This window comes from Watersipora subatra, chromosome 7, assembly GCF_963576615.1.
Source record: "Watersipora subatra chromosome 7, tzWatSuba1.1, whole genome shotgun sequence".
NCBI lineage: Eukaryota > Metazoa > Bryozoa > Gymnolaemata > Cheilostomatida > Watersiporidae > Watersipora > Watersipora subatra.
In genome coordinates, this window is record NC_088714.1 from 25585416 (window position 1) to 25657504 (window position 72089).

The 72089-nt window shown below is 34.2% G+C and overlaps 1 protein-coding gene across 1 annotated transcript; it reads left to right on the top strand.

The window, feature by feature from the left end:
* Window positions 1–23427: 23427 nt before the first annotated feature.
* On the top strand, window positions 23428–32140 carry LOC137400592 (fucolectin-4-like; the record flags this gene model as incomplete). The annotated part of the gene is made up of 4 exons (XM_068086923.1): window positions 23428–23541; window positions 30309–30518; window positions 31710–31928; window positions 32073–32140. Coding segments are annotated over exons 1-4 (561 nt in total), but the record flags the coding sequence as incomplete, so codon positions are not given.
* Window positions 32141–72089: the final 39949 nt, after the last annotated feature.

Consider the following 72089-nt stretch of genomic DNA (forward strand, 5'->3'; position numbering starts at 1 on the left):
ATTTTTATATAAATGTACATACTAGATGATAAACACATTGGCTGTTATGCTAAAGCCTTCCTAATTCAGTGAGCCCAATAACATCTATTCACCAATGCCTTAAAACTTCTGTTGGATTGTGCATAAACTGTTATCTTCAATTGAGCAAGCTGCACAATGCTCTGCTTTTGTAAAAAAAACATAGAGACTGGCCCATTTAGTTCATTGTATGTAGCAAGCGGGCTAACAATCAAGCCATGATAAATAGCCTTGGCGAGCCTATACAAAGGGGGTGTTTGTTGTTGTGTTGTATGCAACAACCAGCCCCACTTAAAGTTAGAAGGCACCCTCAAAATAATTTCTTTTTCAAAAAGGTTATTTTCAAGAAAAACATGTGTCCTATATAATTCAAGTGTGCTCCTTCTATTGCTGCTACTAAAAAGTATGTCAAACCACTTTAAAACACTCATAACTTGGACTGAATGTTGGCCACTTCCAGAAACAATATGCCTGAGATATTGATCGCTGTTGTTGTATGCAACAACCAGCCCCACTTAATAAAAATCTCGTAGTGGCCTGCCCAGGCTAGATGATATCAATTCAAACATGGTTATCTGCTAGCCTTCGGATTGTTAAAAATCATAAAGGTTGGTGCCATAATAAATGGATTATGAAACCACGATGCTGCTTTATTACAGGCATTCAAAGGCTGCTGCAAATCATGCTTCAATTTGCAGCAGCCTTTATCACTACTATTCGAGCAAAGCAATCACCTACCCGGTTAGATAATTGAGCAAAACCAGACCATTCCCCCCAGCAAAAGGACTGCGAGAATGACATGGCAGTTGAGTTGACTAAACTAAGAAATGTAATGTATTGTATTTTGAACCACATCAGGCTTGGGTTAATTCATAAAATTATATGTTTCCTAATTGGAACTGGACAGAAGAGCTAGATTTAAACTTGGTATTGGAAACTAACAGACAATAAATAAAAAGTACTGGACATCCTCCCTTCCTGAGATCTAGGCACAGCCCCTCGATTGATACATATGAACAATTTATACATTTGGAGAATTATAAATAAATTCATGCCTCAGTTTGTTCAAACTTGTCCAGATATTCTCCCAAGAAAGGAAGTTCAACTAAGGAAGATGCACCAACTAAGGAAGTAGGTGTACCTACTTCTCTAGTTTATTGCTATGTAAAATGCATGCAAACAGACTAAGTGATGTTTATCCACTATCAGCCAATGATTAGCATGGCAATTTTTTCATCGTGATACACCTTGAGTTCACTTGCTATTTATATCTGGTAGTGTTAATAACTGTACTGTTATTTTTTTGCCCGAGGTAGAAATGCGCAATTTGTATCTACATGTATGTGTAAAATAATTATGATTACTGACTCACCTCGTCACAGTATCTAAAATGGCAGAAGAATTTGTCTCTTCACTTCCAAATACATGTCCAACTAACTCCGTTTCATCATTTGTGCAGTCATCCTCCGTTGCTTCACACAGTTCAACATTTTCATTAGAAGCTTGGCCGTTGTATGATTTTGCTGTGTCACTCAATAGTATTGAAGGAAAACCTGTCAGGAGTAATAAAATGAATGTATTGCTGTCTGACACTGCATAATGTACGCATAATGTACCATCAGTTTGGATTGGGTGAGATCAGTTACGCACCTTTTGCAAGGGTCAGACTACTTCTTCAAATAGGGAAATTTATCAATGGAATTTACATACCTGATGAATTTCCTCTATGAGTTGTGATTAGATGGTTGGTATAGTGTGCTTTACGAACTTTCGTATTTGTAGAGACAAAACTTTTTTCACAACCACCGCAGGTTATCTAAAAAATAGTACAAAATGAAATAGACAGCATAAGTAGATGGGCTTCAATAAAAATTTACAACATCACCTTTTATTATACCTCCCTCTCCAAACTGACACCTCAGAGGTACTCATTGAGTTATATTCTAACTCTATTGGGTTATTAGTTCCTATTATACTGGCAGTCAAGTTTGGGCCAAGTTTGTGGAATTTTCCTTTCAAAAACTCACAAGATTAAAAGGCTACAGTCATGTATGAGTACATACATACATACATACATACATACATACATACATACATACATACATACATACATGCATGCATGCATGCATGCATGCATGCATGCATGCATGCATGCATGCATGCATGCATGCATGCATGCATGCATGCATGCATACATACATACATACATACATACATACATACATACATACATACATACATACATACATACATACATACATACATACATACATACATACATACATACATACATACATACATACATACATACATACATACATACATACATACATACATACATACATACATACATACATACATACATACATACATACATACATACATACATACATACATACATACATACATACATACATACATACATACATACATACATACATACATACATACATACATACATACATACATACATACATACATACATACATACATACATACATACATACATACATACATACATACATACATACATACATACATACATACATACATACATACATACATACATACATACATACATACATACATACATACATACATACATACATACATACATACATACATACATACATACATACATACATACATACATACATACATACATACATACATACATACATACATACATACATACATACATACATACATACATACATACATACATACATACATACATACATACATACATACATACATACATACATACATACATACATACATACATACATACATACATACATGCATGCATGCATGCATGCATGCATGCATGCATGCATGCATGCATGCATGCATGCATGCATGCATGCATGCATGCATGCATGCATACATACATACATACATACATACATACATACATACATACATGTAGTATTATTGTATTACTGATACCACAATTATCTAATACATGTACTATATGATTGTTTATTTACATCATGGTTATACCTTGTTTCATTATTAACAGACGCCATGAGTTACATAACTTAATTCAATGATGGGATTTATGCTGTATATGAAACAATGACGCTGTGAGTTATGGGGAGTGCTTGCTTTCGGTATGGGCCAGCACGACAACTAAAGTGACCTGGTAATATTACAAATTACAGCCACAGCTGAGAAGAACATTTTTATTGACAACATTTAACTATTATAATCACTCACTTTGTTCTCTTTGCTGTCAGGATGTTTCGTTGAGCACTGTACACTATGATCCCAAGCAGTCTTAATACCAATATTCTGTAATTTGGTTTTGCAGTAGAAACAGGTAGTTGAAACCACCCCTTGATCGACAGCAAAACTCATGATACCTTGAAATGAGTATGATTTAAATGTAAATAATTTACATTGAAATCGATTTAAGCCATATATAAATTATTTCTATGTGGCTTGGCACCTCAATTATGGTGGCCTTTTGAAGGGAGTGGTTTTTAATAGAGCTCATTGTATATCAGGCTTTGAGGCAACTGAAGTCATTCTGCCATTCTCAATGAAAACAAAAATAAAGTTGCAGCAAATCATACAAAAATATTGTGCATTGCAGTCACAGTTGTTTTACCAATGCTTCATGGATATCATTAATGGCCCATTTATGTTTGTCACCAGTATGACTGTATTTCACCAGAGATAGAATAGCTAAGACAACTTACCTTCTTGATTAAACTTCAAGGATAAACTTGACTCTGAAATCAAGGATAAACTTGACTCTGAAATCTTCTATTTGTAGCATGTAGCTAATGTATCCAAACTGCTGCAATCTAAGCTTGAGGCTGTACTATTGACAAAATTCAATCCCCTTACTATTTTCATTGATGGCTTCAAACCACCCATTCAATGGCCATTGTCTGACTCAAATCTCCTAATTTCACCTTCATCATTCAATAAAACAAAGGTAGTTTATGGAGTCGAAGATAAGTGAATAATATAGTATTGCTGGAGCCACCTGTAAGCTTTCTACTAAAGCTAAAAGGATGAGATACTTCAATAAATTACTACATTACTTTTGTTTAGGAATTTTTGCCTTGCCTGATCTCGATCAAATACACTTACTACCAGTGAAACATTTGGTTGGGAGCAACTATCTGGCAATTATTTTCACCTAATCTGATACATAGAAACCTTTAATGTATTTTATTTTACTGAGTGAAGATTGATTTCTCCTATAAAGTTGCATCGTCATTTGTAGTGCTCAGAAGCTCTGTAATCTGTTTTTTTTACTTTATAAGTGTTAAGTGTTGCTTAGAACATGGAGTTAAGGTGGTTATATGTGGGCCAAGGGGGTGGCCATGGTCTGCATGAGCTGGCATTGACACACAGTATTATACAGATGTCGATTTTGCTACTTATTGGTGCTATGTGTACACAAAATTTGATTTACTTGGTAATAAGGAGAAACCATGATAGTAATGCATTTCTGACACTGCACATTTCTGCTACTGTTGCACTATCTATCTGATACTCAACCCAACTGAAATGATTAATGTATCCATAATACAATATTCAGTATAAGATAAGCTATTTGTTTTAAGTCAAATCAAGTAGCTACACTACACATCTTGCGTGGTGGGATAGAGGCATGGCTCTCTCTCCCTCCAAGAGAGTCTGTCCAGACTAACCCACATCCATTATGCTTTTTTTACTTATGTTGCCATCTTGGGGTTTTTAAAATTCTCTGGATTCTTAGCTTAAAAATACAAAATCAAATCATTGCATTCATGGTTAACTATTATTCACAGTATTTTAGCTAAATACAACAAATTGGCCATGTCTTACTTTTAGACCTGCAAAATGTTTCGGTTTGATCCCGTGGTTGCGGTTTGTTTATATTAAATCAAGCGGAATGTTTAATTTTCTGACATCAGACAAAACCGAAAACACCGGTTAACCGGTGTGAGTTTGAGGCGCGGTTTTGGTTTCCATATCATAAAAACTGTGCCTGCGTGCTTGGGCAGTTACACGGAATCTTCCATGGAAATTGACACTACTTTCTCTTGACAGGTTTTTTAATCTTTACTTTACATATACATAGATATCACATCCATTCTCGAAAGCTATTTATCCCTCCCGCTGCCATAAACGCATTTATGCATTTTCTAAGGTCCAATGCTTTAGATGCATTATTGCGACTTTCCCAGCAATTACGTAGTAACCTGATTTTATTATTCGTTGACAACATAACCCACGGCAATTAAGACTTTTATGAAGATGACAATGTTGTCCGAAAACTTCTCTAGAAAAATCAGCCTAAAACAACGAAGCAATTTTAACCTTTCTAACCTAAAAATGAACATTTTTTGTGTGAGTTCACTAAGTACCGCGCGCGAGTCAGAAAACAGGTAATTAGTTATGTTGATCACATTATAGCCAATTCAGAATTTCATGATCATACTAATAATTAAAGTAGCAGCATTGTCTCTGATAGTGGTGAAAGTAATAGTTTTGTAAGAGTAAGGAACATTGTGGAGAATCATTTTAGCTTCGCATCGATCGTAGCTTCACATAGCTTTATCATCGCACAAAGTATAGATCCATTGAATTTTTGGATAGCAATGTTGATTAAAATGTTGTCAAAATAAAATATGTACCGTAACAAACATGCTCTAGATAGAGATTGAAAAAATACTGTATACATAACATGAAGCAATATCGGCAGTTTTCGGTAAAATGGCTGGCACTGGGTAGATACTTGAATTTGTGCATGGTTGGCAGTGAAAGGGTTAAATTTCATTACAAAAATTTGAAGTTAAGGTTCATGAAATGAGGATGTTCAGGTTGCCTCAGTGTCAGGCTAACTGCAATCAATTGTGACATCGTTTGACACCGTGGTGAGTCCTGATGTGTGTCGGTTATAAACGGTGTTCGATTGAAGTTGAGGTCGATAATCGAATTGGCATGGGGAGACAAATCGTGCAGGTCTACTGACATTACAGCTATGAATTCCCAATATCTATGATGATGATAAGCAGGTCAGACGCTGGGCAGCCTAATCATAGCAGTGACCAATGAAAACAAGGTAGGCATTTTTAAATCAACATTGTAGAATTAAAGCTGGCAATGGTCATTTTGCACTTGACACTGTTAAAGCGAGCACTTCGTAGAGAACACAACACAATGGACAACTTTTCAGATAATTATCAAACATATCGTAGTGACGACATGGACAATATAGAAGCAAGTGCATGTAATTATGAAGAGCTCGTGCCATCACACTTTCTTCAGTCATTTGGAGAGTCAATTGTGAAAACCTGCCATGGTGAGTTTGTATAACATACAACATGGCAATATTTAGCCAAAAATCTATTGTAAATGTCATGATAATGTTTCTGCAACCAAGCAATATAGAATTCCTGAGAACTACATTATTGAATATTACAAAAAATCATAGAACACAAGCACATCACTTGGAGCAAAAGGAATGGTGGTTGTATTGGGATTTTTAAGACTATTCACAATCCCAAATATTTTATAATTTAATATATATTAGCTGTTGTTTAAAACATATAATAGAACATGTAACCTCAAAGAAAGAACAAAACAACTATGAAAAAATTGCTCACATATTCAACCATAATATATAACTAAAATTTTTAAATCACTTTCAGACCAAGGGGTTGACGAGGATATTTTTATAGAGCTAACGGAACACCAGCTGGCCAAGCTTCAGCCTAACATGACTTTACGAACTCAAACACTCCTTATGAGGAAACAGAGGGAGTTAAAACAAGTAAGTTGAAATACATTAATTCAAATTGTAGGAGTATGTTGAGTAAATCCATATTGACCATTCAGGGATGACAAAACAATCTTCACAAGAATGCCATCGCGTGGTATTTTTGTGGTTTCTTCCTATTATGATAATGATGTCACTTTTAATATGTTCAATTTCAAATTAAACAAACTTCAAATAATATCTTTGGAAGACATGTTTAAACTATGTTACTGGTATTTTACCTTCATATTAAGATCAAATCCAACTTTTTTAAATAAATGCCAGTCGCAGGTAAGAGAATTTCGATAACATTTGAAGAGTTGGATCAGTTCCTCTTTTCAGGGATCACCTTAGAACATCTTTAATATAGATTGTTAAACAATGCTAAAGGCATGCGAAACAAATAGTAGCTGTTAAGGGTCGCGACATAGATTTTGAATTACTTAACTCAGATTATGTTTACATTATTAGGCAAGCATTGTTTCAATTCTTTGTCTATTACACACAGAAACTATAATTATATGACTTCCCTTTATCCTAGGCTACTTACGCGTAGTAACAAAAATAACGAAACACTGAAAATGCTGGCGCTTTTGATGACCTGGTATTCAGGTTGCCTATTTTAACCAAAACTAAGCTTAGATTTTTGATCTTAAGAAATTATGCAAACCAAATTGACTCGCATCATTCAGAATAACATTCAGAACATTTTGGTGGAGGAAAACACATCCAAACAGGTATCTGTCACATAGGTTGTTAGTTGAAGATGGGTTATGTTAACGATTATGTTAATAATGAAGCTTCTGCCACATAATCATGTTTTGACTTCCCAGATTTAGCCAAAAAAGGAATGTCTTGCCTGTAGGCCTTATATTATGTATCTATTGTATTGGTGGACTACAGAAATGTGGCTATGCTAGACTATTATGTAAATTGCATTGTTTGATGGAATTATGTTGTTTATCTTTTAGTCACATGGGCAAGAGCCATCAGCACCTGTTACTTTAACCAGAAAGCTACAATCCAACAGTGATTCTAACTTGATGGTAAGTTGATGCTAACTATAAATAAAAATCTGAGATCGGTCACGAAACAATGCGCTAGTGCCCTTTATTTAATAGTGTCATTGTTTAAAGCCAATGGGTGAAACACATTGGAAAAAGTGACACTCATCTCAATATAATGTTGTAATAGCAAAATAAAGCTAACCTGAGTGCATTCATGTTTATGATCGAGAAAGCTTTTGCCAACCCCTAAAAACCTGGCTCAGTCTGCATATTGAGTGTTGTTTAGCCTGTTTTGGAGAAATAGCTCTGAAAGTGTGCACCTATGATGGCTCCTAAATCTGATATATCCATCCATCCAATGCTTTTTGACATATTTTGAAATTTACCCCTTCCACCTGTTAATGTCCATTTCAAATCCCTTCAGCACCTTTGCACTTTTTCCTTTAGAAGTGCCTTTTTCTCTCAAAAGAAAGCTGGTTTTCAGCAACAGCGCCCCCTCTGTGGCAATATCAATACTCAATACACATGTGCTTGCAATAGTGCTACTTCAAACTGGAACTTAAATCTGAATAGATTTCATGCTTATAAATGCTATTGCTAACATTAGGAAATTCCAGCCCTTAAACATATTTTTCCTCACTCCCAAAATAGACCCCGCCTCTCTAATAATTTTTTTCAGTTTGTGGCCAAATAACCCTTCCAGTGTTGGTATTTGTGTCTACCTTTCTAGGCGCTCATTTAGGAACCATCACTATGTGTGCGTGTTTTGGACTGTTTCCCCCTGGTTCTTAAAATGTATCAGTAGTAAGCTATTGGCCAGACCAGGAACGTGATTGCCCAGTCCTATTCATACTAATAAGACACACCCATAACCATAATCATGTTGATGCAAACAACCATAGGTATACAGTAATAGTATCTATACAAACAGCTATGCTAACGATTTTGTAATTTTGCTGAGAAATGAGAGACTTGTGTCATATGCCTCAAACTATACTGCAAGTAAACCATATATGAACTTAAGTGAAATTAATGTATAATCTCATGATTTGTGATTACAGCATAGAGGAAGTTACTCTTACGATAGTAGAAAAATCATGAGCCTAATGTTTGGTACAGAAGTTATAGAGAGAATGATGTCTAAAGATATACCACCTCTAGAGTTCGAGAAATCGTATCGTAAAGTGGTGATCAAAGTTCACTGCCAGCACCTGATGGAGCTAACAGAGAAACGGACCAAGAACTTGTGAGTATATCTTTCCACAAAGGCTCATTGTGACTTTCAAACCCCTTTGTCAACGCCAATGCATTAACCAAAACAGGGTTCCCAAATATTGTGCAAGGAAATGCACCAACTTGAGAGCATAGATATGGCAATACTATGTCATCAGAAAAACTTGTTTGAACTTGTCAATGATTGCTACTTGAGCACCTCTATACCAATGTGGCTTAAAGGTTTCGTGTAATATAATCACTGCATTTGTAGCTCCCCTACTGCAACTGACAAGAGAGAGTTGGCAGCACATCTGGTAACTGCATTCCCTGCTCTGAAAGGAGACAAAGATCCAAGTGGAGTAACATACGTAAGTTTTTAGGTTATGAATATGAGTAAGATTGTCCCTAATCATTAACCCTGCTTAGATCCGCATCACTATATTACTAGTTGTAGCATAGGTTCCATGAGCTATTATGTATGACTTGTATTATTATCATCTCCCAACTCAACGCAGAGTTAGACAACTCCTAATCATTAACACTGCTTAGATCCACATCACTATATTACTAGTTATAGCATAGGATCCATGAGCTACTAGTAATGACTTGTATTATTATCATCTCCCAATCCTTAACACAGAGTTTGATAACTCCTAATTATTAACCCTGCTTAGATCCACATCACTATATTACTAGTTGTAGCATAGGTTCCATGAGCTATTATGTATGACTTGTATTATTATCATCTCCCAACTCAACACAGAGTTAGACAACTCCTAATCATTAACCCTGCTTAGATCCACATCACTATATTACTAGTTGTAGCATAGGTTCCATGAGCTACTAGTTATGACTTGTATTATTATCATCTCCCAATCCTTAACACAGAGTTTGATAACTCCTAATCATTAACCCTGCTTAGATCCACATCACTATATTACTAGTTGTAGCATAGGTTCCATGAGCTACTAGTAATGACTTGTATTATTATCATCTCCCAATCCTTAACACAGAGTTTGATAACTCCTAATCATTAACCCTGCTTAGATCCATATCACTATATTACTAGTTGTAGCATAGGTTCCATGAGCTACTAGTAATGACTTGTATTATTATCATCTCCCAATCCTTAACACAGAGTTTGATAACTCCTAATTATTAACCCTGCTTAGATCCACATCACTATATTACTAGTTGTAGCATAGGTTCCATGAGCTATTATGTATGACTTGTATTATTATCATCTCCCAACTCAACACAGAGTTAGACAACTCCTAATCATTAACCCTGCTTAGATCCACATCACTATATTACTAGTTGTAGCATAGGTTCCATGAGCTACTAGTTATGACTTGTATTATTATCATCTCCCAATCCTTAACACAGAGTTTGATAACTCCTAATCATTAACCCTGCTTAGATCCACATCACTATATTACTAGTTGTAGCATAGGTTCCATGAGCTACTAGTAATGACTTGTATTATTATCATCTCCCAATCCTTAACACAGAGTTTGATAACTCCTAATCATTAACCCTGCTTAGATCCATATCACTATATTACTAGTTGTAGCATAGGATCCATGAGCTACTAGTAATGACTTGTATTATTATCATCTCCCAATCCTTAACACAGAGTTTGATAACTCCTAATTATTAACCCTGCTTAGATCCACATCACTATATTACTAGTTGTAGCATAGGTTCCATGAGCTATTATGTATGACTTGTATTATTATCATCTCCCAACTCAACACAGAGTTAGACAACTCCTAATCATTAACCCTGCTTAGATCCACATCACTATATTACTAGTTGTAGCATAGGTTCCATGAGCTACTAGTTATGACTTGTATTATTATCATCTCCCAATCCTTAACACAGAGTTTGATAACTCCTAATCATTAACCCTGCTTAGATCCACATTACTATATTACTAGTTGTAGCATAGGTTCCATGAGCTACTAGTAATGACTTGTATTATTATCATCTCCCAATCCTTAACACAGAGTTTGATAACTCCTAATCATTAACCCTGCTTAGATCCACATTACTATATTACTAGTTGTAGCATAGGTTCCATGAGCTACTAGTAATGACTTGTATTATTATCATCTCCCAATCCTTAACACAGAGTTTGATAACTCCTAATCATTAACCCTGCTTAGATCCATATCACTATATTACTAGTTGTAGCATAGGTTCCATGAGCTACTAGTAATGACTTGTATTATTATCATCTCCCAACTCTTAAAACAGATTTAGATATCTCTTAATCATTAATCTGTCTTTAAACACCTGCTCTCCACCAAGAAAAGATGAACATGAGTTGAAAAGCATAAAATCCTCTTCAAGATTGGTTATATCTTTTATGATTCAAATTACTGTTTATTATTTGCAAAAGCGCAGATGTATGAAAAATAACGGCCAATGAGCTCTTATGCTATTGTAAATCTTGGGTAGATATTAATATTGTTACTTGTTTAGCTGTAAAAAAATGGTTTTATAAAGGGTGGTTATAGATAGTTTTCATATTTTTCTTTACAGGGCCACTTGTTCCACACAAGGCCTACCCAAGGAGGGGCCATTGACTATTGCATTAAAAATATCAAAAGATCAATGGTGCTGATAAAAAAAAGGAGAACAGGTTTAGATACTCTGCCATCCAATAAAGCTAAACTGTCAACTGGTATGTTTCATGAGTTCAATTTTTTTGTGGAATATGCAAGTTAATGATTGCACTCGGTTAGCCTATCATACATATGCATGTATTGATTAGCCTATCATACGTATGCATGTATTGATTATTACTTCCGGAATGCACATTTGCATGTAGCTCATTGAAACACACATTGATATTGGATTCCTACCAACACAAAAACTCAAAACAATAATTCGAGATATATAAATTTCAGCAGCACCAAACATGGAAGACCTGTCTCTACTTAATGACAAAAGCAAAAAGCTACTGAGCGAAACCTTTACTCAAAGAAGAACCCATCTTTTAAAGGAGAATATAGATATAACGAAATTTGTTGAGGGATGGCCGCACCTGACAAGAAGCTTTGAAATGGTACGTACTGTAGGTTTTTGTCATATTATTTCATAGTCTGTTTGAATAGACTAATAATTGCTACCCTCGAAATACTCATTGTTTATAATGTGTACTGTTGGATGGCACAAAGGGGAGGCAAATCCCACTTTTTTCAAAAGGACTCAATCTTATGCACCAACATTTTGAATGTTTTTTGAACGGGTGCAATTGTAGTATTCATACTAGTGATAGAAAAAATCAATTCAAAAACAGCCTCACCATGGTGCAGCCACATCAGCATAGTTTCACCATACATACCAGCCCAACTATTTGCCAATAGCCTTGAATTAATAATTGTCATTTGATTACACAGATCGAGTATGAATTCAGATTGATAATTGGTCTGGAGACGGAGGTTGCCGATGCAGATGCTTTTACCGACATGGTCATGATCATGACAGAGAAGAAAGGTATGGGGAGAACCATGACACCCATGGTTATAACTCTATACTCACTTCTGCAAACAATATCCTAAACTAGTTTTAATCAGTTACATAATATAATCATCCCCCAACCCTACCTACCCACATCACTATAATGCTGGTTTAGCAGAGTTTAGTTATGACTTGTATTATAATAATTACCCAACTTTACATGAGTGATTAGTTATGAGTTGTATTATCATCTTCTCCTAACTCTTAACACAGAGTTAGATAACTCCTAATCATTAGCCTCACCTACCCACAAAACTATATTACTAGTTGTAGCTTAGTTTACATGAGCTAGAGGTTTGCATTATCTCCCATCGTCATGCTAGATGACTACAACAGCATATATCAGATGTACAATTTTTTGTATCCATAAAACTAAGAATTTACTACCATTGTGATTTTATAGGTGACAAGCTTGATGATTTGAAAAAATGTGTATTGAGGGGCAAGTCGGCAGCAACCAGCCTCTTTATGGAAAGACACCCACAAAGTATCCTGGATGATACAAGAATAGGATCAATTGTCTTGACAAAGGCACAGGGGTGCATCTACCTGGTTTTGCCAACGGGAGCAGTGTTCCCAATGGCAACTGAGGTAGATGCATTTCTGGCCTATGTCAAGTGCTTGTTTGTTTTTAATCAGAAGTACCATACCCAAGCCCACTCATCAGTTGGGGTTCTGGTGGAACGTCTGTTACGGCTGCCCTCATCATTGATGTCAACAGCCTCTGCATTGCAGAGGAGATTTCTTCAAATGATGGGGGATAGTCAGCAACAGTTTCTCTAGAACTCCAACTGATGGTGTCTTGGTTGGCATTGCTAATACACAATATATTCTCTTTTATATTTATAAACATGCACATGTAAATACATAATCACAAAACTGTTCTTTTTTAAACCTTTTTTATTCTTTTTATACCTTTAACGCTACCATATTATATTATGCTTATACATTCATTTACCATCCGTATTTCATGGAAATAAAATAATTCATAGTAAATAACTAACCTCAATGTGTAATTGTCTTCTCCTGGTATAAAATCACAATTTTTATTATAATTTAAAAATGATAGTACCAGAGTTTGTTTGTTTGTTTTATTTCATCAAAAAATATGAAAACAGAAAAAGAAAAAGAAAAAATGATGAGGCCCAAACTGCGTAGTAGAATTGCTAGTCAAGGCGCTGGCTGGGCCACAAGTTCGAACAGGGAGCATCCATAGCAGCACAGCACTAAATCACATAATGATTTAGTTTTGGTTATTTCCACAAAAAGCATCCCTGTACAACAACTCAAATATCAATCATTATATGATTGAAGAGGCACTAGTATACCTGTACAACAGCTCAACAATCAATCATAATATGATTGAAAAAGCCCTAGCAACCTGTACAAAAGCTCAACTATCAATCACAATATGATTGAAAAAACACTAGCGTACCTGCGCAACATCTCAACTATCAATCACAATATGATTGAAAAAGCACTAGCAACCTGTACAAAAGCTCAACCATCAATCATTATATGATTGAAAAACCACTAGCATACCTGTGCAATGGCTCAACTATCAATCATAATATGATTGAATGAGCACGAGCATGCCTGTACAAATTCTCAACTATCAATCATTATATGATTGAAAAGGCACTAGCAAAGCTGTACAGGAACTCAGCTATCAATCATAATATGATTTAATAGCCACAGTATGCGTTGGCATAGGTAAATCATTATTAAATCCAATTAAATCAATTTTGAGTACAGTTTTGTCACCCTGAATTTAGATTTAATAATGATTTAAAATTCAATCAAAATTTCTCTCTGTGTAGCTTGAGTGTATTCTGGTTAAATTTTTTTCTAAACGGGTGGAATTTGTTGAATATTCTTTTAAACATTATGATGAAAGCTCGTCCTATGTTGGTACTGGCGGCTGCATTATATGGGGGGGTTGTACCATAATATGTTTCTTTTTCTGCGGTATGGTCGTTTCCTATCATCTTCATTCTGTGGTTTGTATATCAGCTTGTGCTGGTATTTGCTATCATTTAGGGCATCCTGATATATTTTAGTTGCATTGTTGAAGATGGTTTTGCTTGACGATATGTTGTTAACGCGCCTGCTGATAGAGTCTGGTAAGTTTGCGATTATTTGCGGTGGGTGATTGGATTGCGTGTGAATGTAGCGTGGTATGTTGTTTGACTTGTTGAAGGGCTTGCACGAGTTTTGGTTTAGGTCAAGTGTTATATCCAAGAAGTTTACAACTTTTAAGTTGGCTTCTATAGTGATATTTAAATCATATTTGCTAAAGATGGTGCAAAGGCCTTTCTTGATCGCTTCTGCTTTCCTAGGTGTGCTCCAAACAATTCCTAGCCCATCATCTCGGTATAATCTGAAAATGTGATTATATTTCTCCTGAATCTTGTGTAGCATAAACAAGTCAACCAACTCACATGTCTCCGCCCCATTATGTGATCCCATTGTTACATCGAAAAATCTGTTTCTGGTATTCTTCACCCAATGAGTATCTTTATTTACCAGTATAGATATATTGGCGTGTATGATAATGTGTCGGGTAGTAGCATCTATGGTGGTGAAGTTAGTGGCATAATCTAGAGCCAGGTTCATTAGCTCTATTGTTATAGATGGATAGAAATTTACAATATCGAATGATATAAAATTCGTACCTTTTTTGTCAGTATTGTTAAACCATTCTATGACTGCTGAAGTATTTCTCCACAGATTAGCATTAGATTTAGCTGTGACACACTTGTTGATGTTATCAAGCAGCTATTTACTGATCTTACCGATTTCAGACTTGGCCAGGTGGATAAGTCTAGCGCTTGGTGTATTTATAAAGTTTTCCTTATGATCTTTAAGGGTTATGAATGCGTCTTTCATTTTCATCTGATATATTCGGTCGAGTAAATCGAATGTTCAAGCGATTTCGGCAGCTTCCCTTGTGATGCCTGGTAGTGTGGATCTGTCTGCTTTTGTATAAGCTGTCGTTATGTTCTTTTCTAGCAGTGTATTATATTCAGCTAAATTCATGTAGTAATAGTTGTTGGTTTTGTCCGTGGGTATCAGCAGTCTATCTGAAAAATATACCTTTTCTTTCAGATCTTTCTTCAGTATATTCTGGAAGTTGTTGTTTACGTACTGAAATTTGATGTTCTTAATTAAGTCAAATAACAAATTAGAAAAATAATGTATAATTATGCATCCAGATAAGGCCAGTCTAAATAAGAGACAAAAACTCATTTCTACATGCCGCCACGGTAAAAAATTCTTATTATCCAGTAATATAACCTAGCCATATACTTAACAACATGACTGTCATATAATTATGTTTTAATCCTATATTGGGGTTGTTCAAAGCACATCTTACCTGCTTGTCACTAGTAAATGAGTTTTATCTGAGGATAATACATTTTACTATGTAAATGAAACTAATAGTAATAAAGCTTTTTAGTCAACTCTCACTTGGCTATATTTCAGCTCTTGCTTTTAGTAATTGAGCGCTATGGTAGAAAGGTTTTGAACTGACATTCGATTCTATATTTGTATATATATATATATATATATATATATATATATATATATATATATATATATATATATATATATATATATAAATGGTAACGTCGGGTAACACAGCTGGCTTATATATGTTTAAAGAATATGCATTTATATACCATAAAGTATAGTTTAAAAGTTGGCATGAAGTGCTCGATACTAAAGTAGAGCTTACTATAAATTTGGTAAGAAATTTATTACAATTTGACTCAGCATAAACATTACTAAAAGTTTCATATTACACAAAAGGTGTGTAACACTCATCAGATAAAGTTCTTAGTGAATTGTATATAAATACATATTTTTAAACATATATAAACTAGGTGTGCTACCCGGCGTTACTATATATATACTATAGATTTTTGTATACTTACTTCTCTGCATTGTATCGTTAGTTTATATAAATACATATATACATGTTATATAGCTGAACGCCTGACGTTTCCCGGGTAATAAAAATCTTTGAACAGAAAATCTATATATATATATATATATATATATATATATATATATATATATATATATATAAACAAGCTGTGCTACCTAGCCTTGCCCAGGTATTAAAAATCAGCTTATAAACAATGAAACGTAATGAGATGTACTATTTGGTACTGTCAGGGTTTGAAACAATGAAAGTTTGGAATCTGCAGCAAACAGCGTAAGAGAAAACAGCAATCACGTTAAAATTGGCATCGCAATAATTGTGATGCTAAAATAAAGGCATGCAAGACAGCTAAGCTAGAAATGTATCAGCAATGGAAGTACTGACGGGTCAGCGTGAGAAACTGCAGAGATAGAAATTCGAAGCATTAGACATGACAGCTAGGAATCATCATAGATTGAAGCGCTGACAGGTCAGCGTGAGAAACTATGGGTCTAGGAAAGCATCGGTGTTGGAAGCATTGGAGCATTTGCATTAGGGCTAATTATACAAGCTTGTTGTTATCTTTTCTCTGGCTAGTGAGTATTGACAGAATTGCTGCTATTTTTGATTTTCTAAACATAATAGAGTACAGATACTTAAGGCTAGATTAACCAATCATAAGGCATCATTCAACAATGACAAAAAAAGATACGCAACAACGCTCAGTAATTATATTTGGGAGCTGAAATGGAGCAACACAGGGGATACCATCAAATGGAATGCAGTAAAGCAAGCGAAATCATATGACAACACCTTAGAAATATTCAGACTATGATTGTTAGAAAAATATTATATAATTATGCATCAAGATAAGGCCAGTCTAAATAAGAGACAAGAACTCATTTCTACATGTCGCCACGGTATAAATTCTTATTACGCAGTAATATAACCTAGCCATATACTTAACAACATGGCTGTCATATAAATGTAACTATGTTTTAATCCTAGAGTGGGGTTGTTCAAGGTACATCTTACCTGCTTGTCACTAGTAAATGAGTTTTATCTGAGGATTGTACATTTTACTATGTATATGAAACTAATAATAATAAAGCTTTTTTAGACAACTCTCACTTTGCTATATACATATATATATATACATGTAAATATATATATATATATATTTATTTTTATTTTTATTATTTATATATTTATATTTTTATTTATTTATGTATATATATATGCTTATATAGCAAAGTAGTATATATATACTACATATACTATGTATATTATATATATATACATATATATATATACATGTATATATATATATATATACATATATATATATATATATATATATATATATATATATATATATATATATATATATATATATATATATATATATATATATATATATATATATATATATATATATATATATATACTATAGATTTCTGTTTACTTACCTCTTTGCATAGTATTCTTAGTTTATATAAATATATCTACATATGTATTTATATAGGAGAGGTGCGGCACTATTAGCCTTTGTGCAAAGCTCATCACTTTTGTGATTTGAGCAGTCTGGTGCCAGCACATTGACTTTCTTAAAGTCTGTGAGGCAACCTAGTTGTTTCATGGCAGGAAGTCAACTCTCATTGGTAATGGGATTTGTGTCCCTTGCCTAAGCTCTGAGCTGCACTGATGAGGCTTCAATAGCCGAAACAGTACTGTCTGTAGCATGAGTATATATATATATATATATATATATATATATATATATATATATATATATATATATATATATATATATATATATATATATATATATATATATTATAGCTGAATGCCTGGCGTTTATTGGGTAATAAAAGTATTTGAATAAAAAATGTTATTTTATTTAACAAATACAACATTTACCTTAAAGATTAAATTTCATATCATGAGAAAAGGTCTTTGTGCAGTTCAAATAAATTAAAAGAAAACTTACAACTGCTGCAAAAGTTTTCAAACTGTTTTAAACAACTGCAACTTCTAAATTTCGTATCATGAGAGAAGTATTTCGTTGAAATAAATTCAGAGGAAAAGAACTGTAAAAGAGTCTAAATGTAAGTGTGTTACCATTAACAACTAATTGTCAAATATGGTCTGCTTTGCTACAATAACAATGAAAATTATTCGGTATACAATTATAGGATTTTAGTTCGATTCAGTGTTGGTATCATGCGACGAAAATATCGTATAGATGTATAAGGTGGTATAAAAACCCATGGTAGTTATCTAAGGCAATCACCTTCTCGAAAAAATCATCAAGACCATCATCTTTTAAAAGTAGTAACAAACAATATGTTAACCTTAGTAACAATAGTTACCCTCAAAAACTTTAGTGCAATTTAAAGTTATACACTGTAATCTGCAAGAAAATGTTCTTACCTTCAAGACCGACGTTTAATATAAATGCTGAAACTATATAACTTACATGAATTAAGCTCACTAAACATGTGTTTGAAGGAAATTTCATTAGATATTTTAGTAAACTTCAAACTTGTAACTAAAATTTTATCACTTATCTGTTTGCGATTCAGTTTTTCCGATAACAGATAACCATAGTTACTAAACTGAGATAGCGGCAAAATAGCACATCAAAATTTTCACTATTTCTTCAAAATCAGTGAAATTTCACCAAAATTTTAATACTGAGAAAGATTATTGTTGATATCATACGGTGGAATACAAATTTGCTCGAATAAAAATTTAGTGAAAAAACATAGCTTTTCATAGAGCTTGGTGGCAAACATTTCACCACAGGGGCATCAAATAATACTTCATTTAGCTTGTGGCATCCGGAGAAGGGTATACCGTAAATGGTAAACAGTGACGAATTGGTACAAAATAGGTACCCTTGTCATTAGATGCGAGTTGAGGAACTTGCGGTTGCAATCTTCATGAGTTCAAATCCAGCAGAAAGTGAGATTTTTACTTCAAGATTTTAATAGCTACAACTAGACAAACAAATAGCTTGACAGACAGAAAATTTGAGATATATTTATGTAGGTACATATATAAAAATCACATACATGTATGTATATACACATACGTATATACACATATGTATGTATACATGCGTATTTAAGCATACATATGTAAGTATACATTTATATGTATACATATATATGTATATATGTATATGCATATTATACATGTATATATGTATAAATATATACATAGATGTATGTATATATACATGCATACAAATATGTGTATACATATATACATGTATATAAATATATGTATACATATATATGTATATATACATATATATAAATATATATGTTTATATATATAATATTCATATATATATATATATATATATTTATGTTCGTTGCATAATTATGTCTCTTTAGCTGCAATTTATGAAAATAAAGTCAATTAACTTTACTCTGCCTACTTCAAAGGCTATACGATACTGAGAAATGTTACTCTTATGAGTTACTGCAGTCTAATGAGATTAGCTTTTTCAGTTTGCCAAACTGGAAACACATCAGTATAAAACTTGCATTATCTAAAAGTTTCACTAAGATCGGATATTTTTATGGTGATAATGGCAGACTAAAATGAGTTAGTCTCTTTTAATTTTAAAAAGTCACAAAGTTTTATATGGTAAAATAGTTTGTCTATTTAAGTATTATGTCACAAAATAATGGAAATCTGCTAAAATGAGTGTGTAATATTTTCAAGTTTTTGCTTTGCAGTTTGTATAGTGCTTCATTAGAAATATTATAGAAGAAGATCACTGTTTCCTGATAATAATAACATAGCAATGCACATCAGTTTTACTGTTTCACTTGTGATTACCTTTGCCCTAAGCACTGCTTCAAAACTAATTTATAAATACTTGCAATCTTTTATTGTCAACTGCAGAATGTTAGCTAATAAACGTTTGTTTAAAGATTTATCCTGCCCCAATGAGAGAGACATGCAAGTTTTTATGAACGGTTACACAGGTTCATATATTTCTGGGCATTATCACCGCAAAGTCGCTACAAGGTTGCCACTAGATTGCCACAAGGTTGCTACAAGGTTTCTACAAGGTTGCCACAAGGTTGCTACAATGTCTCCACAAGGTTGCCACAAGGTTGCTACAAGGTTGCTACAAGGTTTCCACAAGGTTGCTACAATGTTCCACAAGGTTGCCACAAGGTTGCCACAAGGTTGCTACAAGGTTGCTACAAGGTTACCACAAGGCAGCATTCAGTAAAACATACAAAAGGTTTAATGCTGGATGTTCTAAATATAGGCAGTACAATGTTAAGCTGCTCCGGTATGTTTATAAGTTTCAAACACAAGGATCTGACTTTCAGCAGAAAGTGGTAAGTTCATGTTATTGCGTGCAATGCAATCCAAAGAAAAACTGAGTTACATAGGAACGTAAGTACGATCAAAACAGTATTACATGCAGCAATGACTGAAAATACAAATCACTTGCAGGTTAAACTTTTACATAAACATCTCTGTATAAAAATACCTATTTAGTTGTGTATTTGGTGGAGCTATAATTCAATTAATGATAAGTGCCAAATGAAATTGATTGTGAGTGTCTGATGTATTTGAACTGAGAAGTTAAAAAATTGAACCAGTAAGATGCCAGCATGTTCAGCGTAATGTATGGCTTTGATAGCAAATGCTTTCATGAAGAGTTGTTGTTGTTGTTTGCCGCTGCTTAGTTTGTTACCATGTTAGGCAAAATAGTAAATGTTCACAAGCTAGGTATGATTGCGTTTTTCTTCCTTAGAAGGATATTTAGGGGGGGGTGATGATTCAAACTAGACATGGTCAGCATCTAGCATGTTCCAATGCCCAGTCAATGTTAAAAGCTCACTAATAATCTATTTGGTTAATATCAATTGTTTTTTTACACAGTGTTTTCATAATGGTCCTTAGTTGACATAAAATCAATTGACAGTTATCAACTCTGAATATTAGCAAACTGTGATAATTTTACATGCATAATAATACAAATAATCATGGGTTTAGATCTAAAAAATTCTGGCTATAACTAAAGTCTAAATTAACCTTTAGGAGAATGGAGCTGAACCAAATCACTTGCTGAACCACTTGCTTTTTTCTAACTGAAGAGTTCTTTTACAAAAGGAATACCATACTGTATGATGGTTACATGTAGCATGAGCTATGTAGCCAATGAATCTAGATAGCTTAACAGCATAATGCTTTGTTTTTAATATAATGTTATATAAATGGCAGCATTTTTAATGCAAAGAGACAAATATCTCAGCAAAAGTAAAGTTTATGTTGCTTGGTATCTTTTTTCAAAACCAACTAAAGATTTTTCTTTTCATTTCTAACCAACTATTAATTAAGTCTAGTTTTTCCCCGCAAGCACGCTTCCTTCCTTTTGATGTAAATTGCTTACTACTAAAAGCTATTTGCATTTACTTAAGGTCAACTGGTAGCAAAAGTGTTTAGATAAATCTTTAAGGCAAGAAATAGATTTTAAAGCAAGAAAAATACTTTTCAAGCAAGACAAAGAGGTAACCAAGACTTTCCTCTTTGTTTATTCATGTTTCCCATCAGAAAAATAAAAGTTAGTCGGAGTGGGTTCATACAGCAGCTGTCTGTGTATTGGAAGAATGTTGTTTTTTGTGCTAGACTTGCTTAGCATGCCGCACTGTTGTTTTTTGCATTAGCCAGTACTCATCATTATCAAGCTAGTGTTTTACAATTTTGTTTTTCACATTAAGAAACAGCCAGCAAACCACATCCTAACCCACTAAAAAGTGTACGATTGTGAATAAATCTATCACAATGGACATCTGCAATTGATGAAGTTGTCGTCCTCTGGCAACCCAATTGATTTAAAGGCTAGTAAGCATTCTGATTTAATGAGGAATTTTTTGTATGGTAAGCCAGAGATTTGAATAAGATATCTTCATTATCAGCTGAAACAAAAAACGTGAAGACGAACAAAGAGAACTATCTGCGTAGAAGAGAAAACCAATTGAAGGAATGTGATGTAGAATTTTAAACAATAAAAAGTTTGCAAGCTGGTGCCTTTCTGAATTACACTATATTTCCACAAATTATCATGTAACACACATTTTCTAAAGATATTTCATTTTCTTTATTATATTTTTACAAAGTTAATTTTCTGTGCTTTCGTTTGCCAGCCCTTGACGACATTTGTTTTCAGATACACACAATCAGTGTAGTCTAGGGCAAAACCTCAACTCTAAAAGGTCTAGTAACTTTGGTAAGTTGAAACTACTTTTTAGAGTTTGCCAAATTTTAGAATTCATATAAATTTAAATTTTCTATCAATATATTTGTTAATAATTTGATTGACAGTATTAAGTGTTCTAATTAATAGAGAATCACAATGTTAATCTGACTATCTGTTGATCTTTTTTGAAAGTTTTCAGCAGTTTCGATGCAGTGTGATAATATCACCACATACTAATATTTTTTGTATTGACGTAAAGAATAAAACATGCTTTTGATGCACCGCTTTTGATAACAAAAGATAATATATTCTAGGATTCATCTCAGCAAAATATTTTTATATTAAATTTTGCAAACACCAGAAATTTTAGACTAATAATGCATTAGAAGAAACGATGAAATTTACTGACATATAAGTCTACAGGAAATCACTTTAAACCTTCGACATTCATTGAGTGTTGCGTTATTCCCCCCTCACAGGCCCAGCTGTGTTTTAGATTTTTTTCAACAAAATTCAGATACTGTAGCTTTAAATGTAGCGCCTTTCGTTTTTATTAACTCTGTCCTAACAAAGCAGGTCAGTGAAGCGTGGATTGTTTGGGCTCGTTACTAGTTAAACTTGTTATTGAACTTCCTTGTTAATTTGACTGAGCAGTGCTCAATTGTTGATTCATTAACCGCTGTTTTGGACAGCGATAACAAGATTGACTGGCTAAGTAGCTGTTTAGCTATTGCAGTCTACTTTCTTCATACTTGAGATTTCAACAAAAACTGTAGAGCAATGCTTATTTCATCTCTTATCATCGAAGTCTTTGTTCTCCTTCATACAAGCAGTGGGAATCAGGGTGAGTTTTAAAGCTACAACTTGTACTTCTTACCAAAACTGGTTACTTAAGCTTTTACATTTTCTATCTATAGTTTGGTTTATAGTGGTAAGGATTTTTATTTGTCGGCATATCTTTACTGGAGGCTAGGTACACTAGGTTTTATCTTTATTTTAATATTTACAGTGTGTATGTGCATATCTTTATTTATTTTTATTGAGGGTCGTGCTAAAGCAGACATTTTGGCTTGAGACTGAAAATATTAAAGTTGTTTTTTGTTATGGGTGGCCAAGTATCTTATATTGAAGGTAGTTTCTATGAACACAAGTATTTATCCTCTGTGTGTCAACACACATATCAGAGTAAATATCATTTTCTATAACTGGATGCTACATTATTTGTTATCTATTTTATTAGTCATTTAATTTTTTAAACACTAAAAACTCGTTTAACTAGCAGCATTATTTAACACCGGCACGATCAACAATCAACTTTGTTTGCTAACTTATGTAAATACATATCTTAGTTTTACGAATGTTATAAAATTCTTTAGTTTCACCGGCAGTGCTGAGAACACGTCATAGCTCTGTAGTCTACTTACTAGGTATCATTAATACCTAACATCATGCGGTCTATATACATGCTGTTGTGGGACTTCTTCACAGTGCAGCCAACAAATTTTGTTGCTCTGACATATTAAAGGACTTTGGAGATCAACATTAACTTTTTGATTTTCAAAATTTAATTAGATTGGTAATTATTATTTGTTGGTTGTTATTATGTTGGTGAGTCTTCACTTATTAACAAGTTGCACTATGATTAGCACAGATAATAGGTATACACACAATTCTAAAACATTGAACATGTATGATTGGTGTGGTGCAGTGGATAGTGTTTTGGCCTACCAAACTGACGCTTGCAAGCTCTAATATTGAATGATGCAACCTTTTTTCAACACCCAACCATGAATTAAGAATATGGAAAAAATTGGACTAATTTTTTGTTAAGTGTTTGATTAAATTCATTTCTAGGCCATCAATAAAGTATTTACCATATATTTAAAAATCCAATAGAGCAAAAAGTTTTATGTTTCTGAATACAAATCAAACACGGTGAATGTTTATCATATGCCAATTCTGTCACGAAGATAGACATATATAAAGTGTCATGCTATTCCCTAAGATATGGGCAAAAAATCTGAAAGGCCCTTATATCAACTGGCTAATTGTCACTTTATTCTCTAGCTCAACATAGTTATTTTATTTGTTGGGCGGTGTTATTAACTCTCGGCATAAGCCAGACAGTCTCTTATTTGACAGGAAAATAAGTTTTTATAAAACTGATATCAAGAGCACTTTGATGCTTAGAGGTAGTATTAGCAAACTCAGTCAAATGGAAAGAGTCAATATTATAAGTGTGACTATTTGTTTCATTGCCTCTCAGGAAAAGTTTCATAAACCTCCAACAGATTTTAGGTTGTTGAACTTCGAATGTCCAACAATTTTGAATAACTCACTTTAACAATCACTGATTCAAGCTTACATATTACTGCGCTACTAGTAAGCTTCTAACTCATAATTGTGAGCGTGGCTCGTCTCAAGGAAGCTATGAAATTATAATATCAGATGATAGCAATTATATGATTGACCTTCATGGCATTACAGCAAGGTTACAAGGTCAAACCTTGTCAAACCGCTTATCTATTCGCTTTATAATTAAAGCTGTTCTGTGTAGTAGTAATATTACATGGAATATTTTGAAGGAAGAAGGAACCATAAAGTCGGCAAGTGCCACAAAGCAAATCTCGTGAGATAAACGCTTTTCTAAAATACTGTTGGTTCATCAGGCATGTACTGAAATAAATGTAGTTAGACTGAACCTCTACATGTAGGAAAATAAGTAGTATGTACAGATGCCTGCTAAACCAATAAAAAAATTGTCATCACTCGCTGTATCTTGTTCACCCTCTCAGTTTAATGAGCTAAATTACTGTCACAATAAAATAATCAAAATAAATTGTCTACATAAATCATTTTGATCCAAACAACTCACAATTATTCAATTTTTATGATTTTAATATCGCGAAGCTCGTTTTATATGGGGAAGACCGTATATAATTTGATGATTGCCTGAACCATGCAATATTATTTAACTAGTTTGCTGACAGTTGAGGGAGCCGTGAGAAATCATCTTATGTAATAAATATGTGCATAACTATTACGTGATGCAGCAAGGTCATTGAGTTGTGAACTAGTGGCTGCTTGACTATGAGTTGGAATATTTGAGTTCGACACTAGTGTAAGGCTATATTTTGGTAATGTTCTTAGCATGTCTATAAATGGAGGGACGGACGGAATGACAGACACAACTTTTATTATAGTATAGATAGGACTGCACGAGCACAAGTTTGGTATGTAATTTTTTGGAGAGTCATAGTGGGTACGACTAAATTTATCTCCTTACAGATTATCAATGCCAACAGCTTAAAGTCTTTGGTTTGACTTCTTCCAATATTTGAAACGCCCGCTAATCCTGATAAATATCTCGCTTTTAATCGTGGCGGCTGAATATCACACCAATGTTAGGGTTGAAAGCAATTTTACCTCTATGAGCTTTTTATGAAAATCACCATAACCCAAAAGTTTTCCGCTATTTTTAATAACAAATTAAATGGAAGTTGTCGTTGTAAAGAAACAACATAGACTTTTCAGCTTTGTAGAAGCTGGGTTATCATGTGTAAACAAAACCTTGGACTTGTGCCTTCTCTTATAAGTCCAATCTCATCAGAGAACAACAATTCATTAGATAGCTTGTTTGTAATGTAATGGCCGAACAATTGGAAAATTCCTAGTAATCAGTAAAATGTGCAGCTGCAGCAAGAGGTGACTTCAAGGCACAACCACCCAGTGGCAAGTGAAGTACAACTAATTTTTGGTAACTTGATGTATAGCTATATATGTAGACTTGCATGAGCAGAGCTTTTCTGCTAAAAAAACAGTCCTTTGCTAGTTATTTATATAATAATATTTATGTATAGTGGTGCAAAAATGAGCTTTCCTTCAACTCATTCTGAGTAATTTAGTGCACAAGCATAGAAAGAATAATATCAAAGTAAGGTTATAGTTCACTATTATATAGTAATGTTTCTACAAGTCAATATGTACATAGTATATAGAATTGCATTATACACTTGCTTACGGGCTTGCCAACTAGTGATATAGAACAAAATATAAATATTACAATATACTATAAAATAGAATAGCACTGTATTACATAATAAATAAATTTAGTAATTAAGGTCAAATTTATAAAGCTGTATCTAGTATTGGTCAAGCAACAGTTTACACTGCAGCTCTATATATCAAACCTATATGTACATATACCAAAGCTTATACCAAAGTTTCATTCCTTTCAAAACATTACAAAATACTCAAAATATTTTATTTTTGTGTTGTGTGCAACTTTCAATTATTTTGACCATATATATTGTAGTAAATGTTTACAATAATGTATTAATGTTGGGATTTACGTAATAGTAGTCATATCAATAGTTTCTATATTAAAAAATATAATTTTTCCAAGAAATTTTTTTTGGTCGGTGTTTATGATTTTCTTTTGATAAATTTGATTATTTTGCTTACTTTGGCTCATTAAACTTGTCTGCGCTGAACTCGAACTACAATACTAATAATCATAATAGTTGGAATAATAATGAACTTGAACCCAATTTTTAGTAATATTGATTGCACGAGCTTTATTTTCACAAAATCTTATATTTCCTGCATTTAACAGTCAAATATAGTATTAGATATATATGTATTAGATATAATATTTAGAGTCTTGACAGGTCGTTTTAATATTTATGGTTAGTTGCTAGATCCTTTAAACTATTACTTTATGAGAGAGTATTCTTTAAGGAATAATCCAGATGCATTTGTTTGGTTAGCGGTAAAAACGCCTATCTGACTCTATCATTACAGTTATCATGTACTAGCCGTAAACCTATAAATGCCTAAGATTTCTTTTGTTTCTAATTCCATAACATTTAAGTGGGTGTTTAAGAAGCTACTTTCCAGGAGTTACACATTGTTGAAGAAAAGATATTTTTAGTAACCTAACAGAAGGCACCGGAGCACATCCGTGCGAAGTTGAGAGGAAAACCGCAAAAAATTCAAAACACACTAACAGGCACGCATGCACACTCCTACACAAGCGTGGGCACAAAATAACGGAGTGAGATTCTTTAATATAGACTAGCATTGAGGCTTGCCTATCCCCTTTTAATTTTCAATCAAATTGCCCACTGCATGTGTGGAGATTTTTAACTCAAGTTGCAGCATTGGTTTCACAAGAACAATTCAAGAAAGCATTCATTGGGCGTGGTTGTCCTTAATTCATCATGCACACTTGCATTCTTGAGCTTCTATTCAGATGGGTGTTTTAATAGCCGGGTTTTAAGAGCTAATGGATTTTTGATTAAAAAACTGATTAATCCTATATGTTTATAGACTGAGCTAAGAATATCTTGATGAGTTCACAAGATATAAAAATAGCTTATACTGATGACTGGCTTGCTGTCATGAGCATGAGAATAGATTCAGTTCTCAAGAGTTTTAAATTGTTTTTATTTACACTACAAATGTTTATTCTTAATTAACACTGTGAAAACTCTTTTAAACCAAAACACTACTAGCTATACTAAAGCAGTTAATCTATAGTAAAACTTTCATTTGCATGCTTTGACACTCTATTTTTCAACCCTTCCCTTATAGTGACATTTTATTAAAAGTGGCATTGAATTAAAGGGTAGCATAGTACTTTTAAAAACTTCATCAAAATTTTTTGCAAAATACTTTTGAACTTTGTATACTTTGTACTGTTCTTCCGATAGAACAAGTGACTTTAACTCTTTTGGATGCAAGAAATTTGCTAATTCATCTTCAACTTGTTAAAGATATTTAAATAAATATACACAGTGATGCTTATACATGTCTCTACCAGTTGATATCTAGGGCTTGCAATTAACCTACGATGAGCTTATAGCTTGCATTGGAAATTGTTGAATCTTTAAAGTTTTTATTTGATTCTAAAATTGAAGGTATATTTTTATCTTATAACTATATTGAACAAGGTTGCAATATAGTTATTGGAACTATTTCATATTATTTTGGCTGTTCATTACCTTCTATAGTGTTTTCTGACCTCAACTTTTCTTCTGCACAGCTGAACTAGTCAATATTAGCGCCCAAAATGTTTTTAGCTCAGCAAAACTTTTAGGTGATAAAATTTACACTTTTTATTTAATTGAAGAAAAACTGAGTGTAATCAAAATAGCCTCAAATTTCTAGTCTCAAAGAAGCACGGACTACAAGGTGAATGTGCAAAAATCTTTTTTCACATAGATCGAATAACATGTATCAAGACTGCATTAAACATGGAACTACTACGCTATTAGCCTAATACAGCTAGTAAGTATTTTTATTGTGTTGCATTCAAAGTTGTGACAAAACAAAACGGTGAAAACTTGGAGTTGAAACACGGACTTTGAAATGAACAGAAAAGGCAAACAGATTAATTGACCTTGGTGTGATCTGGTTAATATTAGTACAGTTTTGTAGAAAATTTTCCACTGATACTTGCTATTATGGCTCTTAAATATCAAGAATGTCAAATTGTGGCAGTCAAATAAAAGTGACATTTAAATAAAATTGGCGTTCAATTGAAGGGTACACCCTATTTTTCAAATTTTTCTATAGTGGCATTCAAATAGAGAGGGAGCTCAAATAGAGGTGAGCTTTAAATAAAGGTGGCAGTACAATTAAAATACAATTTTTATGGTCAGCTTGCTTTCTGACTCTCACAAACATCTCAGCAGTTGTGGTTCTATCTAAAATTATATGCCGAAGTTTTCTCAGCCTTATGTTTAGTGTTTATGTGCTTTGTTTCTGTGAAATCTGCAATGTGTTAAAAAGCGCAATTTTGATTAAAATAGCTGGTAACCAAAAACTGCTAACTAAGCAATCTTATTGCTCTTTTCAAACTAAATGTAAAGTTCATGCATGAAGATCGTAATTTTAAAACAGAAAGTATGTTGAATTTGCTGGAATGGAGTTAAATTAAAAAGTGCACCCTATTTTTCAACCTTGTTTCCTTAGTGGCATTCAATTAGAGGGGGAGCTCAAATAGAGGTGATGTTTAAAAAAGGTGGCATTACAATTAAAATATAGGTTACAGTCAGCTTCCTTTTTGACTCTCACAAGCATCTCAGCAGTATTTCCATCTAAAATTATATGCTGAAGTTTTCTCAGCAATGTGTTTAGTTTTTATGTGCTGTCGTTTCTGTAAAATATGTAACGTGTTAGAAAGCGAGGTTTTGATTAAAATAATTGGTAAGTAAAAGCTGCTAACTAAGCAATATAATTGTTTTAAAAAAAATTAATGTAAAGCTCATGCATAGAGATCGTAATTCTAAAACAGAAATTATGGTGAATTTGGTTATGAGTGATTATCTTTTAATATAAAAGGTCTATTAAAAGTTTGTTAATACCATGGTAATCCTTGAACTACCTTATATTATATGTAAATATAAATTTAAATTTGCTGCTGTAATTTTGTCATAGGTCTAAAAAGTTATTTACTTATTCTATTCCTGCTAACAGCGGTTTTAATCGTGAGACAAAAAACTTTTTGTAAGTAAATAATTTGATGGAAATGTATTGAAAGTTACTACTTTTGTGCATCTAATTTTAGAGTTACAATCTTCTTTACATATTTAATTATAATTGCAGGGGAAAATCTTGCTTTGAATAAGCAGGCCAGACAAAGCAGCACTTTCACAGATTACAAAAGTTACCCTGCATATAGTGCTGTTGATGGAAGTTTTGACAGCGCAGACTTTTCACACACAGAGGAAACTGGTATTAGATGGTGGACAGTTGACCTGGGAAAGAGGTACAGCATCGGTCAAATCAAGTTATATAATAGATGGGATTGCTGCCGTAAGTTTTCCTTCATTTTAAATACTATCAGTTATATAAAGATAGAAATATTTCTCCTGGTTGGCACAGAGTACTTGACTGGCTGTAGCTTATAATCTTAAGCTTAAAAAAATTAGAAGCATCATTAATGGAGTTTAAAAGTTTAACTTACTTGTAAATACTGATTAAACAAACTCATTGATGATTGCTAACGGCTTGGCTACACAGACCGACAAAATGCATAAACGACACGTAGTGACGAAATAGTCGCTGTGACTGAACAAGCCACACTACTAAGTGATGCGTCATGTTGGAAAATTTTCTAGCTGATGGAAATTGGTCTCAGTAATGTGAAGTCAATGGCGTCCTTCCTAGACTCCCCAGTACTGTCAGTGACTTACCATCAGGATATCTATATTCTAATATAGATCTTTGAGGAGTTGAGATAAAATAATATGTTTGCAGCTATTTGCAATGCTATGTTGTGCTCATTAAAATACTACACACTAATAATGAAAATAGTCATATACAAACACATAAAGTCTGACATGAATTAATTTATAGAAAAAATATTTCAACTGCCCAAAAAATTGATCTAAATTTTGTTATGAAACTTTTCCATTTACATGTATTATAATAATAGCTACATGTATTAGAAACCAAAATATTTTTTCCAAGTATAAATATTTGTTTGCGTATAGATTTGTTTGCCATCATTGTGCCAAAGCCATTGTTAGATACAACTTGCATACATTTCAAATAAATAACATTGAATTTAGATTGTTGTAATCAGTTAGTTCAGCCAATCACATTTAGGTCAGTTTTGTTGTTAAAAACAACAATCAACATATTTGATTTGATATAACATAACAAGCCTGTTGGCAATGCCGAAGGCCAACATTTATTTTTTTTGTGTAGCCAAGCCTTAAGAAAACAATATTCAAAACAAAAAGTAGTAATTATTACACATTAGTAGCAACTTTGGCATCTGTGATATACCAAATTTGTGAAATACCAATTCTGAGCTTTAAATTCTTTGATATATTGTATTACATGCTGAATTCAACAATGTCCTGTTTATGATTCTGGGGAAGAATATCAGAGCATACATACAAATTTAAATCATTAGGTATCACTTTGTCTTATTACCAAAGGTGAACAGGTGATAAAGTGTTATTTTATGGCTGTAAATGTGCTTCAATGTGATTACAGAAGAGAGACTTGCTAACATAACAACACTGACATCAATACTTGATAACCTAACGGATCCTTCTCTCTCATCTCCTGACTGGATAGCTAGAGCTTACCGTGGACCAGCTTATGCTGCTGTTGGCATCATAGATTTTAAACCTGCAATACAAGCTCAACATGTTGCTGTGTACAGCTCATCAGACTCGAAACCACTGGCTCTGCTTGAAGTTGAAGTTTATGGTGAGCTTGTATAAATAACAAAGCTTATTTTGTTTGCTATATAATAATTTGCTTTATAATGTAATGTGCTATATTAACTGATACCTTACTGTAAACTGATGCATTAGAATTGTGACTAATCTTAGAACATGTTATAAATAATAGGTCCAAACAACTTGGCCCTTAATAAGACGGTCAGTCAGAGCAGCACTCCTGGCAGCAACTCAGCTGAAAAAGCAAACGATGGAAATTATATGGGCATCTCTCAAACCAGCTCTCTTGGTGTGAAATGGTGGAGAGTAGATTTGGGGGAGAAATACAGCATCAGTAATATTGAGCTATATGGTACAAGTGAGTAGAAATCATTTCATTTTGTTTCATTTATCACTAATATATGAAGTAATCACAATGCAAGAAATGCACAATCAAAAATAATCGCCCAATAGCTGCAAAGTAAGTTGCAGTGTTAAAACTTTAGCAAAGATAAATTATTTACAAGTTTTTGCTAAACTCTTTTGTTCTACATTTTTCTGCAGATAGAAAAATGTAATACTTTACAAACCAATTAATAGCCAAATATATCTGAAAACTGAACTTTTCAGAAGTGTCAAACTAATGATCAGCTAAAAATAGTTTCTAAAAGTCACACTTTCAGCCACTACAATGGATCGAAAACATTCGCACCCTGATGTGACACGAATGCGCTCATGTTTTTTTTTTGTGGCTGAGAAGATAACTCTGCAAACCCCTCAACAGTAATACCATAAACTTTTTATTATCTATAGAACGATAAAATACAAGCTAAATCTTTTTGCAATAATTGACGTTTTAGACATCATGCACGCCTCAAAATCATAAATATTCTTAAGCTCTTCTAGTCAATTAGTTCATAAATAACTAATTATGTGTCACTAACAATTTTGTAAGCAGTAAAAAAGTTTTCCATAAATTGATCTAACACAACATAGCTAATGATCTAACACTAAAGCTGCATGTTTACACTATAAAATTATTGATAATTGATTTATTTTAAATTGTTAACTTAGTGTTAAGTAACAACTAACATGTAACATGTGACATACAATAAATGTCAAAATGGCGTAAATTAATAACTTCATATCATAATATAGTTAGTAAATAATTAATTGCTTTCTCTCAAAGTTAAAAAAGAACACGTTGTTTGTTTCGGCTTGATTAAGGCAAATGTTTGTACAATAAATAATATCCAATTTTGATAAAACCTATTGAAAAAATGATGAGCTCACTTGTGATAAATCATCAGTAAAAACTTGATCATAGATTTTTGTTTTTATATATTTTGATGTTATGGACAAGCAATAACCAAAAGATTGCCGTATAGCAAACCTAATTAGTGTATGCTGAATGTAATTCTATAGGATTGTTTTCCATTCATTATTAGACTGACTGCCATGTCGGTAACATATCATCACAGGAGACCAGAAGAAAGTTCCTAGTTTGTAAACTCGCATAGAGTTCAGTAAAATCTTATTGCAGGTTTATCTTTGAAATGTATACTTTTTCACTATTTCACCATGTATACCTCCTCTCCGGAGACACCTTTAGATTTTTTTCCCGTATCTCTCTACAGCAGCTATGGCCAAATTGCAGATCTAGATCCGGATCCGGATTTCTGTAGTTTTTTGTGGATCTTTCAAGTTGGCTGTCAAAAGATTTCTTGAATAATTTTTCTAATAATTTGGTCAAAAAAGATTTTTGTAAACTTTTCTTAGAATTTTTGAAAATTCATTGTTTCAGCTATGAGTTTTGTGAAAAACAATCATAGAACAAGACTCACCAATACTCATCTTCGTAAACTTTAAGATTCGCTGTAAGTAGCAGGAAACCGGGTTTTGATAGTATTGGGAAGTTAAAGCCCACTCATAATTTTTCTCACTAATATCCAACATGCTTGTTACAACACATTCATTCAATGATTTTTAGTCAAATTATGTATATAACTAAAGTTTTTTTAAATCACATTTGATGCCTTGTTTTAAGATGAACACAAATAATTGCGTGTTTTTTTCATGATAAAAAAGAAAAATACGCATCTTCAGCTTGTTATCGATCTTAAATTTGTTAGATTTGGCTGTAGCGGATCATGACTCAAATCATTTGGCCATCCCTGCTATATAGCATGCCAAGAGATTTCAGCGGTGCCATCAATAATTAGGCTTGTCGCACTCTAATGTATGAGTTAAATCTATAATCCAGTAGTACCAAGAGCAATCATAGATTTGGTGGTATTTCAGCAAATATAATCTGAATGAACATCTATGCTAGCTGTTTGTTAAAAACTTGTATTGTGTACACAACATCATCACTATTATTATAATCAGTGCAGCGGTTAGCCAGACTACAATGGTAATGTTCATTTTGGTCTCATAATCAATTTTATCTTTCTCTTTTGTTGTTCAATCTACACATTTCTTTATGGATTATCCAAACTAATATTTTTTATTTGAATTCCTTATTTTGCTCTTTCATAATTTTAATAGGTTGTATCGCAGTTTTTTGCAACAGTGATTACATACATTTTCAACATGTCAAGCCCATCTCAAATTGATTTGTATAAAGTTGATTTTAGGTGATAACATGGTTGCTTTGTCAACTCACCAGTATTGCTATTTTTTTTCCTTTTTGAAATCCTCATTTGGATTAGAAATATTTCATGCAACTTTGGATTGTTGTTTTTATGATGTGATAATTACCGAAAAATGTATCTGCATTTCCTAGTCTACAATTTTCTGATTTTACAAGAACAAATGTTTAAATATTTTAAATGCTGCAACATGGCTTTATAATTTCACCGTTTTACCATGTATAACTAATTGTTCTAATTTTTCAGTTATTACAAGATTTTTTCACTGCAAAAATCAGCATCCACAAAAATTGTCCTCATACGTTTATGATCTCAATGAAAATTGGGTTAAAGTATTACATTTTTGGTAATGAGGAGTAAATCATTTATGTATTTTATTATTTATAATTGTTTCAATGCAAGTCAAAAATTATTTGTATTCAAGCCATCAAATATTAACTCTGCTAATTGCAAAAAAGCGTCATGCTGTGAGAATTGTACAACGTATTGTTATCAGGCCAGTTTCTTTTAGCTAGAATGGGTCTTCTTTTAGGTTACAGTAAATGTCCTTTCGAAGAAATATATTTTTCCAAAATTATGGACGATTTGCTGTTATTGAACCTAGTGTTTCAGTTTTACAAGTCAGAGATTTGTGTATTACGGTGTTTACCAAAACTTTTATTTTCATATTCAAATACATGGCAGGGTATCTCAATAATTGCTATTGATAAAAACGCTTTATCTACTTCTTGCTTTTTTTACTGTTCTATGGAACTACTTTTAACAGGCCTACTTTTCAGTATCCTAAATGCATGTAATCACTTTAAAAGCATTTTTACCATGGATTAGTTTGACTTATTCTGGTTTACTAAAGTTCTAGAAGCTACCATATGCAACTTCCTTAGATAGTAAGTGTTATTAAATACTTGCTTTCTCTGAGTTTATACACACATATGATTTACGTCATACAGTAAGTAATTACCAATGTTACATGTCCTACTTAATATGGCCTCAAACAGTACCTCTTAAAGGTTGACTTGCGACAAAATTCACATTACAGTTATTTGATATGAAAAGGTTCCCCATGTCTTACTCTGTTGTGTTGTAGGTGCAACAAATGTGGAAATGTGATTAAAAGCTCTTAAAAGCTCAAAAAACGAACAGTTAATCGCAGCAACACGAGACCGCCGTAGTTTGGATTCTCTTTCCAAAACAGCTCAAATGTGACGTAGCTGTGGTAGATGTTTTTTGTTTACACTTTTATGCAACCTTAGTCATCAAAATATTTTTCACAAATATGCTTCACGCATTCAATAAAACCATGTCTATTGTTCTTACCCATCTGTTTTATAGTCATTGTAATGCTGTCACTTTTAACAGTGATATAATATAACTTACCGTAAAAATTTGTTTAATTTTTTAGCCTCAGCTTGAAGGAGTACATGTCATTGTCTGATAATCACAACGAGCCTGTTGGTAACCTGTGATAATCAAAAAGTGCTGCAAAAATTATTTGCGAAATATTGGGACACATGATCAGATTACGACTTGCCGATTAGACCAAACTGAAAAATAAACTGTCAAGTAGCAAGCATTTATATTTGATACGAGGTCTTCGGTAAAACGGGAAGTGTTTTTCATAAACTAGTGCTACGATAAGTTTTATATTGAGCTTTTTATTGGCTTTTCACTTCATGTGAGAACACCACATGACAAGACAATAACCAAATTTAATGACTACATCAGAGAACTAAAGAGATTCCAATCTACGGCGGCTTTTCATTTTTGAGCTTTTAAATGCTTGTAATCTTATTTCCACATATTTGGCACCTACATCACAACAGAGTAAAACATGGTGAATCTTTTGATACCAAATAACTGTAATGTGAATTTTGCTGCAAGTCAGCCTTTAAGGTTTCTAAAAAACTAAAACAGTTTTTGCAAGGTATGCCACAGTCCTATAAAATGGTAGCTCATAACTAGTACATAACTATTTGCATTGTAGTTGTTGTAGCTAGTGGATAGGTAAACTTTTGACCGTCTTATTTATGCACATAAAAAAGCAGATAGCTCCATCTATGCAGCCATGAACTCTCTCAAATTAACCAAAGTTGTTTCCTCATTATGCCATGTTTTTATTCTCAATAGCAGTATTTCGTGACAAACAACCTGTGAACAAAGTATGACAAAGTCTATGTTTTGATTTGACAGTTTTTGGTATTCTATGTATAGCGAATATGGATTTTTAATAAGTTGATGTTAACTATTATTGTCATGCTGGAGAGTCAAGAGAATTTTATATATCTGGTTGGAATGTAGTCTGCTGTAATGCCAATACAAAAATCAGAGGTTTTATTGCATTAACATTGGTTATTTTTTATTTTCAAATATAACAGTAAAACTGTGGTAAATGCATTAAATGCACTTATCAAAGTTTTACTTTGGTCAATACATTTGATGTATTTTTGATGAACGAGCTTGAAAAAACTTTTCAACGGAGTTATGAAATTTATAATCCTGACAAACTAAAATATATTTTGAATGAGGTTGACTGGGACACCTTGGTTTACCAGATAAAAGTGTACTGTAGATTTGGCTTGTAACAACTTTCTAAACATAACAAGAGAAATGTTTTACCAAATTGCTCTTATAACGGAAACAACTTGTTGTAAATCCAAAAGCTTCACAACCTTCTGGATCACCAAAAATCTTCTTTTTGAGATACGGAACAAAGACAAATTATTTGGCTAGTACAGAGCTCACCTCTTTAATCCTAATATTAAAAAGAGCTACATAACAAGCTAGAAATAGTTTCATTCCTTATCAAAAAGCTAAAGCTGATAATTGTTGCAATTTGATATCAAAAGTTAATGACTCGAGAAATCCTTAGAATTTAATAAATAATGCTTGTAGACAAGACAAAGGTTATAAAGCTCAACAAATTGCTGAGCTTTTAAACTTTAATTCCAACGAATTAACCGATGACAAACAAATAACTACCAAGTTTAACACTTATATTACAGAAATAGAACCCAGGCTTGCCCAAGTTTATTTTAATACAACCATGCATCATCAAGCTTCAGAGATAATTAAATTCCAGAATTTTAATTTTGCAGAAGTTAATGAGTTCAGAGAGATGTTGCAAATCTTAGATTTAATTAGATGAAATTTGATTATGATTGAATGAAATGATGAGATTTAATCTCAAATTTAATTAGATGTATTTAATGCAAATGCATTAAATGCATTTGCAATGCTGTGCAGTTGGTTTGTACTAAGTTTAAAAATATAACAACACCCATACCTATGTCAAGTTTTTAAAGTAATTTAGTTGTACAGGTAAATCTTCAACATTTTTTACCGGTTGTTTCACTACACACGCTAGCAAATTTATACCGCAAAATTAAACAGAAAAATCTTCATCTTCACCAAAGAATTCAGCCCAAGCTTTTTTGTTGACAAAATTTCTTGGAAGCTTCATATGGTGAAGTTCCAAAAGTGAAGTTCAAATCTTTTAAAAATATATTATGTAGCAGTTCTGCATACAGAACTGTTACATAATGTAAAAATATATTATGTAGCAGTTCTAAGTGAAATGTCTGTTTAGGATTGTGCTGTAACACATGTTTTTGTTTGAGGTAGTAATTTCCATAGCCCATTAAAATTATAAATAAAATTATCATCCTATTTTCAGCCAACACTCTAGAGAAGATATCTATATTAACCTCAAATTATGAGTCACCACAAGCTCCTGCTCTTGACTCTGATGAATGGACACAGAGAAACTATCAAGGACCACCATATGGTGAAGTAGGAGTGATACAGTTTACAACTCCAGTTGAAGGACGCCATGTAGCAGTACTTAGTGAGAGCACTGATCAGCCTCTGTCTCTAACAGAAGTGGTTGTCTATGGTATGAGTTTTATTTCGACAAGCTTGTAGTAAGTGAACTAGTAATGGTTGAGTGAGATATGGGTCTATGCAAGGTAAAAACTGATTTTAAAATAGTAAATATTAACCCATCAGTGAAAAGTAAGAAATTTAATTGATTCAAATTTAAAATAGTCTTCAGAAATATTTTGCTACTCTTTTCTAAGCAGAAAAGTCTTTTTTGTTTAATTTCATCTACTCAGAAATTTATCTGGAAGTACATGTATACTGCAGTGAGTAGGTAGTGTTCCTAGGATGCCTCGGCTTTGTTTAGTGATATGTTACCAACATGATAGTGGCTAAGGGTAAAAACATGTTGCATTATGCTAATAGCAAAATATCAAATATAAATTTGCACGATTCGCGCATTCATGCATTCAGAAAGCTCTATCCCATAGCCATTTAATTACCAAATTGTTCACATGTACATGTAAATATACGGTTCCAATTAAACCAAATAACTTTCTATTTCAAGAACTGTTTATTAGACACTCAAAGCTTTGGCATCTAAGATGCTTAGGTTTTGCTGAGAAACATTGTATGAAAACATGACACCATCTTTACAAAGTATACTGCCTTATCTGTTTAGACATAATTTTTGTGTGCTGACTACTTGCTGGGTTTACTTACATAGTTTATATTTTTAAAGTAACTTCTTGCATGTTCCATGATTTTTCTTGTCTGAAAATCGCAATAATTTAGCAAGCAATGATTTTATGTATTATACGTAATATGAGTAATTCCATGAGCAAGTAGCTAATAAAATATATTAGCTAAATCAAATATATTTTTCTAAAGTATGATATAAAATGGTATCGTATACCATTAACAAAAAATTACGGCAGATTTGTTGAGCAAAAAATGCAAGGTTAATTAGGATGTTGAAATTGTACATTGACTTTTCAAATTGCTTAAAATATTTGAAGTGATTGGCAATAAAATAATCCTAAATCTATTAAACTCCCTATGAATATACACATTTGCAAAATATTTGTAGATGGGATATTAACAAGTCAATTAAGAAAAAGATTAAAAAACACCATTCTTAAAAACGCTTATGCAGTACTCAACATATAGTTTACGGTTAACCCTTTCATGTCAAATTAAATGATTCCATTGCATGCTTCTAGGTACAATTATTCAAGTGACTGCTCACAAGAGATAGAATCAGCTTGTTTATTGTTTTATATTAAATCATAAAACAAGATGATGAAAAATAAGGTGCAATAATGGCCCATATGCGCAGTAGCATGGCTATTCAAGTCGCAAAGCCTGTGTTAACAGATGAAATTGTTAATGAAGAAAAAATAGTTTTCTAAGCAAAAGAACTCTGAAAAACTCTATTCCAGAGAGTCCAGCAAATACTGCTTCAATGCAGTCCTAAAAAACATGACTATCAATTTTCCTTAGCCAAATTGGCAAGGAATTCAAGGCTGGTGAAACCCAATAGGCAACCCTTCTATGGCCACCAGCAGAAGAGGAGGGTGGAAGAGGTAATGAAAATAAGGAATGACGAGTGTTGTAATGCGTTGACAAGTTAGTTTAAGATTTAACTTGTGTGAAGGCTAAGGAAATATTCTTATTTGGTATTATAGTTGTTGTATAGGAGAAGCACGAGATTTTTTAAACAAAGGAGTTGTTGAAAAATAAGAGTTTTATGATATATTATTCAAAGTAACCGCTCCTGGATGACCAAAATTTAGTTTAAGTAGCCCAGTAGAGCGCTTCTCCATGATTCCAAGCAATAAACTATTTTATGGTTAATTAGAGTATTAAAAGCAAAAGAGGCGTTTCTAGTAAGATCAATGATGCTTGGTAAATAGGTCCCAAGCTTTGTCGCAGTTGTTTTCTCAATAGTTCAATGTGTCCCAACGATTTTAGTGTACTATTTATTGCGACACCTAAAATTTTTATCCTGTTTGTATGTTTTGTTCATTCATGGAAATGTTTTTTGTTATTTGAAATTTATGGTTTTTGGTATTTGAAATCTATGGTTTATGAATAACAATGAAAAGTCTCTTTTCACCATTTAATGTCAGTTTGTTTTGGTCACACCAATTTTTTATCACGCCTAATAATCTGTTAATTTTAGCTAAATCTTCATTCAAGTTATTAGCGGTATAAAAAAGTTAGTATCATCAGCAAACAAAATAGTTTTAAATTTGTTAGTACTTTATACAAGATCATTTTGGCATATGTATAACAAAAATAGTGTTGATCGAAAGATTGATCTTTGTGGTAATACACATTTAATTACTACAGGTTGAGATATAGGTTGAGAGATATTTTTTTGAGTTGTTATAACACTTTGAAAACGGTTAGATAGATAATTCTGAATTAATTTTAGACTCAAATGAGAAAAACTTATTTGCTTAAACTTACTAAACAATATAGAGTGATCTATAATTGTTTGAAGTCTTTGAGAGATCAATGAATATACAGTACATGGTACCTAAAACTGATAGACTACTGTTTAGAGCTGCAAGTGTACTGTTTCTAAGTTCTATCAATGCTTCACGAGTACCTTTCCCTATCTGAAATCCAAATTGAGATTCTGCAATAACGTTTTCTTTAATAGTGGTTCTGGATTTTGTGGTTAGTAAGATGCTCAAAATTCTTTGAAAAAAGCTGGCAGAATAGAAATAGGTCCATAGTTATTAGATAACAGCTTATTGGCTTTGTTTTTAAATATGGGTACAACTTTAGCACATTTAAATTTTTGTGCGAAAACACATTTATTTATGCTAATGTTGATAACTCATTTATGCTCAAGGTTTTGATAACTGAAGTGAACATTTTTTCGCTAATTTCAAAGAAATTCAAACTGTGCATTCTGCTTTGTTCATTTTGATTTGCAATATCTCTCTAAACTCTAAACCAAGTAAATGTAATGTAGGTTTGTATCCTGATGTTTTTTTCTACTGTGCCACAAACAGTATTTAATTGATGAAAATTATTTAGTATATGATGTATACAACTTGCCAAATATGATGTTTTCCAAGTAGGAATATCTACAATATTTTGGAAATTATACTAGGGAGTTAAATCAACATAATCAGCTGAGTCAGTAGTCATATTATTAATAACCAAATCACCAACCATTACATGGTTTACCCCCCTCCCACTTGGAGATGCCAGGTAGTTGTCTAAATCAATCAATAACCTATCTGCGTCAGTAAATGGAGCCCAATATAGAGGTATGATAAGGAGCGACCCCTCCCATCACCTTCGCTAGCCTCAGTGAAATAGACTCTGCTCCGAATAGTGACATAGTTGTAGAATCTAAAACAGCCACACCACTTCGCACATAGACCTCTGTGCATCCGCAGCAAAAGGTACTACTGTTATCTATAAAAATGTAATTAGAAATCAAAAAGAGTGTGTGCTGGTTACAGTACAAAAAGTTTCACTTAAATGAATAATGTCAAAAGAAAATCTGAATGATGCAAGCAACTCTAAAAGGTGATACAAAAATTTTTTAGACTACCAATATTTACATGCAAAATACTAAATCCATTAGTGTTTGAAGAATTTGATCTAATTGGGTTCTAATTGAATCAGTGTTGCAGAGCTGCCTGCATCTTCTTTTCTTTTAATTTTAGCTCAACCTTTTTTCATTGAGGAAGAAAACAACTCAAGCTACATTTTCTATATACATTTAAAACAATGTAGTTATGTAAAATTAAAAAAAAAACTTTTTATGAACAAGATTAAAAAATTGTTTCAAACCACTTAATTATTAAAAAAGTACTAGCAGCTTAGAGCATGAAAAACTAATCCAACTTAGTTTACTATAAGTATAGGCTGTAGGCACATTTGGTAGGATGAGCAGCAAAAATTATAATCATCCATCCGCTAAAATATATTACCTAACTGCTATATGATGACTTTAATCTAGTAGATATCACATTTAGTAGCATATAAATGACTAATAAATGTAATGCGCGCTGCTACTTGACTGAATTACTGATCATAAGTTCTGATACGACAGAAACTATTTTCAGAATACAATTATGCAAAATCAGAGAAGACAACTCAGAGTTCTACCCAAAATCAGAAGGCTAGTAGCTTTGCAGTAGATGGAGATTTGGCTACCTTATCAATGACTACAAGTGAAAGTGGCCCATGGTGGATGGTTGATCTTGGAAGGCTGATTCTACTCAAGAGGGTAGAGGTCTTTGTCAGAAATGGAACATGCTCCGCAGCCTCCTCAGGAACTATTGAATGCTGTATGTTGACTACTATGTAACATACAATACATGTTGATAGTGCATTTAGTTTATTTACAGTGTTTTATTACTGCTAACTAATTTGCATGTGTATATTGCTCAGTAACAAATATGTTAGCAACTATAAAGATACCCTAAGTGCAATGCTAAAAAACTTGACATTGCGGAATAAAAATACAATTTATGTAAAGAGAATTGGTTTGCATTTACTGTTGATTGATAAATTCATTTGTCTATTTTTAATTGTACTATAGCTTCTGCACAGTGTAAGATGTGAGAAGCAAAATATATACCACAAATCAGTTTACCTATGTTTAGACAGTCTTGTGGTGAATGTATCATCTTAAAACCAGTAATTACCAAAGTTTTACAACATTGGTAACTTGAAACACTTTTCCTCAACATCTACAAGTAGACTATCATATAAAACATATTAGTATTTTTTTTTCAAAGGCATTAACAAAAACAGCAGTAGAAATAAAAAAATTAATATTGTTGTAAGGAATAAACAGTGGTAAATTATAAAGCAATTTTAAGTGAATAGTATATCTAGGAGACAAATTAAAATATGTGGCAAAGTATAGTCCTAATATTCATTAAAACATTTAAAATTCAATAGTCGGTTTGTATTTATCTGCTTACTTGAACTTGTGCACTAGAAGTAATAATTCATAGATTTTTGTTATTAAATTTTTTGCTCAAGTTTTGCAATTTCTATAAAATAAACAATGCATTTTACCAAAAATTAATTAATTATGCAAGAAACTGCATTCAAAGTATATTTTTAATTATTTTTACAGCTTCTTGCTTGAGTGGTCTCTACTTGCTGACAAGCAAAGTCAATACCAATACTGCACCGAGTACTGACTCTAGCAGCGTATGGGAAACATGTTACCAAAACAATTCAGCACAAGGAGACAGCTTTAAGGCAATGTGCAGCTCTAACCGAACTCATCTCACTCGACTATTCACTATCCTGTCTACTAGTGGTGATAGAGTTGAGCTGAGAGAAGTTGACATATTTGGACATGGTTAGTCCCAAACTACTTCCATGTGTAAATAACAGTTAATGAAGTTCAAGTACTCATCAACAATGTATTTATTTTTATATATAATATTTATACTTACTAATACTACTTAATATTTTTACTTAATATTTATAATGATCAACATGTTATCTGATAGGACTCATGCAGTACTTTATTGCTGTTTATCGTGTTCTGGTAGAGACTATTAAGTCAATGCTATACAAAATGGGGTTGAAAGTTTAAATAATTAGGAAGAAAGCAATTTATTCAAAAATAATATCAAACATCTGTAAAGCAATTTTAATATGCACATGCTTAGCTATAATATACATGTAGCTAAGCACATTTAGGTGACAAGCAAGGTCAATACAAATACTCCACCAAGTACTGTCCAAGGCAGTATATGGAAAACATGCTACCAAAACAACACAGCACATGGAGACAGCTTTAAGGCAATGTGCAGCTCTAACCAAACTCTTCTCACTAGACTCTTCAGTATCCTGTCCACTAGTGGTAAAAGGTTTAGCATATTATGCTAAACAATAGGTTTAGCATATTATTCTAAACCTATTGTTAAATGAAATTTAGCTGCTAAAATACCCATGCATCATTGTTAGATACTGAAAACATCTTATACATGTATATGTGTCGTCGTTTTCTGACAAAACAGCCACCAATCAGGTTGATGTGAATGATTTAAAGAGTAAGATTTTCCATTTATATTAAAAACATTTCATTATTTGTTTGATTTTTGTTATTCACTTTATGCCCAGTCTATTTAACTTATTTATTATTACAATAGAAATGGATGGCCTACAGAAAATCCTACAAAAATCCTACAGGCCTACAAAAATGGCCTACTGTAAAAATCACATTATTCTCACGACCAAACGAGCGGGAGCAAAGTTTGAGAGTTTTTATGATAAATGCATGTGCACAAAATTTACGAAAATTATTCATCGACAACATCACAAACCCTTGTTTTGAAATCTCATCAACAAAACTAACCATCATTTTGTAGAGTCGTTAAAGTATAATAACGATACAAAACACGTATAAGCCTATTTAAATATTTTACCAAGTCTTTGTAAACCATCCACATTATCTCAAAACTTACCTATCTGATGGGATTATACCCAAATAGACAGATTAGTTTGGCCGAAAATTTTTATTAAAATTTGCTAAGCCTTACTTTTTTAATATTAAGACCGGAAATTGAAACGCCGAGCAACAGAGAATAGAACGATTAAGTTGCGCGCATTTCATGAAAAAACAACATGCACATTTCACCAGGCTATATCATTGTCGAATTGCCGAAGGTTTCTGTAATTAACGTAAGAGTACTGAAATCGTTTCAATTTTGCCGATTTCAAAGTAACTGACATTTTAGACACTTTTGAGTACTTTGGTATTCTAACTGATGTCCAATGCAGTGTAAGTAAAGGAAATGACGATGATTTTTTTTCTAACGATTCTTATGAAATTATTACAATATTTAATTATAAGTTCGGATGACTACACAACAATGACTACGTAGTACAGATTTTCTAAAAATCAATATAAATATCACAACTTCTTGATATTGTTAGCTATGACGTTTTGAAATGTAAACGAAATTGTGCATTGGTTTTATATTATTACTGTATTACTATATATTAATAACATTGGTTATTCTAGTAATATCAGTGCATTTTACTTCTAATATTGCACTTTTCCTATTGCAGGGGGAGAGACATAAACATATAATCTTTTCCTTTCAATATTGCTGTTTGTCATATATAATAACACCCACGCCCAGTACATGACAGCTACGATGACAGTTATCCAATTGCACTGCAGTGCCATTTGACTGCTAATATTGCATTTTTCAACCATCAGTACCCTTTCTTATTTTCCAATATACAGCCATACATACAGCCATTTGTCATACAGCCCACTTTGGTCATGGGCTGTATGTCAGTGGAATTTCTAGTACTCATAATTTTTTGTTTTGCCAATATTCCTGATAGATTGTGCCACAAATGTTTTTTAGCTTGTACTGCCAGGTTATTATTAGTAACTTAGTTATCCCTGAAACTATGTAGTTTAACAAAACCTCAAAATGTACATAACAGAAAGTATAGAAACCTTGTGACACCTGAGCTGAAGAAGACTTTGATATTTGTAGGTAGTGCGCTCACCAGTTAAATTATGGCGAGAACTTCATGTTAATTAAATACATTATTGCCACTCTTGCGGTTGAATGGACTAATTCTAAAAGACTTAACATGCAAAAAGTGGTTGTGCTAAAAATGTCTTATTAACTGTCTTTGTCGGTTTTAATTAATAGTAAGTACTAAAAAATTAGGCAACAATAAAAAAGAACTCTGCATTTTGTATGGTTTAAAATCAATGATTATCTTATAACAATTTGATACGGAAAACCTATACTCACCTGTTACTTCAACATAATATACATATTTTATAACACAATTATGACTTAAAAATTTTGACAGTCGTTGAATCGGCACCCTATATAATTGTTATCAATCGATTTTTGAAAATTACCAAAAGATTACATGTTTAGCAGGTGACGGTAGGAAGCTTTTATGAACTAGGGTGAACGTTTAAATATAGAAACTATTAAATCTGTGTAAGTTAGAATAGTGCAAGCTTAACCAAGTAAATTTGAAACATTTATGGATTGTATCTCAACCCTATCTCTACCTCCAAATTGGAGAAATGTTGAGCCTACACAGTTTTGGTTTTCTCCGGAGTAAAGTAAAGATGATACTTCTTTACTGATTGTTACTTTATTAATTTAGTGTCTTGCAATGAGGTTTTACATTTACATGCAGTACTTGTTTTGATACAATGTAAAGTTATCTGCTGAATCTACTTGAGAGTCATGGTAAGTTTTCAACTAATCAAAACAAATAAGCTACAATGAGTTTTTATAAGGGTGTCTGCTACGAAATCTAACAATTTTAACACACAAGGTCTTAGAACAAATTAATATTATATAAAGAGGTTACATCTTATTTTTTGTTCATTAACCACATACAATAATATCATATTTTTAGAGGCTGCACAGCTTACAGAAAAGGTTGCAGGAAGAAAAGAAAGCTCAACATACACCAGTGTCACTATCTCTTTTTTTTCTTGGAACCAGTTAATGGTGGGCTTTGAACCACCAGCTAAGTGAGTTTTTAAAAAAAGTCGTATGTAGTAAGTTTAAAACTTTGTTTTTGCAATGCGAATAATTTTGTATAAAATTAGTATAATAGCGCACCAAGAAAATCAGGGCATAGACCTTTCTTACCAAGCAGGTGATGTGAGATAATTATTATTAAAGTATCGACAAAGTGGGTTCAATCTTCTTATTACAAAGATCTGCTTCTAGGAATAGTATGCAGTAAAAACCATGTACCATCGAGTTAGCCTTTTTATCACTTTGGTTTAATTCATCGATACTTGTTCAGAGCATTTCAATAGATTGCCCTAATAATTTATCATTGTTTTTATAATCATAATATTCATAGTTGTATTTTTTATTCAAATTCAAACAACTTTAAGGGTAAAACAAGCCAAAACATTTAAAAGTGATAATTACATCATCAGTGTTTCAGTTGAATGCTTTTCAAAAGCTAACACAAAAATTTGCTGTTCTTATCGGTAGCTTCAAAAACATTTTCATGTTTTATGGGTGAAATCAAACAAAATAGAAAAGAATTTCACTACATATTCAGAAACATCATATTGAAGGAACCGATTGAGCATTGAAACATAGTCATGTCATTGAGTTGTCAGTATTCTGCTATGTTAAAGCTCCACTCTGGGCAAATTATATTGATCTGTAATGCATTTATAAAATATCTTTGCATAAATTTAAAGAACCTTTTTTTAGTTGTTTTTAACTTACATATCGTTTTTCTTACATCATCTTAATATTGTATCTCTACAAAAGATAAACTATTTCCTGCCTTCATCAGACCTATTATCATTAAATACATACTATACCTTGTTTGATGAGCAGAATTTTTATAAGTTGATCTGAGACTAGCTATTTGCAACGTTCAATATTGATTTATTGTAACGCTACTCTGAGCTTGACACATGCAACTTAAATACACATTTTTCTAAAAACATGGCTACACATGTCAGCGTTATGCATCTTTTCTGCACCCAAAGTGTTTACCACAAAAATTTTCAAATACTTTGTTCCATAGTTTGAAATTTAAATTTTGCTCAAAAAATCCCCATAGAGCTTTGGTTTGGTTTACAATTTTTTGAAAAAAAAAATTTAAACTACAGCAAATATTGGGCTGTATGCTACATTTACAAATATTACATAAAATATATAGTTGATAGTTGATCTTCCTACTACTTATTTTAGGTACGAGGTAAAAGCAAAGCAGGATGGTAACATGATAACATCATCAGGTGATATTACTCATGATTCAAACTCTGAAAGAGCAACAACAACATTATCTGGGCTTGATCCTGGTCAGGAGTATGAGATATCTGTCAGCTGTTTTCTTGAAGATTCTATTCTATGTGAAGGGATTTCTCCTACATTTATGGTTTCTACTTCAGCATGCTCAGGTACGCAAATACTAAAACATATTTTTCATATTGAAGGTATATAGTATATATAATTCTTATCAATATAATTGTTATAACATGTGTATTTCAGTTTCATTTGAAGAGTATTTATAAAATTATCTACTCTATTTTAGACCCATCTCCACCTGAGCTTCAGCACACAACTGTAATAACAAAGGATAGTGGTATAGAAAGGTGGAGCTACACTTATATGTGGGAGGTAAGTTTTTGCCTGCAAACACTGGTTGTGTCAACATATACTTGTAGTTTTTAAACTTTCCAAAACAAAAAAATTTGAATAAAGTTATTGAACATAGAAACTTATTAGTGCTAAAATCTACTTTTTGTTGCCCTTTTTTACAATAAAAAAATAAATGCATATTCGGAAACATTGGTTATTGACACACACAAAACTAGCACAAACTGCTTTTACAGTTTAATTGTATGTTTCATTGAACTAAAATATTTTTACATTTTAAATATTAACCTTTAGTTCAAGAACATTCTGGTTTTTGTTCTACTGAAAGATAAAACCAGCATGCTTATCAAAACAGCATCAAGACCACACACTACTAGGTTGTTTACACATTGATTTTTATAAAATAAAAACTATCAGTAAATCTTTTAAACTAAACTTTGCATATTATCATTAAGTTCTACTAGCATTGCACACAACACAAGCTAATTTATGGTCAAAGAAATAATGAGGTTTCTAAAAAATTTTTATGTAAAAGAACTAATTTGATATACAAATAGATCCTTATTAGAAATTTAGCAGTCGTATGAATAAAGTTTGGTGGCTAACGTTATAATTGTATGGATGCTAGGTATCTGCATCTAACTGTCGAGGACCAGCAACTTACACTTACTCCAGCCCAGAAGTACAAAGTCAGAGTACCACTGACAGATCAGCTACATTTCTAGTAGATGGTTACAAGGAATTTACATTCACTGTTACATCAGAGAATGAGGCAGGACTGAGGTCCTTATCAGTCAGCAATCAGAGATCTCCAATACTGAGTAAGTTGTTGCGGAGTGTCTTATATGTTGACCTCTCAATTTACTTAAGTTATCTCATCAGCATCTGAACATGTTATCAATAAGTAAATAATAAATATAAGCTATTAGGATTACACGTTCCTAGATGTTATTAGCATAAAATAATTTGATCGCAAAACCGCCTCCAAAGATTGGATTGTCTGTTAAAAGCATGTCTGTTCAACTGCCCTTTAAAAAGTCTAAACACTGTAGTTGCTAACTTATAAAAATAACTGGACCATGTTGGACTACAGAAAAAATTAAATTAGAAAAATAATGCTTAAAAATGTTTTGTGACTTCATTTTGTATTACGCTAAGTTAAACATTTTAAGAAAACCTATATTTTAATGAACTTGTATGTGATTTGAACGATTAATAAAGTTTATATTTGGTCAATTAAGTTTATTCAGCCTGTTCGGATCTCATGTCTGTTCAAATGACGCTAACATATTGGTAATTTAGCTGAATGTGTGTTAGAAAATGTAGACAGCCTTCCATACTTTTCATGATGATTTGAAATTGTGAAACATGATATTTTTTTAATTCAAGTCAACCTGCTTGCAATAGTTTTGAGATTTTTCAGAATGTACATCTTTCTAAATTTTTAATAATATTCCTTATTTAAGTGAAGGCATTTTTGCAAGTTGATTGCTGTTGATGTGATTCTCGTATCATGTTGAAAAGCTTAACTTAGACTTCTCCTGACAACTAACAATAGATGCATTAGTACAGTTCAGTCTTTACTTCTAAACTTATTTTTGCTGCTAAACCAGTGGCTAGCCATTGTAATCAAATGCAACTACCAAAATACTTAAATAAGCAGTTGTAGTTGTGGTAGTAAACTAGTTATCATTTTCTATGCACATGTACTTTAGATTATCACAGAAATCGAGTACATTGAAAATATTTGAGCTTTTTTGTGTGTCCAAATTTACAGTCGCACTCGTTATTGATGCACCAAAGATTTTCTCAAAATCGGTTTGTATTTTTCAGGGCCCCAATTTGGTGACAGTAAAATTATTGTACAGGCAACAACTTCTGAATGTGTAGAAATCATATGGGAGAAACCTGAATTTATAGGAGGACCAGAACCGAGCGTAGAATATCAAGTATTTTTTCATTATTTCAGTTCAGTTTTTATTGACATGAAGGTGGGCATATGATCAGGCCATTTTAGGGTTTTTCCTAATCAGTAAACTGGCCAGGTGTTGACAAATAATTAATTTTTTTAACATTTCTGTCCCTCTTTATGCTTTACACCGTAGATGTAATCACACTTAGATTGCATAAATAGTCTTTATGCAATCTAAGATTTTGTCAGTTTAAACAATGAGTTCTTCATTTAGGTAAATGAGGCACACCAAGGGAAAAAGGCCCATGCGATACTTTTTGAAGATTTTAGCTTTTTTTACCATCTGATAGAAAACTTTTTGCTGATTCCAATGATATATAACATTTTATTTTTCTGACAGTTATGAGTGAGTTCGTTACAGGAAAACGGCCACAAGACTAGGTATTTTGGTAAAACAATGATTTGAGAAATCGAGCGTTGAAAGTCAACCGGCATTATAACTCCTACACTGTTAAGCATCCTCATAGCAACGAGACATCTAGTGAGTGCCAACAAAACAGAAAAAAGTCACTTAGACTAATTAGACTATGTCGAGTTTATTGCTCTCAGTTAAAAAGCTCTAAAACAACTAGTTTTCAAGATACAGCTACCTGAAGTGGGCCTAAAATATTACAAGGGCTTCTGTGAAATTAATCGATTTAGTCTATCAGTGTCTATGGCTCTATCACTAACAGTTTATGGGCATTCACAAGTAATTCAGATAGCTTCTATAGATTCTCTGTATTAGGGGGGGGGTAAGAGAGGTGCCACCTCTCTGGCTAAATAGTCTTGTCTATCAGCTGACATACCACCTGGTTGAATGATATCTGGCACACAATCGTATAGAGCAGTTGTTGCTATCCCTCGCTTTAGAAGTCGGAACCTCCCCATCTCTGTTTCAACCTACAAGTTTACCAATTGTCATTTGTAGAACAAATTGATAGTTAGTGAGATGATTGAATACTACTATCTAAAACTGGAAAACAAAAACTATCCAGTATTGTCAATAGAGGTTGAACGTTATCTCATTTTTTATGTGCCAGTGATTAAGTATGTATATAAATCATTGAGTGAGCTATGATCATGATTGAACTTGCCATGTCATCATCATAGAGTTAAAATCAATACATCTTTGTAATATTTTCAAGGGGATTAAAGTACTCAGACAGTTTCGTGTCCCAGCTACGCCAGTTACAATCCTCACAAATGTTAACATGAAAATCAAACTAATAAATCCTTTGACAGAGCTTTCAAATTGTAGCGTATAGCTTTAAGTATGACAAAAAATAATTCAACCTGCTATGCCAACAAGTGCACCAACATTAAACTAAAAGTTTAATTCAATCACTTGTACTTATCTAGCATATGTGTTCATGGAGGCATGGTTGATGTTTTCGATTAGATGTGGTTTTGTGTAGTTGTCTTATCTACGATATTTAAGCTTTACCAATCCGAAGCCAGCATCCACTAGAGATCCAGTATGCCCAGGAAGCATGAATTGTAGGATAATTGAAGAGTTTTTCTTCATAATCATTCTCTAGTTGAAATAGGCTAGCACACGCTTGTTTTCAATTTGCCTGCAGCAGTTATTAGCGTACATGACTATGTTTCCATGATTGCAGAATTTGAGGTAGTGGTCAAGCATAGATATCACACTATTCGGGTCATGGGTCTGCTTTGCATCTATGCCGATAGTTTCATTCTCATCATAGATGCAGTTTGTTTGTGATGGTGTCGCGGTATCACAGGCGCCAAAGAGTTGAAACTTTGTTGAGTTGAGTTTTTCCTGACGTGCTTGATGAGTTTTTTAAAACTTGTTTACTTATTATACTACGCATATTAATAAAGGCTGCCTTGAACAATGAGCGGTGATCGTATTGGAAATTTCTCATGGCATACTTTTGAAGCCGTGCTTTTTTTGTTGTTACCACTGCAAAATATAGTGTCCTGTGGTTTCATTGAGAGAGCTAACATGACAATGATTAAGGCATTCTTTTCTTTTTTCTCGAACTCACCCAGTTTATTTATCTATATGTATTTACTCACTGTGAATTGGGCTGTGCACTTTTTTGAGCAGCAAGACTGATTGCTAGTTGCAGTCTCATGCAGTTCTGACTGAACAGCTTATTCTGTCTATAGTGGTTGTGTCACATCTTTCCCTGTTGAGACTGGGGCTGGTATGTGATGTCCATCATCATGAGCAGATCAAACAATTTCTGTTGTTACTAGAGCCTCTTCATCACAGCTAGAGCTACTAATCTCTGAATTTGACTCACTATCTGAGTCACTATCACCAAAAACTCTCTATTAAGTGCATTTTCTATATCAGTATCTAATCTTATCCATCTTCTTTTGCCTGTCATTTTGTTTCTAAGGTTCTTTCACTTGAATATTCATTATAAGAAAAGTTCTGGTGCACATATAAATAGTTCTAACATCTAAACCAAATGATTAAATCTAGATGGAAATTTCCAAGATATCATTCAAGATGCCCACTAATCTCGTTAGCAACCAGTTAGCAAGACCCATACAAATGTCATTAATTATTGCTTTTGAGCAATTTCTTATGCAGAAATCTGAAGAAAACATGTCAAAGAACCTTATAGTGTAAGAATACAAAAAAGTGTGTGAAATGGTTTTCCAACTTTGAAAGCCTCTAGACAAAATCAACAAAAGTATCTAAAGGGCCTTTTTCCCTTGCTGTGCCTCAAATGCAGAAGTGTGCATATTCTTATACATCATCAGTATCAATATTACATTTCATTATTAAAAATATAGCATTTTTATTTAAAACAAATTTCACTTTCAGAACTTCTAGTTCTTCATCTTAAAGTATTTTAGGTGTTAGTTGGCATGTAGGATTATATGAAAGCCTTAGTTTTAAATGTATCTCATATCCTTAACTTTTCCTAGTAAACTATTCAATTACTGATTAGAAGTGACATCCAGATTAGTCACATCTGTTTTTGGTAAAATTTGATGTATATCTCATAGAATTTAGTAGATATTTCCAAATTATATCGTTTTACCTTTACCTGATCAAATCACCTAAAATTTTTAGATTCATTCAATCAATTGAATGACATTTACTTACTTAAATCAAGTGTACTAAACTTATATAATCATATCAAGTAAAGTTTTGTTACATCATGCGAAGAAACATTCAACAGTTGGCACACCAACCTCTACTATGCCAGAGATTTTTACCACCAAAGCATTACACACCCATAGCAAAATATCTACAACTGAGTAATTAAAAGTATGTTCTGCCAACACCTGGGTGCCAGCAACCAATCAACATCCTGTGCTGCTAAATGATCTATCTGCCTTTGACACCACAAGCCAAAAACCTCCTGGCAGCAAAAACGACATCGCAGTTCAGTGGCTCAATTAACATGTTATGCTCTCCTCATTGACGTTTTTCAGTAAACATGCATTTGCTGCCCGATATATAGCCAGTCCTGCTAATAGTATTTCTTTCCTTTTATGTTACTGATTAATAATTGTATAACCATAGATATTCATGTAATACTTTACACTTTGTACAATAATTATATAACTCTAGATATTCATGTAAGACCTTACACTTAGTACAATAATTATATAACCATAGATACTCATGTAATACCTTACACTTTGTACAATAATTATATAACACTTGATATCCATGTAATACTTTACACTTTGTACAATAATTATATAATCCTAGATATTCATGTAATACCTTACACTTTGTACAATGATTATATAACCCAAGATATTCTTGTAATACCGTATACTTTGTACAATAATTATATAACCCTAAATATTCATGTAATACCTTACACTTTGTACAATAATTATATAACACTTGATATCCATGTAATACTTTACACTTTGTACAATAATTATAAAATCCTAGATATTCATGTAATACCTTACACTTTGTACAATGATTATATAACCCAAGATATTCTTGTAATACCTTATACTTTTTACAATAATTATATAATCCTAGATATTCATGTAATACCTTACACTTTGTACAATAATTGTATAACCCTAGATATTCATGTAATACTTTACACTTTGTACAATAGTTATGTAACCATAGATATTCATGTAATACCTTACACTTTGTACAATAATTATATAACCCTAGATATTCATGTAATACTTTACACTTTGTACAATAGTTATATAACCCTAGATATTCATGTAACACCTTACACTTTGTACAATAATGTGAGCTACCGTTACATTATTCAATATTTATGTTTACATTATTTAAATTGTTCAAATATGTTTTGGTGTTTAAACTAATTCAAACTATTTGACCAAAAGTTTAAAAGTCAAATTAGTTAAACTATTTTTCTACAACTGCAGCAATCGATCACGATAAATTTTATCCACTTTACATTGTCTCTATTCAATTGCAGCCCTGTGAAACTAGGCCTTCCTTCTGCAAGTTACTTGTGGAGAGGAAGAGAGCTGGGTTACTGCCAAGGACTTATCAGCATCCTCGTGTGGCCACAAACCATCCACTATAGTTAGATGCAAACTTAGAGCTTTAAATGGTAACCTTCAGAGTGATGAGCTAACAGCAACTGCAATAACACTAAAGAAAGGTGACGTTTGTTGTCAGTAATTTATCTCGTAAATATACACATAAGGTATAATGGAGTAGGTATTAAAAGGGTAAGGCAATAGCTATATGCGCTATATACATTCTTAACAAGTTTTAGAATGATACAGTTACAATAATATTTATGCAATGACTGCACATCACCGTCCATGTTTAATTTATACACATTGCACTCAATTTGGAATCTGGAACATTTCCCTTAACGTGTTTCTAAATTTATTATGCGTGAAACTCATAACCTACTGGTGGCAGTACTGCCTAGCGATAATGGTTGTCATGTTATGATTGAGTGTTCAGTCATAAGCTCATTTAATGCTAATAATGGCCATATTTATAATTTTTGTAATGAATACTTGTAACTCTGTTAAACCACTTAAAAATTTAAATGATAAAACATGCTTATTATTCAAAATTACTAAGGTTCCTTAGCGCGGTGTTTAACTTGAATCATAATAAAAAAATTAGTTTTTTGTATTAACGCTCCAATTGCCTTGGCAGTAACATATCAATTAAAGTTCTTAATGTATAACCCTTCTGCAGAATCTTTCTTTAAAACTGCCTTTTAGAAACTATACATATACGTGATTGTATAAAAGAAATAATTTATTTTTCTGATAGACTGTACATGCAAAAATGAAAATGAATCAGAATAAAATTTTGGTTCATGCTGTACTTTTTTGGGCAATCGCTTTTGTATCTAACATTTTAATAAAAGTCATTCTGAGCTTTGTTGTTGCAGAAACCGAAAAAAATACCTCATCCCATTCTTCAAACAAGTTATCAACAGGTATGTTTGCCACTAAAGTTTTTCAAGGCATCTCTTATGGTAGATTTTGATAAGTTTTAATATAAGTAAAGTGTTTCATATTATAGTTTTGTCATTTAAAAAGTAAAAATAAAGCTTACCTATTTGTATTACCACATTATAAAAAAGACAAAATATAGCGTATTGTAAAGGATCCACCACTACCCTTTACTACTTTATAAGGCACCAAACCAGTTAGATTATAAAGTGCAGTATATTTTTGCATAGATATATATAATAAAATACAGTCAATGTGTCTGCAGCAAATAAAATCATAAAACGAGGCTTTCTCTTGCTCTACCAACCTCTGCCTGTTGTGCTTCTTATATACATGTGAGGTTTGCAGTGGCAGGCTCAGCCTTTTTTCCAGATGGCCAAGTCAGTTGCAGGTCAATCATTTCGGTGAAGGCTTGGTGCTAAGTGGGTTTTCTCATATGACGACTCGGTAGCAGATTGGTTCTTTGTCTGCTGGCCTGGTGGACAGCCTGGCTGTTCATTACTTCTAATGGTTGACCATATTTTCAGTCATGTCTAGAGCCAGCTCAGTATCATATTGCCCAAGCTCTATGTGGCCTAGACCCTTTTGTCCTAGGCACAGCTGGCCAGCCGTGGTTGCTTCTTTGGTTTTGAACTCATCTACTTTCTGGTGTTAGACCTTTCAACTCATTATAGGAAAGGACGCTCACTAATGGATATACAATAAGGACAATTCATTGGACCAAAAGCCTGCGCTGTCTAGTCTCATACCTCGTACCTTATCTGTTGGTTAGCATTTTTTCTATTCTCCAAGCCATGAGCCAGATTGGTGGTATTTTAGCTAACTCCATTCAGTGCCAGTTAACCTCCAACAGATGCTAAGCCTTTTTTTCCTGCTGAATGTATAACAACTGGCCAGCTGCCCAGCACTTCAAGATCTGGCTAAGTGATCATGACAGCAGTCCAGCATTAGTGGCAGGCTGTCTGAAACAACTGGTCTGATGGTAGATGACTACTCCGTGAGCTGCCGAGTTGATGGTGAAAAGTCTCTAAGATCAGAGTTGGTTTCTGTCATCTTGATGAGTTGGCCTGACTTTTCTATCGCACTTTTTGAGGCTCGCCCCAGTCCCCTGTGTCTTGCCTCACAGCCTGCTCTTTGCGGATCCAGCAAGGCGTAGTGAGGGTAGAGAAACATGGCTTCATAGAAACCCCTCCACGCCATCCTCATGCTTTCAAGAATGGCTGCAACTTTGCCTAATTTACGTGGTACACCACTTCTTCACACACCCCAAACTCTATGCTTTCTCATTGTCACATGACCGTATCTTATGACACAAGCTGCAGGCTGAAAAGGCACACAACAATGACAATAAGCTAGAGAACATATTGCCAGCTCATCCAAACACTCCTGACAAATTGAAGGAGACCAAGAGTTTCTGACCTGTCCTTCAGAGTAACCTTTACTCAATTTCAGGGTTCTTGTGCTATAAATATATTGACCTTAACAACAGCTTTTTTTGCCATAGGCTCACGCACTCATTGCCGCTGCAATATTAAAAACTTTGTGTCAGCCGGTAACATTTTAGAAGTCGGCTCCTCCGTTTTAGTTTCTGCATTTATTTGTGAGTTTCAGGTCAAGGCAAAATTCTAAGATTTTCCTACCTCTTTAAACCAGTCACAGCTGTAGTTAACCTCAAGTGGCAATGAGTTATTTCAGCTGGGCTGGCCGTCAGCTCCTTCTAGATCTTTTTATTTACTAGCCAGTTTAGATCAGCTTGTAGTAGAAGTCAGGTATGACTAAACATGACCACCTCTGTCATTAGAAGCAGGGTCAATCTTGGAGGCACCTTGACCATAAAATTACATGTCTCCAGTTATCTCTTCTGAGAAAACCCTACTACATTGTATGACTCTGTCGTGATCGTGCTTTGACACACGGCTACAGACCCCTCTTCTTAGTATAGACCTTGCCTGTTTAAACCATGAACTTTTAACACACCTGCTTTTAAGGGTCGTAACTGTTAGGGAGATTTTTGAAAGAATAATTTAGTTCACTTTCTGAGACTCTATAGCTGCAGGTGTCCAAGCTGTTATCAGCATGGTAAGGTAATATATAGAAAGGCTTGATGCAAAACTGACTCATTGGTGCTACAGAACAAATATGACTGTCCCACTGATAAGTTTTTAGCCAGAGGCCTTTTTTATTTTGACATTGCTACAACTGAATTGTGCAGAATTAGGTGGCTTAAAATTAAGGCAAGCTCATTCATCATACCAATCCAGCAGTCTGATTTTCTGAGCCGGTTGAGGAATGTGCCGAGTCACCACTAGTGTAAGTTATTTTGGATTCGTAACTGGGCTGGGCTCACTGTCCAGAAATATTGAGATTTTCTGCATTTGTGTCCTTTTTGTGTGCTCCTATTGTATGAAAGACCTTCCGTGCTGTGTCATAATTCTTTAAAGCATCGTTTTTTGGGGATTTGTTGAAGTTTTTGAAGTATCGTTCTGCACTTTCGAACTGTGCCTCTTGTCTGTGTGGATCTGTAGCCACCAGCAAATATAGCAACAACTCCTTCACTTAGGACTCTAGCTGCTACTAGCGCTACGGCTTATGGGAAGGCAAAATCATCAATAGGATCATTTTATCCTTTGGATGAAGTAATCTTTTGGATAAAGCAATACCATACAACACTACCAGGCATCACAACTATACAGGATTTCATCATTTGGATAAAGTGGTCTGTTAACACCAATATCTACTCATCACATTTTTGGTGTCCTTGGCAAAGGTTTTACATAGTTTACTGCTACTTTCTTTCATGGGTGTCTGGCCTGCAGTCTTTGCATGTTTTTAGCTGACTTTGTCGCCCCACACTTCAAATTTCGACACTTGATGAATCTTTTGACCAGTTTTTCACAGTCGCTGTCAGTCTTGTTCAGTACCACATAAAGGGAGATGACTGGTGTTCTATCCATCTTGGAGTAGGCAAAGGACATGTGTTTGCCACATGGTAGCTTCTTTTACAGCTGAGAAACAGACTGCCTTCCATTTGGGCTGGTCATGGTGTCAAGTTTAGGCTTTTAGCAGCCCATCTGGCTGGGTTATAAAAATGGCCAGATTTTGTGCAATTGCCCAATCTTCTCACCTCCAGTTTCAATGACTCCCTAGTAAAGTCTTCTCTCTTTGAAACTGCTTAATACATGGCAGCCATTGATCCTCATCCCGTTGTTCACATTTGTTTCAGCACTTTGCCAATGTCACTTCGTATCTTTTCTCAGCCGTGTCACTACATCCTAGGGTGGCCTCAACTAGCGCTTGGCTAACCCTCCCACTGCCTTCTTGCGGCTGTTTTTTTGGGCAGGGAGTCGGCTTATATAATTTACCATTTTGCACACAACCCAGGCAATCTCTGACATTGCTGCAAAGCTTTTCTCAAGTCTTCACAGCAACGGCTGACCGTTCATGGTGAGTTCCTTCTAGATGGCTTTGCCATTCCTGAAGCTGATAAGCTCACGATGCCAGTGGTCTTCACAGATCTGCCAGCAGTCTTCCCCGATCTGCAAAATTTGCTTATCAGCACTTCTGTAGCATAACCTAGCTCTGATTACTGACATATATTGAAACTCTTCAATATTGCCAACAATATTGCTACCTAGTTCTACAGCTTTATATTTTTGCACAGCCAGCGGAGTAAAACATATTTGGTTTGGATCACAAACTTTGGGCTATACCGATACAATTGAAGCAGCTTTATGACTTGGACTACGGCTGGCAACTTCCTCCATGCGGTGCAGGAGTCGCTTTTAGCAAATGACAAGGTCTTGCTAAAATATGCAACTACTTATTCTAATTTGCTTAGGACCTAGGTCAGCATTGCTTTTACTCAACATTTTCTCAAAATCCTATCTAGGAGATCAGGCTGAATCGATATGGGGTATCCTTTAACCGATGCATAGGAGATGCGTTGTTTCATACACTCAAAGGCATCCTGTCTTTCCTCTCTTTATTTTAACTTGTCTTCTTTTTTGTAAGCCTGTGCAAGTGTGGTGGTAAAGCTTAAGTTTTTTTGAGAATGGTAACCTATCATGATCAGGAAGCCCTACAACTTTTTAAGCACATTAGAGGTTGCTACTCTGGAACCGCTCTGGTCTTCTCAACATCAGTAGCCACATCTCCTTTGCTTATCACATGACCTTGGTAGCGCACATTTGACTGAGAAACTGCACTTCACTTGCATGAGCTCACCTCTTGGCAGCTGCTAAAACACTTCTTTTAACTGGTGCAGATGGATGCCGAAGTCCAGTGCAGTGCCTAGGATTTTGGTCAGTCAGAGTAGCAACACTTGCCAATGAATGCCATACAACATTTGTTCTATAAGCCTTTAAGAAGCGATTGCTGAGAAGTGAACTTTTTGAAAAAATTAAACCAATTTAATTAATCTGAACGAGTTGCAAACGCTGATTCTTGAAGGCGCCTGCTTTAAAAACATTTTCCAGTAGCGATTGACCAAATCCAGCTGCCATTGACTAAATGCTGCCATACTTTTCCGTCTGGCAGTGTGCTCTAGAACTTGCTGCCAAACAGAGCAGGGAGGCTTTTGCTGACCTGAGAGAGAAACTAAGCATCCTGTTCTGTCATCTCACTCAGCTGGCAGCAGGCTAGAAATATCTACCTATTGTTATCATTTTTCTATGCAGACACAAGTGATGAACTGCAGGGAGCCTCCAGCAAACTTGTTGAATGCCTTGCTAAAGAGTTTCTTGGTTTGACATACCACCTCGGCCTCTATTTTCATCTAAGTAAACAAACATTTTAATGCATAAGACTCATCTTTTGGTGAAATATAGTGCTTCAATCAAAGAGCTATAGTCAATGTCTCTCGCACTGAATGTGGCTTAGTAAAATTTTAGCGATTTTGCTAACCCTTCAGATTGTCACGGCGCCAAAACAGTATGTTGCTCAGAACAGATATTCCAGATCTGTAGGCATTCTGTTTGTAGTTTTTTCACAATTCATGTCCTAAAACCTGGGTTGGAAAAGAATGATTCATTATCTACTCAGTGGTCCTCTACTCCAGTGTACATGCTGACAATGGAACCAGCTGAGAGCGTCAGAAGTTAGTCTGTGAGATTCAAGCACCATGTGGCTATGCTTCTTGTTGGTAAAGGACATTTTATGTCCAGGGAAACCTTCTACCAGTCCTAATAAGCAGTAGTTTCAGGTGTTTACCCAAAATGTAATGACCATTTCAATCTGTGTAGATACCATCGTGTCTCTCACTATCTGCACCTTGCTAGGTAACAGCTGCTGGTGTCTGTCTGTGCAAGTTGACGATCGCCTAGTAACAGAAACCACAGATTGTTTAAAATTGATAACACACAGATGAGACACCTGTATGATATCCCCAACATGGCATAAATAAGAATGGCATCAACAACAAGTCATCCTTGCTGATGTGGCTCACCACAAACACCTTCTCAGTCTTTACATCTTAAAACCATAATGGCAACAATTTGACTCGGTAGAATGGCGGTCTCATCCTATCAGCAAAAAGGCTTTGGCTGTCAAACTCATTGAACTGGTCTCTTTGCTCTCCGAGTGAACCAATTAAACATTTGCTGGTCTGGCAAGTTTTTGGTGCAAGCACAGCTTTAAACAGAAACTGGATGAACAACCTATCCAAGTTTCCTGAAAGGAAGTAATTTATAGTACAGGGCCGGACCGGAGCTTAAGCTCAAATCGGCTTGGCACAACCCTTGTTCCTGGAAACAATAATATTTGGCTTGGACAGTCCTGAGTCTGCTGGAGTAGATCTTAGGTCTATATGACTGTTGTTTGTATGTACATGTGCATATATACCTTTGCAGTATGGGCCAGCACTGTTTTATTAAAAGCAGTCTTCTAGCCAGTCGCAGGTCTAGTCTCCCGTGACTGGTGCCAAAGCGCACCTCTTGCAGCACTGCACTTCTTCCACCGGGCTGGGCCTATGCATTCAAACTCCAGCTTTCATAAGACTTGTAGTAATTGTGAGTGGCTATGGCTAAATAATGTACCTTCTTATCACATCTACATTTCAGGTGAACTTGGCATAAAACTCTTGTTTTGCCTCCACATCCTGGGGTGCTATGGCAGAAGTTCGCTTCAAATTTTTAGTTTTTAGCAGTTATGGCAGAAAGTCTCTGCGTCACCTGGAGTCTAGTCTGGCTCGGCACAACCTGTCAGCAGCTGCTAGTCAAAGCACTTTTCATCGGGGCTTGAATGATTGTGAGCGTTAGTGCAACTAGTAGTAACACTACTGTCGCAGCCCCAAACTGTTACCTGAGCTTAGCTTTTTTACTGCCAAGCCATCAGTAAGACAGGTAAGAGAGGATTCAGGGGCAGTTTTTCTAAATGCGTCTCTAGTCTTCACAGCCTTAACATAGAAAGTGTTTCATTGGCACGAGCTTCATGTGTCAGCTCACATTTTAGAAAGCTAGTGGAACTGCTTTGTCAGCTGCTGCACCAGAGGTGCAAGGTGAATGAAATTTCAGTTTTGAACCACTATCGCCAGCTTGGCTGGCCCTTTCTTCACAGACCCAACAGCAGTCTGCTGAAGCTCTTTAAACTGAATCTGGCTAAACTGAGCACCAACTCGCACGCCGTTGGTCACTTTTGGAGTTGGCCCTCTAGTAAATATGAGTCGGTCAAATGGTTGTTTTTCTGATGGCTGATGGACAAACCATTCATTATCAATCTTGACCACAGGGGGATGTCCAAGTTTCCAGTACCCGATTTAGTTGTAGCCAAAAATTTAATTGGACTTTGTGTTGCTGTCAGAGTTTCTGTTGACCCAGATCAAGCTGTTTTTGTGTCAGTTTTCCTGCTCAAACAATGGCGTGGTACTTGGTGGCCACCGATCTTTTGTCAGCAGTTGAATTTAGCCTTGCCACTTTTCAGCGTCTTCTCGAGTCATTACTCGAGGCTGTCCCAAAGGGGCTTCAGTAGTTCTGGGCCAGCTACCCTTGCTGTCATGGCAGCCAAAGGGCCCATGCAACTTACTATCATGCTCACGTTCTTAACTGTCGGGCTGCTTTCAAGTCCTTCCAACAAGATCTGGTCTATTTTGCCAAGCTCCTTGTGACTCGGTCCTTCGTCTCTCAGTTTGATGAGCTAATATTGCAGGCAGTTCTTGCAGGGCTGTCAGCTGAATTTTCAGGATTTTCATACTGAATTCTGACTAAATGATTCTAGGTGTACTGAAACTCACCTAAAATCTTGTGCCACCTGGCTATCTGGTTTGAGGGCTCCTGCCAGCACAGTCATTAAGAGAGAAGAGTAATCTGTACTAGGAAAAAGTGACTGATCATACAGGAAGGCCGGAAACCTTTTATGGCCTGCACCAAGGCAAGCAGCTCATTTTTGGTTACTCAATAATACTTGGCTGCAGACCCTAGAAAGTTGTTTAAAAAAAGACAACTTTCTTAGTCTAATATTATACCTGTGACAGCACAGCACCCTTTCTGAAGATGTTGGTGTCTATATATAGGGTATACAACAGGCCCGGATAAGGGCAGCTCAGTACAGGAAACAATGGCAGATGCTCATTCAGCTCCTCGAAGATAGTATGCTCTTTTTTTCCTCAAGTGTACTTCCTCTCCTTGTCAGTCAGCTAATGCACATTCTGAGATGTGGTAGTGAAACTAAGTATATACTGCCGGTACTACTCTTCTCTGAATCAGTAGATAAAACTTCAGTGCTAACCACATGACTTAAACAACGCACTTGTGACTGGAGCAGCTCATATTTAAAATACTTCAGCTTGGCTTCCTTCAAACTCTGAAACACATCCCCAAACTGCTACAGGCATGTATTGATGACAGGAGCAGTGAAACAGATGTCATTCAAATAGAGCAGCAACATCTTCTAGTGCAAGCCGCGTAGCAATGCTCTATTAGTCTCTATAAGAGAGCGGCACAGAAGTGAGATCAAAAGGCAAGACCTTCCAGTTCCTGAGTCAGGAATGAGTAGCAAACTTTCACTCATCTGGCTAGTAGCCACTGACCCTGTGATTAAATGGTAATTGATTTAATTACTAGCCCTAAGAATTAAACTGAAGTACCTGATGTCGGCCAATGCATTGAGACTGTTTTCCATCTGAAAAAAGAGTATGTATCATGCTTGGTGACAATATTTGAATGATCATAGTTGACACAGAACCACTACTTGCCATCCTTTTTTCAGATCAACATCAGCGAAAAGCTCCAGGCACCTCCAGCTGACTCAATGAGCTCCTTGCTTAGCCGCTTACGAGCTTGTTACTTGGCCTCTACCTTCTTCTTCTCAATTTCTGACCAATGAAAAGGTGTTCTGGTAGACCAAGTGTCTTTCTTCAGCAGATAAAAATGCTCCATGTCAGAAACCTGTCTGCATTTTTATCATTTATGCGGAATGTACCTTGGAAGCCTGTCAGAAACCGTGCCAGCCACGCAATCTGCCCCAGCTGTCTGCAGTTCTGCCGCACTGTTGCAAACAAATGCATGAGTTGAGTTGGTACCCCTATCTCTAGCAAATTTGCACTGGTGGGTGCGATACCTGAGCCATAATTGAGTGGTTTGACATTCATTTGGTGATCTACCACTCTTGTGTAAGTGCCATCTGGGATCCCAGCTCGAAGGTGTAGGAATTGGTCTATGAGGTCGAGGCATTGCGTAACTACACTTACCATTGGCCTAGGCGGGTCCAAGTTTGTAGCCAGTGGCGGCCCAACCGGTCAGCCCTCTATCCCCTAACACCAGTGATCTTTTGTGGTCACTTGACACAGAATGGTCATCGTGGTCTTGGCTGACAGCCCCATGTTCTGTACTACATGAACTTTGCAAGTAAACAACTGATCATGTCTGTTTGTGCAGGTCAGAGGCTGGCTATTTGCAGAAACCATTAGCTGATGGAGTTTTCATGTGCACTGGTGCGCCACTACAAACGTCATCCCAAAGATGGCATCCTCACTGAAGTGACTGTCTTTACATCTGGGAGGCCTATGGCCAGTTGTTCGACTCCGTCAAATGCAGCTGGGTTCCATTGGCCATGAGATCATAGCTGTCACTCTCCTTCAATAAGTCACTCACGTCTTGAAGGAGCTTGTTCAACACTTTTTTGTTCAGCGAGTTTGTAGTGTGCCTGGTGTTGATCAGGAACTGGATGAGTCACTTTTCTAAATTTTAGAGGGCAAAATTTCTCGTAGAATCGGGCCATTCTTGCTCTTGTACCCTAAATAGTTCTGCACTACTTTTGCCCTAAAACGTAATTTTTTGAAGGCCAGAAACTCCTTAATCTATCAGGGTAGCCTTCCGAACTGTTCACTAAGTCTGACCAGCAATATTACGGAAAGTCAGCTGTGATGCCTTTAACCCTTTGAACCCTGACCCTTTTTGTTACTGCGTGTCGGTAACCATGGGCAATTTGTCCAACAATTCAAAGTTTTAAAACTTTTAATAAATATACATGTATGTAGATGTGATCATAGTACAATGATATTTAGTAAAACTCTAGTAAAAAAAGGTGGGCAACCAACAGCAAATGTCTTCACACAAAAAAACAGCATTTTACCATTATTCTTTCCAAAACTATGAAACGTCATACGATTTTAAAGACTCACAAAATTATTTACATTGTTATCATCTCTCTCAAGCACGTGCTCATCATTATTTCATGACTCAAAATAACTGAAAAATCATAATTAGCATCATACATTTTTTAATTTGCATTCCAGTCATCCATGACCTACCAACAACTGAGATATAGCAATTTTTTTACAATATCGTTTTAATACAATTTGTTATTATGACAAAAGAAATAGATCAAGATATTTAAAAACTGTTACATATGGAAATTAAATTTCTGGTGTAATATCTTGTCAAAGAATTAATTTGATTGGTTTACGCTGTTACAAAGAAACAGCTTTTGTAAATAGAACCATGTGAATGTCAATATTCTGGCCGCTAAGGTTTCTGACACACCTTATGCACATTGTGCGATGGCTTGGTTGATTGTGCATGCTACCAATTAGTGACCTCCTAGCCTGAACAATCTGTGTAAGCGCTCAGCTAGCTTTCACCACACATGTAAGAGCTAATCTGATTGGTACACTGATTTGGCACATCTGGCTAGAACTAATCGTACACAGATCATTATTGATGCTAGTATGGCAGTCATCATGGTGTCTGTCACGTATTATGTCATGCCAACAAAGTTCAAAGTGCGAAATTTGTATTTTGCAATTAAAAGCATTACGCTAGACTTTTTTGATCGTGTCCGTTAAAGATTGTGTTGAGAACAGAAAATTGTAGAAAATTTTCAATAGTTTGGAGTGATTTGACTTCTCCCAAGATGCGAGTCTGCTTTTGCTTAAATTAAATGTTTCTATTTTCCAACCAAATTATTACAATCACCGAGCGCTCCAAATAAATATTGTTTTTTTATTTGTTATTTTTTAGCTTTGACTGCTTGCATTGTTGTCATAATCCTTCTGAGCATAACCATCATTTCTGGTGTGGTCTACTTCATTGTCAACAAAAGACACCAAATGATTCAGACACCTCTAAATGAGCTGGAGACAAAAGATCATTTGTCTAACCTCAGTTCAACGACCTCAACCACAAACCAAAGCCAACAGCATGTAAATGCACCAGTGAAACTTGAGGCCATTTATGAGACGCCAATAGACAATGGATCAAATGGTGAAAATGAAAGGGTCTATGCAACATTGAATAATTAGTGGTAGCTGGATGTGATACTAAAGACAAAAGTACAGATCTAGTTTTCTAACTCATTTGATCCAATTGCTAAATGTTTATAATCTTCACAATCAAGCATGGATTCAGTTACCAGCGAAGTATACACTTGAGTATATTGAAAGTGTTGTTTAAAGGTATTTCATAAAATTTAGCTATTTTCTTTAATTTCTGTAGTTATTCTACAGTTAGCTAACTATCCAGATAAACCTTCTGCGATTAATGTTATTGGAACCAATCTTAAACATTTTAGAATTGCTGTTTTTAGTTTCGCATCAAAAGATGGTATTAAACTTTTAGCAAAATTGTATAGTTTTACGAGCTGTGAATGAAAACTTTCAACTATTCCCTTTGCTTGATAGTAGTGACTTGATATATTGTGTTAATATAATAATATTTTCCTTAAATAAGAAATATCACTACAATTTCATTCAGAAGGAAGCATACAGTGGTGTGCATAAACTTGGAATCACATTGTTTGTTCACTCTATATCGAATGAATCTTCCATTTGATTTCTATTTTCCCCGCCAATTATGATGCCATGCCAGATATTATATATCAATCTTAATTGTATATTAAGCTAGGTATTCACATCATAGATCCACATAAACTCAAATCTAGTGCAGTCTAAAAGGTAACCTGTTCCAAATTGTCACTGCTCAATGTTCTCCTAACCAAAGCGATTGTGTAAAGAGTTTGTGCTGTCATCTTTTCCAGTTCCAATGCAGATATAACTCAGCACGCATTAAGTTTAGTACATGTATTTTCTATGCTTTTGATCTTATTACAAGACATTTAAATAGTTCAAAAGTACGCAAAAGTTAGCTCTGATCCTTTTCAATTTGCTTGTACCTTTTATGCAAATATTCGCTAAGAGATTCCGGTGCCAAATGTAACCCTCAAGTCCCGAATTGTACCAAGCTGATTTGGGCCAGCTCGGCACAACTCAGGATGATCTGGGCTGAGCTAAAATAATACAAAAGAGGGACTAAGTTAAGTATTCTGTAATGATATGTTAGTATTAAAGTAAGCACATGCAGTCCAATTTAAATTAAATGTTTTTCATGAAGACTATTCTCCTTTATAATATTGGTCGGTAATAATCTTAAAGAAAAATTGTTTGCTTTAAAAATATAGCTTTGGTCATTTTGTTTCCATATTTCTTACTCAAAATCTTCTACAGTATGTGATTGCTTGTAAGTGTGAAATTTATGTGGGCAGTGAAGTCAAACTTTTTTAAAACTAGTATCAATGTTTTAGGCAACTAAACCTTTATGCATTATAAATAAATCAAACCTACCTGAATTACAAATGTCTTATATTATTTTAGATGTCAGCGTCGAGAGCTCCACTGGAGAATTATGCATAGAATAATTAATTGCATTAATCAGATTAGCTATCTGCAAAGATAAAATAAATTAACAACCACTGGTTGGTAAGCTATACATTACTTTATTTCATATAAATATGTTATATGAGCAATAAGACATTTGCTTCATCACGGATCTTTTCCCAAAAATATTTTTTGGGCATAAAATTGTGATTTACAAACCATCATTAGATGGAAATTTCCAAATTTAGGTCAATGGAAAATCAATGGAAATATTTATCAGGTATTTATTAGCAACAAAAACTGTCAAATATATAACTAAGGGTAATATTTTTGCTCATATTGTATTCATTTATTTGAGCTTCTAAAATTAAGCAAAACCTTTCTAACTAAAAAAATATTATTAGCCGAAACAAGCAAAATGGCTCATCTGAAATGAAATCAAGCATTAATTCTATCTTCATAAGCTATAATACCTTACAAGTTTAGGTTTACATCAGCAGGTATGTCTGTCACCTTTTAGCTTCAAAAGCCATGTTCCCTCAAAATACCTGTAAGCTTTGATGAACCACAAGGAATGACATCTCTGACATACCCGCTGATGTAGCTCACTACAAAGCCTTTTTCAGTTTTTACATCTTCTGACTGTATTGGCAGCGGGATCACTCTGAAGAATGCTAGGTGGGTCTCATCAACCAATAGACAGAGACTGTTGCTCTCCACTATTTGAGTTTGTGAGGCTTTTGCAAATCGGTCAAACGTCTGCTTGCTAAACATGTTGGTAGTCTACTCAGTGTCTATGAGAAAGTAAATGGTTTGACACTCTAGCCGTTTTAGAAGGCATAATAATTAACTGACAAGTGTACCTGTATTGTTTTTTTCCTATATCTGCCCTGGGACAGCAGTCTGAGAACAGCTAAAATTAGACCAGCTACTTTTAAGGCAGGTGAAGAGTACTCTACTGATTTAGCTTCTCTTCAACGTCAGATGTAGATCGGGGCGTGTCCCTCTGATCATTCATTACTAGCACATGGTTTGTGTCCATTAGGCTGTACTCAAGCTTCATATAGAGTCACATAGAATTGGTTGGTAGCAATAGGAAACTTTTTCCTCTCTGCTTGACTCCTAGCCCTTTGGATCATCTGAGCCTGAGCCCACCCTTGGACCTCCTAGTTTCATAATGGTCAGTTGATCAGAAAAGTTGAAGCTAGGGTCACAAGCATTGGTGACTTTTTGTGCAACTATTAATTAGCATTACTGTTGCAGCCCCTTGTTGCTGCCCTGGTACTGGCTTCTCTCACCCTATGCTACTCAGTCTCCTTAGGTTTCTTTTCTACTGCCACTTTATCATATGTTATTAAAATGTATGAAGGAGTACTATGACTCGTATGTGACAGACATTTTAAATATCCAGCTTCTGCAGCTAGTGTGAATGATTCTCATTAGCTCTTCACATTTTAACTAGATCCAGCCATTTGTTTAAGAAATGTAAAAGTCTATTTGCATAATAAGGTGTTAGGTATAAACAGAGCAATCTGAAAGGTAAACAAACTCATGGTTGAATCTCTCCTTGCTTACATATACCATGTAAGCATCATAAAAACCATGTAGTGTTTTTTGAACTGGTAGGCATTTGGCTGATCATTTTTTCAACTGGGCTAGCACTCTCCTCTTTTAGTCCATTGAGAGCAAACAGTTTTTTTTGACCAAGTAGTTGTTGTAGTAGTTTTTCTGCCGGCCAGGTACAGCTGTAGCTGGCTGATGTTAAGGCAACTTGATGACATTGCGGTCTGCAGGCTTCAGTCACATTACGTTAAACCACGAAACATTAATGGTAATAGCATAAGAAAAAGAGAGTGTAACTATGTAACACATTAGGCAAATCTAACCGCATCAGTTTAAAAATGCATATTAAAAGTCAGTAACTCAAGTTGACACAGCAAACCTGTACATCAAACAATGGGTTGCACGAATCATGGTTTACAGACTTTGAGAATACATATTCTTAACTTTCAAGAAAGAATAAAAAGGTTGCTGCATTTTAAACAGGAATGCTATGTACTGCTATCAGCTAACATTCATGTTTAAAAAAAAATTTATTTTTTGCGAGGAATGCTATTTGCCCACATGAATATATCACAACACAAACTAATAGGTTCTGCTGTATTGTAGAATCCGTGTTTTGAAGGACAAAGTCAGACCAGTGTATATACATTGAAAAACAGGTTTGAGCCACTCACTTGCTGTAGTGTATCTCTTGAGAGACCCTCAGTATGCAGAATACATAAATAGATGCATGTTTAATCAAACTACCGAAATGCCAAGTTTTCTTCATATTTAGCAGTCAAAAAACTTTTACTAAACCAAGTGCTGGGAAAAGAATACATTGAAATTGAAAATTCACTTTGATAAATCCGCAGGGTGCAATATCTGAGAGTGTTTGCATCTAAATGACCTTTAACTGTCTATTGAAAAGCGGACTGGCATAATGATTATGTGTAGGTTCACATAAAAAGCCATGTTTATTAAAGTTAGGCAAAAATTTGCAAGAAACACTATTTGTGCTCCAGGCATTCGGCAAAAAATTTAAGATTATGTGTTTACCTAATTACACCTTGAACTACAAATTATTTTTGAAAGGTAAATTAAAATCATTGAAAAACCACAAATATAACCATGTAATAAGAAAAGAAGAAAAACTCATTAAGCAATACAAGTTTTGATTATGAACAGAGTATCAATAGCTAAAAGGTTATTATTTTAGTTTTGTGCACACTGAAGTGTTAAATTAGAACATTAGAGGATTAAATGAAAAACCAAAATACAAAATAAAATCATGGATGCTCGCATACATAAAGGCGCACTTAAAGAATAAACCGGTATATATTTTTGTTAGTAAAAGCAACACAGTTAAGCTATAATGCAATGATTATTTGGAAAATATATTTTGATGAAGTCTACACAACAGTTGCACTAAACAAAATTTTATACTGACGTTAGGCAGGCAAAATAGTTTTTCCTTTTGGCTATTGTCTGAATATATTGGCTTAATTTCTACTGCGGATTTTATGAAACATCTTGAACAAATGGTAAGTGGGCCATGATCTTATGGATATACTGGCAGTTCAAGGCTTCTCTTTGCATTTTACTCTCAGTCATTCTGTGCCTAACATATAAAATTTTTAGTTAATAAAAGTTTTTATGGCAATTCAGGAAACACTCATACAGTGCAAATATAATATATATACATATATAATATATAATATATATTATATATAATGCATATAATATATATTATATATAGATAATATATATAATACATATTATATATAATACATATATACATTGTACATGATATATATACATTTATATATAAAAAAGAGTATGTAGAGTGTGAAGAGTATATACATGTATTCGGCTTTAACCATAAATGGTTACAGTCAAAATAATTCAACAGTCAATGACACAGGTGCAGACAGCTCTGCTTCTGTGTTGCAAATGTTCAGGCTTATATAATGGGCAGACCCACCTCAATTCCTCCACTCGAATACACTAGACTCGGCTGATCTCGGCTCGTCTTTTTTCCGGCTAGGCTAGGCTAGGCTAGGCTAGGCTAGGCTAGGCTAGGCTAGGCTAGGCTAGGCTAGGCTAGGCTAGGCTAGGCTAGGCTAGGCTAGGCTAGGCTAGGCTAGGCTAGGCTAGGCTAGGCTAGGCTAGGCTAGGCTAGGCTAGGCTAGGCTAGGCTAGGCTAGGCTAGGCTAGGCTAGGCTAGGCTAGGCTAGGCTAGGCTAGGCTAGGCTAGGCTAGGCTAGGCTAGGCTAGGCTAGGCTAGGCTATGCTAGGCTAGGCTAGGCTAGGCTAGGCTAGGCTAGGCTAGGCTAGGTTAGGCTAGGCTAGCCTAGGTAGGCTAGGCTAGGTAGGCTATGCCTTTAGGCTAGGAAACAGGTTATAGGAGAAATATAGGAGAAATATAGCTAGGCTATGCTATATTTCTCTACCTTTTTTAATCTTTGTTTGCTATATTTTAGTCATTGGGTACTGCTATATCTATTATAGTAGCCCTCTTGCTCTCCCTGTCCACCACCACTATATCTGGTTGGTTTGCTAAGAAATGCTTGTCAGTCCAGATGTAGAAGTCCCAGAGGATTTTAGT